The sequence below is a fragment of the Dermacentor andersoni genome, chromosome 6 (assembly GCF_023375885.2).
Source record: "Dermacentor andersoni chromosome 6, qqDerAnde1_hic_scaffold, whole genome shotgun sequence".
In the NCBI taxonomy this organism is placed as follows: Eukaryota; Metazoa; Arthropoda; class Arachnida; order Ixodida; family Ixodidae; genus Dermacentor; species Dermacentor andersoni.
Window position 1 is genome coordinate 52176432 of NC_092819.1, and position 72089 is coordinate 52248520.

General features: G+C 47.4%; 1 protein-coding gene across 1 annotated transcript; it reads right to left on the reverse strand.

Annotated features, from left to right (window-relative positions):
* Positions 1–284: 284 nt before the first annotated feature.
* LOC126522912 (urocanate hydratase-like) lies at positions 285–38426 on the reverse strand. Its single transcript, XM_050171755.3, has 22 exons — positions 38069–38426; positions 34252–34382; positions 31088–31241; positions 30049–30239; positions 28833–28899; positions 28638–28694; positions 28112–28198; positions 27440–27528; positions 26512–26574; positions 25712–25820; positions 21789–21859; positions 11523–11620; positions 11042–11105; positions 10899–10931; positions 9613–9701; positions 8143–8213; positions 7572–7670; positions 5898–5997; positions 4926–5007; positions 3627–3675; positions 1524–1574; positions 285–800 (listed from the first exon to the last, which is right to left on the reverse strand). The coding sequence occupies exons 1-22, from the start codon at positions 38192–38194 to the stop codon at positions 654–656; spliced, it is 2028 nt and encodes a 675-aa protein (XP_050027712.2). The 5' UTR covers positions 38195–38426; the 3' UTR covers positions 285–653.
* Positions 38427–72089: the final 33663 nt, after the last annotated feature.

Consider the following 72089-nt stretch of genomic DNA (forward strand, 5'->3'; position numbering starts at 1 on the left):
TCGTGAGCCTGCTGGACAGCCCAGAATTGTTCATCCAGGTCCGGGCTGCGAAGTGCAGCCTCCCACCTGGACGCATCCTTGATCGCCGGGGGGGGGGGGGGGGGGGGGGGCGGCGTCGCACATTTTTTATGTCACCTATGGACAACACAATTCACTATAAAGCACAATTTTTATAACAGCTCGAAGAAGAAAACTTTAAATTAGCACCACTTCAAACCCACACTCTCGTTTTGTTCAGCCGGATTTTGCAGTTCGAGCACTCCTTCATGCAATAGGCGACGACAGAACGGAAAGAAACATTTATTTTGCTGGTCACTGCTGACGTGTCAGTCAGTTAACCCCCGCAGTGTATGCCTTCGTCGGCAGAGTGATTCTTGACTGAAAAAAAAAACGAAGAAAAAGAAACACGGGGTATAGGAAGACAGCCAAATTCAGGCATGCTGTCGCATTCCGCCATCTTTGGCGTGTATATATATATTTTTTGAGCTAATCAGAGAGGACACATCCGCCCAGTGTGAGCTATTCGGGCACTTGGCAGCGATGGCGAATTCGACGAGTTTAGCGGAACTCGGCAGTGTCCGGAATATAACGCCACGGTTTTCGAAGCAGCGCGTTTCGAAATTGCCGTGGCTGAAGAACGCTTTGGTCGCTCCTTAAACCTTCTTTCCCGCCAGCACTTTCTTGATCAGCTGGCCGTCCGCTTCGTTGGGCAGCGTCACAAGCAAAGCCGGGTCGTCCTTCATGGCCCGCTGGATGGTCTCGTAGGCGTACTTGTTGCCAGACCAACTCCTGCGGCAAACCTGCCGGGCAGAACAGAGGCCGAGTCATGTCGCGTCGTCATGGGGTTATGTGTGAATTAAGGCAAAAAGAGAGAGAGAGAGAGAAGGCAGCGCAACCTGTGAGGATGAAGCGATGACAACTCCGTTCAAGAGCAGGGGTTATAAGCATTTGTTGCTTCTTCCTAGCACACAATATACTTGTGTCCCAGCTAACGGTAGCCAAGCTGTTCAACGAAAAAAAAGAAAGAAAAAGAAAGGAAAGATTACAAGAACATGGTGCAAGATACAATTATAAGGACGCACGGTGTTTGGTCATCAGAGGTCTGACGACCGAGCACCGTCGGTCTTAAAATCGTATCTCGCACCGTGTTTCTTATTTATTTATCTTTTTTTTTTTAAGTTGTTGGAGAGCCTGGCCAACGTTATCTGGGACACAACGCGCCAACGAATCGTCATCTTACGATGGCTTCACATTCGTGTGACGGGGATGACAAGGAAGGAAAGAGAAAAGCAGAAGGCAGGGAGGTTAACCAGAATAATGTCCGTTTGGCTACCCTACACCAGGGGAACGGGAAAGGGGAAAACAAAGATGACGGAGAAAGAGAGAGAGAGAGCGAGAGAGGGGGGGAGAAAGAAGGAAATTAGCGGCAAGTTCTCTGACGCGTTTTAAACGCTGCTCTGGAAACGCAGAGCCGTGACGTCACGCCATTGGTACAACAACCCGTGAATTCAAAGCGGACTCACCCCGTTGTTGACGTCCCAGGAGAGAAGCGTCGTCAGCCGCCCGTCCGCCTCCTGAAATGTACAATCGATATATAGATAGTCTATAGTTGATTGATCAAATGAAGTGTCTGTCCTTCGCGAAACTAGGGACATCGATGGCTACCTTTAAACATCGATGCGTAGAGATAGAGCGATCAATGCGATATAGACATCGATGTGATAAGAGTTTTAAAGCGTTCAGAGACCTGTAGACGATCCCTGATGGACGAAATGCGCGCGGGAAAGGCAGACAGAAAGCGGAACCGACAAACCTTTGAACCTCCAGATGACGTGTCATGGCATTTTACATACCGTGGGTTCACGACTGCGCCGCATGCATTCGAATCAATAAACATGTATACTGGCGTCATTCGTGTAACAATGAAAAATCGGCGTTGACAAAGAAAAATATCTGGAAGAATAAGAAAAGCCGCTGCTTTATCTCGACGGTGCTGGAAAAGAGCTCAGCCTCTAAATTTTTGAAGTTCCGTTTCTGTTTTTGCTGTTTTATTTAAATTTGATAATTTCATTATTTCACTCATTTGTAGCAATTGCTACGATTGGGTGGATGTCTCATTTTCCCTTTATTAATTTGTTCACGTGACGTATCTATATATATGCAGTTTGTTTTAGGCCGGCAAGTATACCCTGTCGATTATTGGTCCAATTATTAAGTAGGCACCTTTTTGATAATGAACTAATAAAGCTGACTGATTGATTCATTGACTGAACGGGAGATAAAACAGTGAAAAGGCAGCCAGGATGAAGCGCGTCGTCAAGTTACGTACTTAGTCAGCGTGAAAAAAAAAGAAAAGATATCAGAGGATAAATATAGGCGAATGAAAAGTACACATCTGCGCTCGGCGCTCGAATTCCATCACATCAAGCGGCTTTGCGGAACCGAGAAGCCATTGACGTGGCTCCCATCGCACTAGTTGTGAAAAAAGAGAGGCCCCAGTGATATATATAGACGAAAAAAGAACATGTGGCTGGGTAACCGGATGCTATAGCGTCAAGCGGCTACAAGCGCATATCAACTGAGGAAGCACAAGACTTGTTTGTGCAAGTCCCTACAGCATTGAGTGGCATTTCTTTTAATGCGTCAGCATTAGGGGTGTGAAAGTTAAAGGGAAAAAAGTGTATGTGAAGTGTGAAAAGCGGGTCACGTGGTATAGAGGGGATGGGAGAGCTTGAATAATATATATATATATATATATATATATACTGCGAATGACGGTGGTCGGCTCCGAGCCCCCGTCAGTTGCACTTCTCTCCTCAAAGAGACAGGACACGTTTGCCGAATGAGCTCCTCAACAGCACTTGCAATTTGGTGAATGCGATCTAAATCATGAATCCGGGACTTCAAAGAGGTGCGACATAATGCTAACGAATTTCTCTCGCATTTACCGCTAAATTGCCACTGATTTTTTTTTTCCCACCTTTCACTTTCCATCGTGCGCACTGACACTGACAAAGAAAGGTGGCCGAATGAAGTGGTACGCTTGCGTTGAATGTGCAAAGAACTCGGTTTTTTTATCTCCTTATGTTTTTGTTTAATGTGCTATCTGTGAAATGTCTTTTAAATGCAATCCGTACACCAGGCTATGAAGACTGTTATAGTATTTCTTTGCCACTTACTTATGACATATTTTTTTGCTATTGACAGCCGCGAATTTGACTGCAAACTACTAAATAGCTACAATGTTTTTCTCCAGGAATCATCATCCTTCATTGATTTAATTCATTCATCATCCTTCATTGATGTTGTGGAGAAGCCGGCGACATATCCATTTCACTATTTTACCTTACATAAGCCTTGAAAGCAGCGTTACATAAAGGTTGGGATTACGTCAGGACGTAATTTGCACAATACACAATTGAGTCCATGAACACGAAAGTGCACCAGCTAAGCGTTAAATACAATAAACACAAATACGCAGACATAAATGATACAAACTAGGAGTACGCGGGCAGATAAGAACGTTAAACATAAGCCTCAGTTGTTTCATTGTTGCCAACATTTCCAATTCGTAATGAATAAATCATTTAACGAAGGATTAGACAAAAGAACAACTGCTCTCTAACCTTGGTTCCGTCGAGGACACAGCCGAATCCTCCGTTGATTACTTCTCCCCTGCGAAAAAGCGGAAACAAGCTTGAAATGCACGGTGACATGCCGGAACGTCATGTGGAGTCACTATAGGTCGCAATGAGTTTTATGGAACGTTGCATGCCTCCAAAATTCAACGTATACGAGTAGTATGCGTTTGCGGACGTAAAAGCAAGCCTTCATATTGAAATTGTGCTCCCCTTCCGTCATGGATTTTACTTTGTCAATCTGCTGGACAGAGCTACAATAAAGAAAGCAGTGTGTCTCATTGCCTAGCGATACCTCAGAAGGACACCCTCGCAAATGTTTCGAACTCGTATATTTATTATGGGGGCGCATGCTGCCATATAGTTTACCTCCTTATTAATAAAAAAAAACAGATATGTTTTCCGCGATGTCTTATTGCCTAAAATATGTAAGCAAACACATCGTTAAAATACCAGATATGTGCGTAGCTGTCGTGTTCACTAAGCAAATGGAATGCAAGTGGTTCCTCTTGCAGCAGTAACGCCGTGCTTGTCCCTAAACTCCAACTTAGTACGTTCTGTTGAGTGAAAAAGTGTCACTGTACCTTTGGCCAAGCAATAAAAATCAACGACGCGAGCCATCATGGGTCTCTTAGAATTTTTCTTTAACACCGCCGAGTTCAGCCTTGTTAATCTCAATGCCTTTCTCTTATTACTACTCCCTGCCATCTCCAGTTACAATCATAATCTCGTGGAGTTGTGACTCTTACGCCAAATTTATTTTGATGCATTCCTGTATTTCTCATGCCTTACTCATTTCGTGTTCTGCGGGTAACGTTTTGTTTCTTTTCTTTTCTTTTCGAATAATGCTGTGGTTTTTCGGAATTGTCACTCAGCCTCACTGTCCTGACTTCTGTGCTTCTGTGATGTCCTGTCTTTCGGTCTTTTGTAGTTTTTGTTTAATAGTGGTATTGCGAACAGTAAACATTATTCCTGCTATATTATGGTCCACCTGCCATCTTAGCTGGTACTGGCCAAGTCAAATCCGCCTCACAGGACTGCGCAGCATAGCTACAGCACGAACAAAGCTGCCATGTGGCGGAGACAGTATGGAAGTGCTATAGGTGCGCTGAAACACCCTTGTCTTCTTGCATGTTGCTTCGAGTGAGGCCCTTTCAGTGAATATATCATCGAAGGTAACTTTTTATTCACTCCGTGGGACAGGGACATGAAGTTCAATGAAGTTAAATTGGGATAAATGAAGTTGAAATTTTGAAGGTTATGTCGACTTTCTAAGCGTGTACTTACCAGCCGACGCCTCCGCCGTTGTGAAGCGCCACCCACGTCGCTCCCCTCAGCGCGTCCCCGACGAAGTTTTGCACGGCCATATCTGAAAAAGGAGAAGCAAATGTTGCCACGTGGCGAGCTTGTTGGACAAAAACGACGTTACAAAAACGACGTTACAAAAACTCAGAAGAGTGCAAAGGTTCGTCGCGTGCGCTTCGGGATTTCTATCAACTTTACGTTTAGTAGCGGTCGATTTAGTAGCAGCCTGTACGTCGATATTGCGATGGTACGGATGATTGGTTACACTTGCAGCTTTGTTGTTGTAAGTTTATAGTTCGATTACTGAAGGACTGCTCGTGCTTAGCAAATGCCTCCGTCGAGCGTTTCTCGAGCCACTGCGGTTGTAAACGGTAAAGTGCTATTAGCGATCCGAGAAAAGGTTTTCTCTTTTATTACTCGCTTAGCTGAAGTCATTTTTCTTAGTTTTACGAACTTGACTATACTGTGAACAACAACCGTAGCGAAAAAAAAAAGTATGCCCTGTAACTCTCATATCCAATGATCACATACGATACATGCGACCTATATATGCCTCCTATAATGGAACATAACAGTTTTTATGTAGAACCCTGTATCTGAATACGGGTTTTATGAGGCATATGAATTCTTCTCATAGAGAAAGCTGTAAGTGCAGCAATTGTTTATTTTTGCAGCTTTCTTGTTGTCAATATAGTTAGTTTACTGGTTGTCTGTGGTTAGCAGATAACTCAATTTCAGTGCCCCTTGTGCCATTGCGGTGGAAAACATTGACCTGTTAATAACAATCAGGCGAAAAAAAGTTTCCTGGTGTTTCATTGAGCCAGTTAGCATAAAAACATGTATAAAGACATTTCCCTTAACATTACGAGTAAGACTAAGAGCGTAGCAACGTGTGACTCTTTTAGGTTTGTTTGCGTTTTAATAGGGTGTTTTCTTCGAGAATGTTGTACCAACCTGCAGTGAAGGCTGATCCGTCGTACACGTTAGATGTCTCCCGGTACGGGCTGTCAGCACCACTTACGTCGTGATGGTCGCGGCTGATCACGACTGGGCCCTAGCCGTGAGTGAATGAAAGCAACAACAAAAAATGGTTATTGTGCTTCAAAACAAAAAGTGTACAAACGCGAGAAATAACCAGCCAGCGTCAAATTTAACGGCACGAGTTATAAGAACGCGTAACGGGCAACTTTGTGTCCGCGATTGGTGTTGGTTCTCCTACACAGCAAGGACCCAGGCGTGTTTTACTGTGGGAGAAAACCTTGGACTTAGTACACGCGAAGGAGCTGTTAAGACGAATAGCTCAAACAGTTAGCTAGGCATAGGAAGTTAGGAATGAAAAAAAAGGGAAGGAAAGAAAAGAAAGAAAACAGGCGTCGGATAAAAATTCGATGGATCCCACGCATATTGAGGAAATCGGTTATAAGCGAAGCTTTTTGTGATGGTCACTGAAATGTCTGCACTTCGCTTGTCCTTCTTCGCTTCTATATAACTCAACGCTACTCGCTCATTGCAGGCTCAGGTCCAATTCTGTTCCCTTTACTTCTTTCTTTGCACTCTAGGCTGTTTTTGATGCCGACACCTTAATTTTTTTCTGTTTTCGACTTCGTGACTTCCTGTCTCTTGTTCTTTTTGTCTGTTCGGGCACCTGCTGAGTAACCCACACACTTTTGGGGGGATTAGTCAAGAATTTTCACGTTGACAAACGCACCAATATTCCAACCGACCAACCAATATTAAAGGTTATTGCTCACCGCGAGGCGCGCCTTTTCTGTATCTATCCTTTGTCCGTTGTCACCGAACTTTGCGTAATCAAGACTGCATGCGCGACAGGTAACTGTGTCGCACTTTGTGGAAGACACGCGGGCACCAGCAATTACGCTGGAACCTTCGACGAGTCGTGTATAAAAGCCGACGCGCTCGACACGCAAACCGGAGTTTCGCCGATCGCCGAGCGTGCTCGCCGCTATCGTTGTGCTGAGTGTTACTTGTGTTGTTTTGCGCAAGTTACCAAATTAAACAATTGGTCTCGTGGCTCGCGTTGCTCCACTACCATTGCTCACCGTCACAACAACGTGACAATGTACCTAGCTCTACGTGCTTATTTGCGCAAACCCAGTCACCCATGTTATCGGCATCGACACGTGTGGCACATGCCCAGTTGCGCATGCTCAGTAGCCCAAGCTTTTTATCCGGGCACGTAGTTGGTGGCTCAAATTGTAGAATCGGCAAGACAGCAGAAGCCAGCTGCCCGCAATCCTAAAGTTCAGGGAGGCGGCAATGAAAGCTGCGCTTAAAAACTGCAGCTCGCTGAAAGCTTGCTTTGCCGCGTTACTTATTTGTAGCGCAGTGAAGCCTGTGTTGTAGCGCAGTGAAGCCTACTTAAATGCAAAAGCGTGCAAGGGAGCAGTTTTCGCGTGAGCTGTTCAAGAATTGCGTGTGCTGAACCATTGAAAAAGGCGCAACAAAAACAAGTGGATGTAATCTGCAGAGTCGCTGCTAAGAATCAGTGTAAAAATTAGCAGGACCGCAATAATATGGCTGCTGGTTGCTGACGTTTCGCCGCGCGCAAAGTTACTTCGGGTATACCGTAAAGAGTCGGCGTCGTGTGTCTGCACGCAGGGTGCATACCTTGAGCCGCCCTTCCCTAACGGCGAGGTTGAAGGCGAGGGCGATCTGCGTCCTGCCCGTCTTGTCCGAGTAGAGGATCCGAGCCTGGGAGCCGACCACCTGCGGAGCGCGCAGCCGGTGAGTAGAACGCGACCACGCTCCCAAGTTCTAAAGAATTTTATTTATTTATTTATTTATTTATTTATTTATTTATTTATTTATTTATTTATTTATTTATTTATTTATTTATTTCAAAGTACCTTACAGGCCCCAAGGGGAGCATTGAGTAAGGGGGGCGTCATTGAACAAATGACAAGAGAGAACAGATATATGAGCGCTAAAAAATGTGAGAGCTAAAAATGTTTGTAATGATCACGTGCTTGCAAACCCTGCAAGGACCTGTGGTAAGTTTCGGGTTTTTTTCCATAAATGTAAACAAGAAGCCGATTGAAGTTTATTCGCTGCCGAAAAATTACCACCACTAAAGGCGGCAATGAGCCGCGGTCGGCAAAAGAAAGCTTGAGAGCACGGGTTCACTTAAATATGTGAGGTGTGGAGTGGGTCGGCGTATTCTGCGCTGCGAATCACTCACCAGGTTGTGGTCGGCCGCCTTCTCGATCCAGGCGATGTTGTCCCTGTACTGCTGCTTCACGTGCTCCGGCACTGCGGATGGAGAGCATGAGTAAAAATCTTGCTTGGGCTAGTTGGTTCATGCTTGAATGAGTAAAGGCAAGGCGCAGAAGACCAGGACTGAAGAAGGACACGATCCTGCCATTTTGTGCGTCAACCTGATCGCCGTCTCAATTGGCACCGGTCGTGTCGTTTGTGTCCTTCTTCAGTCCTGGTCTTTTGCGCCTTGCCTTTACTCACGAAAGCATGAAGCAGCGAGCCGGTGAAAATGCCACTCACTATCCGAGAGCCTCAACCGGTGGGCACTATAATGAACAAGCTCAAACAGAGCAGACGTCACAGTGAAACTAAGCTTGTCACCTTTTCCAAAAGGAAGGATTCGCGGCAAAAGGCTAGCAAGCCCATAAGAGCCTCGGCTCGAATTTCGTTCGGTAAAGTGAAACAGTTCGCTTCTGCACAGATTAACTTCATTGTACACGCTGCCGGATCATTGTCCGAGACGTCGGCTCCGGTAACTTCCGCCACATGCTCTGGCGGCTTTTCGTACAGCGCATCTAGCACATACAGAGAATCACCCTACCTCAAAGCAGCACAAGACGGATTTCCACGTAGAATTCGTTTAGTCCCACGCTCTACTCTACAATTTAACAGTGGTGCTTTGAACATATAGTTCTACTGAGGAACGTATGTAAATGCACAATGTGTTGTTGCCGTTGTTTCATGACGCTGTACCACCGTGCCTGACATGTTTATGCACACGGACGTGCGGGTAACCACTGCAGTGAAACGTCTGTTACTCGAATGACCTCTCTGCTACAGCTTCTGTGCCCCGTAATTGCAGAATTTCGAAGCGCAACATGCGAAAACAGTGGCAGGTCTGAATACGGGCTATGTTGTGCTTCTTTGCTCGTTAGAGCGCAATAAAATGGCAATGTATTAAAGTGGAAAGTTGGGCGAGTTGGTATACATTCATAATGGGAACAGCGCGAACAAAACGACGACGGAGTGAAAGAACCCACTGTGTCCTTTCACTCCGTCGTCTTTACTGTGTCCTTTCACTCTGTCGTTGTCTTGTTCGCGCTGTTCCCATTATGAATAAAATGGTAAGGTTACTAATAAAAGTAACCTTCACAAAACTGTATAGCTAAGGATAAAAATGGATAGTAATCGACTGTGGTGCGTTTGTTACGATACCGATCTCTCTGTACTTCTCTTTGTAGTTCTTTCGGTCTTGCTCACCAAGCTATACGAACTACAGGTTGGGTACTATCTCTCGTCTGTGCCCGCCGTACGCGTTGCGTCCTTCCTGTTTTTTCCATCATCTGTACGTCGCTTTTTCAAATGTTCGGATTAACCATCTAAGTCGTACTTCGTAAGGCGACATTCGTGAGGAGAATTTAATCTTCTTTAACACCTTAAGCTCATCACGTACCGTTGGTCTTGAGCAAGCCCTTCAGCACAGAAGCAGCCAGGCTGTCTGTCAGCGCTAAATCGTCCTTGGATCCAGACGTGCAAACCCACCTGCAAGAGAGATTTTTTATACGATTTCGACGTTTGATGTATGCGTCCTACACGCGGCCTTAATGGGAATACTGGAAGCAATGATCGTTGAGCGTCATCCTGTTTTTATACTAGAATAATAATGGATTACTGGCAGCACTCTATGTAGAGTGTACTAGTACACTCTAGAAGTTACTGCCTGTGCGCATTCATAAGTTCACGTACGCAGTAAAAAATAAACACAAAATGTTACTGGATGTTAGCCGCGGGACAAAGGGTAAGAAACCTTAGCGCGTAAAAAACCACAAAGCGCGCCCTTTAGTGTGTTCATTCGGTGCTCCTGGAATCTGTTGGCTTGATGATGCTTTTGGTTTGTCCCTGATGGACACTCTTACCTTAAAGGTGAAATTTTTTTTTACTTTATGCTAGCTGAATGTAGTAAATTTGCTCCATGTCTTTGCTCCACTTTGTTTTGTACTTTGTTAGTTTCTATTCCGCTTTTGCGAAATTCAGTGCTTAAACTATGTTCTATTTACTGATGTATTCTTTTGATGTTGCTGAATATGTTTCCATTGTGACCACCTGTATTTTAACCCCCCTACGATAATGCCGTACAGGCGATGTAGGTATACCGAATAAATAAATAATTCTCCAACGAAGTACATTTCCTTCATTTTTTTCCTACCATTTCATTTTCTCCTCCATGCAGAGTAGCCAACCAGACAGTAATGCTGGTTAACTTTCTGTCTGCAATCTCTCTTTATTTTTTTTAATTTTTTCTGTTTCTTTTTACTCTGCCTTTAGTCGTTCTTCATCGCAAATATGAGAATTCTCGAATATAGAATATTATAAAACGAGCTGTTCTCGCAGTAAACGAGTTGGTGAGTTTCCTTTTTTTTTTTCCTTTTTCAGGATGCGTGGGAAAGTGTAACAGGTTGGGATGGAAGCACGTTGATCATCTCATTGGCTAGGATGTTGGAACTCGCGACAAGAATTCGGAAGTCTGCTGATTTTTTGTTTCTTCTACAAGAAGTCGTCTTCAACAGCGAAGAAAAAAAAACGGCCTCTTTCTTCTAATTGAGCGTATCGCGGCAGACGAGGACAGAGAAGACACCACGAGTGCTAGCCCTTAAATATTAACAAATCCGTAGCAGTTCGCCAAATTGTCAACCTAACCACTGCTCTTGTTGTCTTTATACAATGCCGCACGAAACATACCTGAATGGTCCGAAGCCGAGGGAGAAGATGTCTCTGCAATACCAAAAAAATAACAGCATCGTTTTCACGTCAGCTACTGAATCTGCGGCGTCTATGATAGGCTGGCGCAGGCACAACTCTGCAAATCTGTAATGATTTCTCACCCCATGATGTCCTGCACGTAGGACGGGTAACGGAACCTGATACCGTTGTGGCCGACATCAGCACCTGTAGACACGTAATCATATATATATATATATGTATAATGAAACGATGCCTGCTTAGATAATTTCACTTGACACTTTATTAGATAACTCATACGTCAATTCACTCCTACAATATTTGATTGATTCCTTCATTCATGTGATTATTAATTCGTTTGCTCTTTCATTCACTTCACCCCGCACTTAGGATTCGGAGCAAAAAAAAAAAGTTGATAAGCACAGCGTTCGACGAGAAGAGAAAAATGGGACCATCACTAAATCTATTCGTTCAGTCTTTCGTAGTTCCATTCGGCCGTGCGTTCATTCATTTTGTCATTCATTCGTCCCAACATTCGTTAATCCTTTTCGATAATTCGCTGGTTCGCTCGTTCCGTTATTTATTTCTTCGCTGTTCTTCACCCCACCGCCTGATCGATCTCACCTGCCCTGGAGGCTTCGAGAAGGAACGCGTTGCCGTAATCCCAGAAACACATGCCTCGCCTGGTCATCTTGTTGATCGCCGTAACATGCCGCCGTAGGCTGTGCGGGAAAAAAAGTGCGAGGAAACGATTGGTTCAGTTGCCATTGCTCTACTCAGAAGTTCGAGATATTACTACAAAAAAGAAAAATTGACAGCGGAATAGCGCTTATCAAGCACCAAAGAAGTTCGTAGACATGCTATGAAGTTATCTACAGAGCACGAAAGAAAAGCATATCTTCTTCTTTCCTGGGTCGTTTTTGTCGGTGCAGAAATAGCAGTAATTAATGAAGGGAAAATGAGACGTCCACCCAATCGTGGCAATTGCTACAAAGGAAACTCGTACGGGTTCCTCGAAAGAAAAGCCTCGCAGTTGAAGAAAAATTCGTCCCGGAGCAGGACGAATTTTTCTTCAACTGCGAGGCTTTTCATTCGAGGAACCCGCACGGGTTTCCTTTGTAGCAATCGCTACGATTGAGTGGATGTATCATTTTCCCTTAATTAATTACTTCTCTCCACCTTGCGGGTTTCCGCAGAACTATTACGTCAGAAATAGCAGTACTACGTAAGCGAAGTGGTAATTAGTAGTGTTGTTGTTCTATCCTGCTGTATACCGCTATTGTCCTCGAGTCAAGTTGTGCTGACCGAACCCGCTCCACATGGGCCAGCGAAAAGTTTCCTCCGTGAACTTTGACGCCGATTAGCCCAGTCCCATAGCGTGTTAATGCTTCGTCGTGGTCTATGTGTTTAACCGCCGTCGTCATTGTCCATCCTTTTCGTTCTCGCCGCTCCATGTCCCCATTGGTGAGTAGAATAGAAGGAGACTTATTCGAGAGCTATGGAGTCTCTCTACCGGCTTCCTTCCTCTCGTATATTTCCCGGTAAAAGAACATCGAACCGGACACGAGCCGTCGTGTATAAAACTCTCGTTTAACAACATCACGTCAAAATTACCTGCTTCAACTCCTATTGCGTCGTCGTTGTAGCAAGGCTGAATAAGGGCAACGCCGCGCTTATATGTATGAACAGCGCATGACCCACTGCGGCACTACTTCTTTGTATGTATATATATATATATATATATATATATATATATATATATATATATATATATATATATATATATATATATATATATATCCCTTTCATTCTTCCAATAAAGTCGTTAGTTGCCTGACCCCGACTCGCCCACCGTCGTTTCGCTCCTTGACAACCTATAACACTGGTATTACTCCGCCCGTTACGCCAGTCACCCCGCGAAGTATCGAACACACCGACCTGTCATCTCCTGTCAACAATACGCACAAGCTATACGGAATTTGACACCGTGCAATTCATAAGAACCATACGTTGGAAGATAACCTAAGCACCTACAATGAACGTCACTGTTCTTCGGACTTGATTTCTTGAAAAGTGCCCGGAACTGTCACTGATCGATCACATTTTACATGTTCGTATAAAAGCTGAGCTTTCAATGTCTGACGTGAGTGCCGAAAACGCACTGCAGAAAAGCCAACTTACACATATTCGTAGAACCCTGCAGTTCACGTTCGCAGTTGTAGCGATAAGAGAGCTAGCAATCTTCAATAGCAGAAAAGAAAATGTCTGTATAAAGCCATATGTTGCGGATATTTTACGTAAATACTATTTGATCACTGTTTGCATTTGCCCAGTACCTTTAGGGAAGTGAAGAGAAACTTTTGTGAAATGCCAGGGCAGCCATACCAAGAGTGCGCTTTGCATTACACTTCTGGCTCCATTGGCAATTCCGGAGGAGTGTGGAACACAGAGTCCACTGCCACAGTTATCTCACGTGAAAACATGTGTGAAAGTGTACTCTACGACCGTGGCGTTTCATCGCCACGTACTTCAGGTGTGTCCTGATGTAGACGTTCTCGAAAACCGTGTTGTGGATACAATGTCAGCCTTACCGCTTCCTCTAGTCCCGCCAGCGCGCCGCGCACGATCCAATAATGTGTCGTGGGACGCGGTAACGACGTCATATCTGCCTGGCCACGTAAGCTACTTCATGTGGCGTCTAGGGTGGCAAGTGCTCCCAACGCGTGACAGACTAGAGCGGTGGGGCATATAGTCCCATCTTCGCAGTGTCCATGTGCCCAGGACCAGGACTGAAGAAGGACACGATCCTGCCATTTTGTGCGTCAACCTGATCACCGTCTCAATTGGCACCGGTCGTGTCGTTTGTGTCCTTCTTGAGTCCTGGTCTTTTGCGCCTTGCCTTTACTCACGAAAGCATGAAGCAGCGAGCCGGTCGAACGTAGGACGGGTCTGCTGACGGGTCTGCAATGGCGCCCTTCAAGAATCCAACACGCATGTGCTGCTGCAATGCGTCGTTGTTAGGGTATTTTGCAGGGCCGTGCATGCTGGTTTCCGTGGCTTTGGAGTTAACCACTTTAGTACATCTGGTCGCTGCTCACGTGACCGCTTTGCGCGACCTTTAATTGCTGCGGTGGCCCTTCGCCTGTGGCGTAACCGGTGCGAGGCAATTGCCGCGGAGACATCGTCGCCGCGCTCTGTTTTCACTTCTGGAGGGGCACTAATTTGAGCTACTGCCGTTTCTGTCAGAGGAGTTGTTCTTTCTTGGGGAAGAGGAGTTCCTTCGACAGTGGTCATGCCGTTTCCTGTCCGTGGCGCGGATAGATTCGCATGTCTTAATTTTCGTCCAGCCTGGTTCTTGCAGCCAGGCCATCAAAAGTATTCAGTGAATACACACGTATGTAGGTGCCCGTGATCTCTGTGTGCTCTCGTGTGCATGATCATATGTGTATATACACATCTCATAGCATCGCTGCAAAACTATGTAAAGTCACATCATTGTACATCATCATTGTACATAACCCCTGTGTATACTGTATATATTGAACATCATTTTGTGTAATGTGACAATTAGTTTGTGTAACTGTGCTTTTCCGTGGGTCTACGTGGTTACACGTTAGGGAGTGAGGACTCGGACACTTCTTTCAAAACGTGCCATGTACACAATGCTTTGTACTTCGTACATGTTATTGTCCTGGTAGAATTGTGTCGTGATTGTGACTCAGTATTCGTATTGTCTCTTGCTGAAATAAACTTTTTCTCAACAAAATTTGCCGCACAGGGGACGTAATCGCTTTCCGCAATACCACTTTCAGTGCGCGCTTATTGACTCTTTAGGCAAGACCGGATGAACTGGTTGGCTGGTTTGGCACTGCTTCACGCAAACGCGCCAGTATCGCCGTAAGTGATCCTCCGAGAATACGCGTCCATCACGGGAAAACAAAACTTGTTGCTGAGCTAGTTGGTTCATGACTTAAAACGAAGTTAGACAGCTGGAAGTTGGCAACCGTATAGGTCGTTTGTGTCTCACTTCGTCCTCGACTGCTCAGCACCGTAACCTTTGTTTTCAAGCCATTACGGGAAGCCCGATGCTTCTGCTTACATTAAAGCGAAGCTTCTTTTTATTCTTCCCTGATTCGTCCGTGAGCGCCGAAAACGCACCGCAGGAAAGCCAACCGACGCATCTGCGTAGAAGACTACAGTTTACATTCGCAGTTGTGCCGATAAGAACAGTGGGAACACTGTCATGCTCTCGACCAGAGGGAAAACGCCACACTACGCAGACGAACTGTATCTACCTGCATTGTACTACGCGCGTCACGCAATGCATTCCCAGCCGTCACCACGGGTATGCCGCGGGTGCAGCGCACGGCAGATGAGGCTTCCATACGCGAACGTAAGCGCGAGTGCGAACGTGCCCGTATACAAGTCCGATGCGGTGTATCGAGAACGGCATGCAGAAGCCATGCGTATCCGTCGACAATCCGATCCGAGTGTGCGCGTCAATGAGACCGAAGCGAGACGTCGTCGCCGCGCTGATCCCGATAGGATTGGATTGCATTGGGGCAAACGTTATGCTCGCGATCTGGACTCGACCACAGCCACCCGAAGTGAGCGGACGTGCCGTCGGCGCTCTCCGGACCCCGAAATCTGCCCGAACAGAACGTACGTGCCGTCGGCGCGCACTCCGAGCCGATCCGACGTGAGCTTTGGCCGTCGCCCCCTGCCCGGGCCTCCCGAGGCGCGAGCTTTGCCCGTCGCCCCCCGCCTGGGCCTCCCGAGGTGCCGTGCGCTGTGTGTGCCAGTCACCACGGAATACGCACGAATCCCCTCCGTTTCCGCCGCTGCCGACCGCTAAACCTACATCCGAACTTTTTTGGACCGTATCGATGTCGGAAAGTCTGCTCCTGGCCAGCCGCCGCACTGGGTATTGCCTCGCTAGAGGCTAGGCCAATCACTGGTAGCGCACCCACCCCCAACAGCCATGGAGGTGCAATCGCAAGGCGAAGACCTCGACCCGACAACGTTCAGACCCAGTGAGTGGACCACGATACTCCGCGCGTACAAGGGAGGCAAACCAAGCCCGGAAACGCTGGTTGTGCCTCCTCATGCAGCCCCTGTTCGAGATAAGCCTGCCGCGCCCGCCGTCGGTGCTCCGGCCGACACTGCCCCTGCGACCTTCAAGCCGACATACCGTGCTCAACAACAACAGCTGCGCGTGACGCACGCAATCGCATTGCGAAGTAAGCAACTTGCTTCACTCCCTCCCGGCACTATAAGGGTAGTCTTCCGACCAAGAGGAGGCCTCGCTTTGAACGGAGCCATGGCGCAGCCACTCATGAAAGCTCTGCGAGTCACCGCCGCTGACCGGGACCTAGGAGAGTTTCACCTCCGGATTCACCCGACGAATAACACCTTCACGGTCGCTACACCTCACGAGTCAACGGCCCTTCACCTCGTCCAAATCAAGGAAGTGATCCTTCAAGAAACCAGTTACCCCGTCGCCGCGTACATCGCACCGCCGCCCGCTGCTGCGCGCGGAGTCATCTCGCAAGCCTACTGGGCGGAAACACCGGAAGAGATGCTACAAGATCTCCAGACTCGCAACCCGGAAGCTGATATCATCGCAGCCCGCAGAATGGGTAGGACCCTTTCCATATTGATTACATTTGCGCATGGCCCAGTCCCTCACACCATACGCTACATGAGTGTAGTGCATAGATGCACGGCGTACAAGGGATGTCCAGACGCGTGCACAAACTGTCGTCGACCGGGCCACAGACACGACGTGTGCCCCCACCCCAAGAGTGATCTCTGCCCGCGGTGCGGGGACAAGCATGAGCTGCAAGATGTTCCCTCCTGCATCCCGATCTGCATTCTCTGTGGGGGGCAGCACCTCACGGGCACCGGCTCGTGCAAGGCAAGAAATACCGCCACCAAACGACTTAGCCCACCGCCCCAGAAGTCAAAGTTCCCTACCAAGAAGGACTTTCCCCCGCTTAGCACGACCCTCCCGTCTACCTCTACATGGGCTTCCAAGGTTGCCAAGACGAACATCATGACTTCCCAGGACTTGGACGTGAAGGCTCTGCGGGATGAGGTAAGGCAGCTCAAGGCAGCCCTCTCTACCTCCACCCCTGCTCTACCCCCCACTCCACCATCCCCATCTTCCTCATCCAACCCGTCCGACCAACCTCCTCAGAAAAAGAGGAGGCCTGATGAGAGCCCAGTCCAACCTATAGACCTGGAAGCCAAATTTCAGGACCTCGCCCAAAACCTAGAATCCAAGTTCACAGAGCGCATTACTGCGCAGGTCACTGCACAGTGCCAGACTATGATTGAAGCTACCATTACCGGTATAATAGATAGGGTCATATCTAGCATCATGGCCAAGGTTGAGGAGCGTTTAGCTAACCTTATATCTGGACTGTCAGCGGCCTCTCCTCCCGCAGTCCCGCCTTCTGCACTCCTCCTTCGCCCCGCCACCCTTCAACATGGCTCCTCCGAGGCACCATAATTCCTTACAAATTATTCAATGGAATTGCAGGGGCTTTCGGCGAAAGCGCGACCCTCTGCAGCAGATTATCGCCAATTCTTTGTCCCCACCAGACATTATCGCTATCCAGGATGCCAATGTTTGCAGGCAACTGCCAGGATACGCTGTTATCCCCTCTGACTCCACTGATCTTCCTCGGGTGGTTACATACGTCTGTAACACCTTGCATTACGCGGAGCACGACATTACCTCTCCTATTGCTCACACCTTCATCGAAATTTTACCCCACACCCCTGCACAATCTCCCCTGTTCATGCTTAACTGCTATCTTCTCCCACGACAGCCGATTCACCTACTTGCTCCACTCCTCAAATCCGTAACCCAAATGGCCGGATCAAACCCCCTACTGGTTGCCGGTGACTTTAACTGCGCTCACGTGGACTGGGGCTATCGACGCACCAACCACAGAGGCACAGTTTTATACAATAATACGCTATTACTTCACCTGACCATCTTTAATGATTTTAGCCTACCTACGCGGGTTGGGAACAGTGTTACTGCCGATACTAGCCCAGACCTCACGCTTGGTAGAAACTTGGCTCACCTACAGTGGGAAAGAACGCAAGCCACACTAGGCAGCGACCACCACCTGATTCGCATAGCGGTGAACTATCGCCGACCTCAGCGCAAATTTACCGCTACGCACACTAATTGGGATCAGCTCCGTAAATTTAGGCAAGCGCAGCCAGCACAGGGCCCCTTCGACCTAGACACCTGGACTACACAGTTACAGAAAGACATTCGCCAACATACCCAAACGCTCGATACTACCCCAGACACCCCCGTTATCGACAGTAAGCTCGCCCACCTTCTTGAAGCTCAAGAGAACATAACGCGAAGGTGGAGAACTCAAAAGCACAACAGGAAACTAAAACTCAAACTCACCCAGCTTCAATCCCAAATAGAACAACATAGTGCCACTCTTTGCAAAGCTAACTGGGCTCAGGTTTGTGACGGCCTCCGAGGCAATCTCTCCACAACCCGTGCTTGGCACCTGTTACGCCATATGCTCGATCCCACGCAATCTAAAACTCAGACGCGTCTTAGCATTCGCCGCCTCACTCATAATCATCGGCAGGACACCGACGCCTTCCTCGCGCAGGTGAAATGCACCTATACCACCCCAGGTCCTCCTTGCAAACATCCCGAGTACACGGGCTCACCCCAACCACAGCTTGACGCTCCTATTACAGAATCTGAATTTCGCGCAGCCCTATTGAAACTGCGCAATACCACACCCGGGGAAGATCAAATTACGAATGCTGCCATCCGAAATCTTGATGATGTCTCCATATCTCACCTCGTTACCTACTTTAACGAGTGCTGGGAGGCAGGTACCCTCCCTGCCCCCTGGAAGCATGGAAAAATTATATTTATCCCAAAACCTCACAAGCCCATCACCCTCGAGAACATCCGCCCCATTTCTCTTACATCTTGCCTCGGCAAGACCTTTGAGCACATAATCCTTGCCCGACTGACAACGTACATGGAAGAAAATCACCTTTTCCCCCACAGTATGGTCGGCTTTCGTGCGCATCTATCTGCGCAGGATGCCCTACTTCAAATTACGCACGATGTGCTTGATGATACCATCCCCCATCTTACTAAAGCCATCCTGGCGGTTGACCTCATTAAGGCATTTGACAGAATTCGACACGCTGCCATCTTACGGGAACTACAGGAACTACAGGTAGGCCCTAAGACCTACAACTACGTTCGCGCCTTCCTCTCTGGCCGCACTGCCTCCTTGCACATTGATCAGCTCAGCACACCCTCTTATACACTCGGTGAATTTGGAACCCCGCAAGGCGCGGTCCTCTCCCCCCTTTTATTTAACCTTGCTCTCATCCCCTTAGCCCAGAAGCTCAATCTCATCCCACACTTAAAACATACTCTGTACGCTGATGATATTACCGCATGGACCACTCATGGCTCAGACGGGGAAATTGAGGAAACTCTACAATTAGCAGTCGACACGATCTCCGCTCACGTATCATCTATCGGACTCGAATGTTCCCCCTCTAAGTCCGCGCTCCTCCTAATTAGACCAAAATCTGCCGCTAACTCACCCATCCAAATCACTTTACAAGGATCCCCTATCCCCATCACTCCCACCCTGCGCATCCTTGGCCTCTACCTGCAGGATTCCGGACGCAATGACCATACCCTTAAAACACTGAAGGCCTCCACGCAATCAGTGTTGCAGCTTCTACGCCGCGCATCTTCCCTGCACAAGGGTTTAGACGAAGCAGACAACATGAAAGTTGTACATGCTTTTACGCTTAGCCGCATTCTGTACGCCACTCCATATCTCAAGCTGAACTGCACGGAAACCGAGCGCGTGAACGCCATGATCCGCCTTGCAACTAAGGCAGCCCTCAACCTGCCTCGCAGCACTAGCACAGCGAAACTCCTTGCATTAGGCATGCATAACACGCTTCCTGAACTAGTTGAGGCGCACCTTCAGACGCAGTATTTAAGACTTGCCGCGAGCGCCACTGGCCGCCATATCCTCGCCTCCCTTCGCATCAACATACCCGCTAATCAGTCAACCCTTATAGCCATTCCTCGACACATTCATACACCCCTTGTAGTGAAACCCCTTCCTCGAAACGTCCATCCCCAATATCACATCTCTCGCCGCGTAGCTCGCGCAAATGCCCTCCACAAGTATTACGGACAAGTCGAGAAAGCCATCTGGGTGGACGCCGCATGTACAACGCATGAAGCTGTAGCAGTTGCTTACAACCCAACCTTACCCCGACCCCTAACTCACCATCTTCCCTCGGGCTCTACACCTGAGGAAGCAGAGGAGACCGCCATCGCCTTAGCCCTTGCCATTTCGGATGCTGAATACATCTTTAGCGATTCAAAGACTGCTTTGTCCAACTTTGCCGGAGGCAGAATTCACAGCCCTGCCTGGAACTTGTTGAACATCCCCACCCAGAATTTACCACGCAGGGTTGAGCTCCGGTGGGTGCCGGCTCACTCTGGGAACCCCGGAAACGAGGCTGCCGATAAATTGGCCCGAGGTTTAATTTGCCGGGCTCAGGACAGCCTCGATCCGGGTTTCTCGAGGGAGCGGGTACACAGCTTTGCGGAGCTCACGCAAATACCCCGTTTGGACCGTCGTACTTACCCTCCTCCCCACCCCTCCCTGACGCACTCCTAACAGATCCTCTGGAGGCGCCTCCAGACCCGCTCTCTCCCATCCCCTCAGCTGCTATCCCACTACTGTGGCATCTCCCCTACATGCTCCCTATGCGGAGACCCTCACGCCACACTCTCCCACATCCTTTTTGGCTGCCCTGCCGATCCTCCCCCGCAGGGACAGCCCGCCATCTCTAGCTGGGAGGACTGGGAGGTCCTGCTCTCGTCGACGGACCCGACATCGCAGGTTACTGCGGTGGCTCGGGCTGCCGACGTCATGAACAAAAGGAGCATGAACGTTTCGACATAGTGCGGGACCGTGCGGTGGTCCAGGGACCCAGAGGAGTCCAAACTCACTTGCTATGAATAAAGTTTTTCTGTCTGTCTGTCTGTCGCGATCTGTCCCTTGATGCCGTATACTAACCGCGACTGTGAGTCAGGCACCGGATGCACACGAACGGCAGTTGAGGCACAATCAGTCGCTCCTGCAAGACGTTCAGCTTGGGTAGACCTTCGATAATCGGAGGGCACACGTATTCGTTCGCGGTGCTGAAGGTAGGTAGCTTGATTCAGTTTGCATTGGGGGAAAGCTTCGCGTTCAACGATCTTTCTTTAAGTGGCATTGATATACTTTTTTTTAGGTAACCTTTGTGATTGAGCTCATCCTTGTTATTTAATCATTTGTACTGGGACTTTTCGACGACGTGATTGCGTTCCTGAAGCTGTTCTTTCGTCATAGTGCAATAAAATTATGAGCGTATACTTTCCCAACGCGACAATGTGGCTGTGAGGGCAAAGCGCCATAGAGTAGGACTCCGGATGAATTTTGACCACCTAGGAATTTTTTTAGCATGCATATAAATCTTAAGTCACACGACTGTCCTTGCATTCCGCCGCCATTGGAATGCGGCCAACGCGACTGGGAATCGAACCCGGGATTTCGGGCTCAACCGAGCAACGCCATAGCCGCTAAGTAATGTAACCTCTGTGCTAAAAACAAAGGATCAATGAACTTCAATATTACGTTATCTTTTCTTTTTTAACTTCTGCGTATTTATTTATTTATTTATTTATTTATTTATTTATTTATTTAGTTATTTATTTATTTATTTATTTATTTATTTATTTATTTATTTATTTATTTATTTATTTATTTATTTATTGTAGTGACCAAGGCGTGCACGTACCTTTCTTGTACAAGCATCTTAAAGTTCCGGGGGTCTTCTCTCATCTTGGCGTTCGCCTCCTCGTAAGTCAGCTGCGAGGAAAGAAAGAAAGTAAGAAAGAAAGAAAGAAAGAAAGAAAGAAAGAAAGAAAAACCAAGTAAATGAGAAAGGCGGGGAGAGAAATCCGCATGTGGAAACTGCGGGGCGTCAGATCATAAGTCAAGCGAGGACAGCTGAAATGCGCGCGCACGCCGCGCCATAATGGAGTTCTTGGGAATTTGGCGCGTATGTTGCCTCGACGGAGCGTCACCGTTATTGTGGATTTTGTCCTTTGTTTTTTGTCACAATTTATGTTTTGCTGGAAGTGTCGTTGTAAGGAACACCACAACGCCAAAACATAAACCCCGTGACTAAGATTTCTGGCAAATGTTCTGCGTTCCTCCGCGTGAAGAAACTAGCCAAACCAATGCTAAGGAAACAAGACGTACACCTAGTGTTTTAGCTAAAGTTGAAGTTTTTCGTAAACACAGCCCAGTGTAGATAAACAGTTTCTTTTTTCTTTTGCCAACACTTATCTGGCGTCGGCGGACATCGTGAAGGATGCAATTATTGAACATATGCTGTTTGTGGGGCGGTTATATCTTTAAATGAGTTAATAACTGGGATAGCATCTCTTTTTCCAGAAAGCCCTTCTTACGTCGTGCAATGCATTACAACACGTGTAGCCCGGAATACCAACCTATTTCGTCGCAGATTTTGGGGATGAGAACGCGTGTATCAAAACTGGCCCGATCGCTGAGTAACCTATTAGGTGCTTATGCCTTGAGCAATAACTGGGCTCAATTCTGCAGTTCTAACTTATGCGGTCTAGGATCTTCAAATAAAATTTAAGTACGGAATAAAGCTGATCGGTTAAAGAACGCGTCTCCGAGTATTAGCACAACACCCGATGTTTGTCGGTGCGATTAGTATGTCGCCCAAAACATAACATATTTATTTGTGATATCCTTGTCCTTAGTGGTTGATTAGGTTTTCGCTGAAACAACTAGCCCACCGTATTCTATAACGTCTTTTTCGCGACGCGCGCGCGTTGTGTGATATACGCTATAGAAGTAAGCTCAGAAATGATGCCAAACGTACGAATAGTGACAACAGCTCATATAGCAGGCCATCCTAAGTTAGCAACGCGCATTACCATCATTTCTGAGCACCATGACAATTATCTGCTCGAGAGCAAGCTCGAAACTTTTCGGGTGGCCAGTCTGGTTAACCTCCCTGCCTTTCCATCTTCCCTTCTCTCTCTCTCTCTCTCTTTTCGGGTGGCCAGAATGTCGCTGCTGGGTTATCACGTGCTCACTGACTTCTTTAATTATTATTTTAAGTTGCATGGCACCGGCGATACCACTTGCACGGGCAGACCAATATTCAAAAATCGAATAAGCAGCATTCGAGGGAAGGAAGGGATTAAGGCACGTCGCTGTCCGTATGAGCATGTGCTAGAGTCGTTTACAAACTAAGAATCCAAAACAAGCTCCGCCCACGGGGCCTCAGTACGCCTAGTTTCTGTTTGCCTTCACGTTCGAAAACATAGTTCCCGAGAGGCGCCGATATATCCAACAAATGAATCTATCTTACACAGCCACGTAACTATATGTATTTCAAAGAAAAGAAGTTGCAGCAAATTTATCTGTAAATGCACATTATTTACGGTTAGAGAAACTCCTGGGCTGTATATAGAGTTCCGAAATGGCAGAAAATTGGAGCGACAGATAGCATTATAAGGAACCACAAGTTCTATATAATTTGTTTAAATAGTGCAACCATTCATGCTTGTCTTCAGCGTGATGCCGTAGAGATATGCCTCGGTTACATCTCAGCTTATGGAACGATAACCATATAAAAACCACAAACTTAAAGATTGACCATCAGGGTTTTCTCCTTTGTCTGAAGTTACTGAAGAGAGAGAGAGAGAGACGGAAATAGAGAAAAAAACATGCGCTCGAAATTCCCTGGCACGTCTCCGTCAACGGCGCTTTTCGTGGTCCCCGTTGAAGAGTTTGAATTCTAAGCCAAAAGATGTTGTGAATCGTACGTGCGCCTTCTCTCGCCAGAGGGCGTAGGCCTCGCGCTCGGCTCGAATTCTGCAGCTTCGGCTCTCGCCAAACGGATTTTACTTACGCGACGTTTGTTAAGGGCGCACGTAACCCAAACATAACAGTTCTTTTTTTCTCTCTCGCGGTCGTTCCACAGTTCGAAGACACAGCGTGCGAGCTTCCTTCTGCTCACGCGGGCGCGTGGCATAAATCATTCCACCGAGCACTTCATCATGGTGCCAACGACGATTTACGTCTCGTTCGCTCGTCTAGCAAACGCTCTCTTCGAAAGCTCGCGCTTTTCTTTTTTTCCCCGCTTTTTTTTTCTTGCTTCTTCGGCTTCTTGCTTCGCGGTCCTCTTCGTTTCCTTCGCGGCTTTGCTATTTTCGTTCCGTTCGCCGTTCAATCTATCTCTCTCGCTCTCTCTTCATCTTCCCTCGCCCGCCGCCCATTGTTGCGCACGCACCGCGACGTGATCGGCCATCTGTGCGCCGCGCGTACACGCGTCTTCCTGCATTCCTGGCGGGCAAAATATTGTTCTTTTCCTTCCCCCATTGTCAGCGCCGGCGCGTCTGTCCCGAAGAAGGCACGTATGGCGTCGGCAGGAGCCACGCTTGTGCGCTGAAGCCAGCAGTCTGGTGGCGCCGTCTGCCGTCGAAGCCCTGTCCTGTATCGCGCCCGTCTGCGCACAAGCCTAAGATGCCCGTCTTTTGGCGCGTGCATGCAGACGGCGATGTTAAACACTCAGTAATGTGGAAAGTAGGGCGAGTTGGTGATTAATCATGGCACCTTGGTGGTGAAGCAGCGCACTGGCAAGGACAAGGCGAAGTGTCGTGTAGTCTTGTGTGTCTTCGCCTTGTTCTTGTCAGTGCGCTGCTTCACCGCCAAGGTATGATGACGTTAAACATGTATGTGAAGCGAAGCTTTGAGCTCCGCGTACTTTCAGCCTCGAAGTTAGCATGAAGACATAATGGTAGTCATGGTGGCTTTCCACTTTCTATTCCCCCTTTCCCTTCTACCAGTGTAGTATAGCAAACCGGCACGCCTCTGGTTGACCTCCCTGCCTTTCCTCTCTTTGCTATATTTCTATATCTGGTGGTATATAGCGTGGGTACCTGCAAGAGTGTACAGCTCTTTCGCTCTTTTATCCTTGACAATGCTCCAACACGTGCCTTGCAGTTAAACATTGTTGAAGTCGCTGCACTGGGCTGGTTGGTTGGTCGTTAGGGTTTAACGTTCAAAAGCATTATCCGTAAGCTTGCTTGTTTTTTTTTTTAATGTTTTTTTAGTTCATCCTCGGTCACACCGGATTGCCGTTTGCGCGGCCGGGATACCGAAGCCATGACTTTCGTTCTCAATGGCAGAACGCCTGAGCCACTGACGTCAAAGTTTGATCCGTGCTCGTGGCGACGTTAGAAATATATGGGAAGCCAAGCCCTGAGTTTCTGAGTCCCGCATGCATTCAGCGTCACAATAAGCGCGCAGACGCAATGGTATAGACACGGACATAGATTGAGTTTCGGTGCCCCCAGAGGGCACGCTTGCAGAAGGCGATGACAGCGCTACCTATATATACAAAACTCGCTAAGGTCAACTTACGTCCTTCTGGCAAACCTACTGCCTTTATAGTGTTTGTTTCTTTAGCTTCCGTTGTTGGTACTCGTCTTCCGTCTCACCGTACTCTACCACGTCAGCGGATATGTGAACGAAATCAGGTTGTCGTTTGACTCACTGCTTTCCCAGTTAGTTTTATGTCTCTATCTCGGGACATCTCGTCGAAGTCGTCATTATCCTCTCCCGTTCTCTTTGCACCGTCTTGCAACGTGCATGTACAGGTCTTTAATCACTGACCTGTACGGGGTAGTAACCACCGTTGAAGGGGTTGTGACAGGACGTCTGGTCTGAGCCCAGGTCTGCCAGGAGTTCGCCCGTGGTCTCCGCCTCCGTCGCCAAGCGCTCCCTGGCGGGAAGGAGATTGAATAATTCATTAATGCGCCCCTTACCAGACAGACCTTCGCGTCTCAAAATGTAAGTTTGTCACACTAACCAACCCAAGGAGACGTTAGACGCGCATGCAAATGAAATACCGCGGACCGAGTCGTCGCCTGTTCAGAAGCAACATTGTGAGATCTCAGCAAGAGCCCCCTGGAGTACTGTTCTTCTATTTCTTTATAAGTTACGAAAATCGCAACATTGCTATCGGCAACCAGCTGCCATTACTGACTTCATAGTGCACAGTTTCATTACAAGCGGCGGCATCTTTTTAAGAACACTTCCTGCATTATTTAAAAATACAAAGAAGAAAGCTTAGTGTAATGACGGACACGCGACCAAGTAACAGACATTATGTCCGAGTGAGGGATTTAAAGTACGGATTTCTGTTACACGCTCAAGCAGATAAGGCAGACTAAGAAGTACGCGCAAGTGAGCCAGATGACTACACGTGGAAGACGAGATGAAACATTCGTTTCTCCTCGTCTCAAGAAGATGAATACTCAACATTCAATAAGATGAATATGATAAAATAAACCGGCCCAGACTTTATATTTATGCTGCCGAGAAGCTGCAAGACACTGTTTCATATGGGAGCAGCTGCTAAAGATATTAACTAAAAAAAGAAGAAAGCCTCGACACTTAATTGAATGACTTACCAAAGGGTAACGATGTTACCCAAGTATCCGATGCTCACGGACTCCTTCGCGGCTTTGGCTTTCCTGAAAAAAAACAGTGCACGTTTGATCGAGCTCGCACGTATAGTCGCAAATTCTCTCCTCTCCGTACGCCAAGCATTGTTGATTTGTAAACTCGGGTTCAACGTTTTAAAACGACACACATGATGCTGTGGCGGGCTCCGGGTAAACTCTTGCCACCTCCCGTTAACGCTCGTCCAAAATCATACCTGTCAAGCTTCCCGAAATTTTCGTAATGTTTACGAATTTGGGATCGTTTCACGATATTTTACGAGTTATGTGTCAAGCTTTATTAAAAAATGCTGTTGACGAGAAAGGTTCGCTCGTTGTTGTCCTAGCCCTTCGCATTCGAGGTTTTATATATATATATATATATATATATATATATATATATATATATATATATATATATATATATATATATATATATATATATATATATATATATATATATATATATATATATAATATATATATATATACACACACATAAATAACAATGCGGTGCTTGTCAGTGTCGGCTGTTTCAACTTTGCTGCAGCTCGGGTTCTGCGTCTAAATCTAAAGCATCGTTAATAAAGTGCGTGCGCATCCCGCAAAGGGCGTGCGCTCGACGCAAACATTAAATGAATACGTGGTGGTGTGCGTCAGGAAGTGATCATTTGAGAGAGCAAGAGAATACAAGTATACGCTTCAGAAATAATCTGAGATAATACAGTGTTATAGTGTTATAGCCCATGTGTTGATAGGTGAACTAATATTCAAGCAAGACGAAGTTGGTTTCTTGAAGTGTGCGAGCGTGTGTGTATATGTTTTTTTATCCTTATTTGCTTTTATCTCTCAGTTATCAAGACCTTGCTAAGCTCTGGTTTTGTTCCAGTTTACATACCTTATTCTTTTGATCAGTTCTTCGATATCCTCGATCACCTCGTCCACCCATCCCTGGTGATGACGTTTGTACGTCGCTTCTCGGGACATCTGAGGAGGACAGCAATAAAGGAAACGTTAATTCATTCATTCATTTAAGTGAACAACGGTGTCGAAACGCTGGCTTCACCCAGAGACGCTCCTCGTTCAACCTCTTTTGATAACTTTGGGAAATGATGTATGTCAATCGTGGCCGTTAAGAATCGCTCGTAAACGCCAGTCGCAGCTGTTGCTTCGAGGACGCGAGCGAAAAAGCTCCGTATTTTAGTCATGCTGCTCCTTTCTAGCTTACATGTCTGCTCTCAACAATGGAAGCGTGTGGCGTGTTTGTTCCGTCCAGTTGATTATAGAGACACGCGAATATGTTCGTTAATTTTTATTCCCACTTAATGACACCTATCCACAAGGAACAAGCGGATATCTATGAGGGAGGACAAATAGGCGCGTATCTAAAGAATACAAATTATTTTTAAAAGCGAATCGTATAGGGTAAAGATAAAAACCAAAATACTACTTGTACGCAGACGCAATTAACATGTTCTTTTTGCTTTTTGTTTTTCAAAACTCCTGCAGGCAAATGACAGTATATAGCAAGACGAAAGATAGATTTCCAGGTATGGTGAACAACGTGTACCTCTGCGATGACTCCGATGCCGCTTGCGATCACTGCTGCCTTCGCCTGGGCACCGCTCATGCCACCGAGACCAGACGACACGAACACCTGAAAATTTAGACAAGCAGGTTCGTGTGGTGCTTGAACACTTGGTTTTTGTCATAGCTGGCTCTGCGTTCATTGAACTGGTTGTATTCGGTGCATTATCTTCCGCCTCCTTCATTTCAGCTTCCCAGGAAAGTGGGTTGTTGTTGTTGTTGTTGTTGTTGTTGTTGTTGTTGTTGTTGTTGTTGTTGTTGTTGTTGTTGTTGTTGTTGTTGTTGTTGTTGTTGTTGTTGTTGTTGTTGTTGTTGTTGTTGTTGTTGTTGTTGTTGTTGTTGTTGTTGTTGTTGTTGTTGTTGTTGCGCATTCTAGCTCGCGCTTTTGTCATCGTCCTTGTCTTCGGCCGGACACACAGCTGCTGACAGCAACGCCACTGCAATACTAAACGAATTTGCTAAAACGTTCCCATGTGTAGCCAAAGCATCACTGCTTAATCTTCGCTTACTTTTCCTCGGAGATCTTCGAGCTTGAGGTACTTGCGTCCTGCGTTCATCACGGTAATCTGGAATAGTTACAACAGAATTCAAAGAGCGTTCTTTGGGAGGAGCGTTTGAATCGTCTTGAAAAGACGACCTTCAAATGTGCAAATGTGCAGTTCTGCACGAACAAGTAGTGTGTTGTGGTTGTTTGAACACCGTACCGTTGTTCCGTGCACGATACCCTGCGGCCCGATGTAGCAGTAGCTACCAGCGGTCATCTGCCCGTACCTGAAAACGCAACGGTAGTCAGCGTCAAGGCGTTCGTTCTGTAAATGAGCACTGTGCAACAGCAGGTCTTTAGTAAACTGAAGCTGTTATACGCGTTATCCTGCAAGCGTACTGTCGATAGCAGATGCAGCGATAGCTGCGCATGCCTACGTACACGCCGTCACAGCTCGTATGGCAGTTGGAGCCCGATAAATCTTATTCCACCACTGGGCCGTGTCGAAGGTATAGTTTCAGGAGTTGGGGGGTGGGGGAAGTTCGATTTTCCTTGGCCCCCCCACCCTCCTTTGGATGCTCAGACAGTCCTTGTTGTACAAGTGTGTCATTTCCTCTGCGTTTTTCCTTTCTTCGTTTCTTTCCTTATTTGTCTCTCGTTTTGTTTGTTTCTTTTTTTTTTTTCGCAGCATTGTCTATAGTTTCGGGGAATGCGACAGTTGATGTTACAAGACGATTCTTGAATTGAATTATGGGGTTTTACGTGCCAAAACCACGATCTGATTATAAGGCACGCCGTAGTGGGGGACTCCGGAAATTTGGACCACCTGGGGTTCTCTAACGTGCACCTAAATCTAACTTAACGGGTGTTTACGCCTTCCGCCCCCATCGAAATGCGGCCGCCGTGGCCGGGATTCGATCCCGCGAACTCGTGCTTAACAGCCCAGCACCATAGCCACTAAGCAACCGCGGCGGGTTAACGGACCAGTATGTGGCTTTCAACAGGACCACCAGCGACATCTCGAAACTTCGACAACATATATTGAGTGATCAATATTGGCTGCACAGCATCGTGTGTCATAAGGGTCGCACTTGTACGCCTGCGTGGAGCCTGCTGCCTACTTGACATCCGTGGGTGGGGATCAAATTAGGACACAAAGGGGGAATTCTTTTCTTCGAGTGCATGCTATTCTACACGGTTTTCCTTTTTTTGAGAGTTGCACACCTTCTGAGTATGGAGCACGTTTACTCGCAATAGGTGTACTTCATCGGGAGAGCACGATAACATTCAGAAAAGAGTCAAACGATGAAGGACAAGCCGTTAATCTTGAACGAAGTAGTTCCAACACTCGCTTTGTCCATAGAGTGATATATCTTTGAAGCCTCAGTTAAGGAAGGCTGCCGAAGCCGTTTTGTTGTTCAAAAACCATCGCTCACATGGTGACTCCCATGGCGAACATGCGATCGTAGTCCTCGTGCGAAGAGTGGTTCGGGATGACCATGCCGTTGGTGATGACCACTCGGGGGCTGGGCCGGGTTGACGGGAACAGGCCGAGAGGGTGGCCCGAGTACATGACCAGAGTCTGCGACTCGTCCATCTTGGACAGGTAGTTCATCACCAGCCAGAACTGCAAGCACGGCGATGTGCAAGGATCAGTAAACGAAAGACGAATACGTGGGTGAGCGATTGAACGTATAGCTGAACAGGCTATGCAAACTCGAAGTGTAGAAGAGGAACTGAATTTCGGAGTAGTTGGCATAGTTTGATCGCGGTGCATTAAACGCCAAGCAAGAAAACAAGAGGGGCAAATGCAAAATGTGGGGCAGACGGGTATAGGTGTATACATATTACATTAAGGTAGCACGGTACTGATACAAAGAAGAAAGCCGGAAGCCACTTTGGCTGATTAACAGGATTCTGTGACTTGTGGCAGCTTGTCATTGCTTAACAGCGCAGGTATGTTGTTTCTGTGCAGTAGCGAGGTTAGGTGATAGCTTATGGAAACATACCATATCTTCAAAGAATAAGATGTTTCTGACAGCTCTTCTTCGGTTTTGCTGTCCGCCAAAAAGGCAAGCCTTTTGGAAGTCACGTCAAAAGCTTCGCTGCCAACACCTCTGTCAGCGTCTGTCCGCGCTTCTGCGCGTGCGTGGTTTAGTCGACGATTGTTTGGAATCATTTATTTGTGTAGTTGTTGGCAAGGTAATTTCAGTTGCGAGTAGGGCTGTTGTCTATCCTCCTAGCTGTGTTCTTGTTTGACACTTAAGACACCACGATGAAAAACAAAAATTGAACATACAACCTAGAAATCTGCTAAAGGGCTCACTTTTATTCTATTGACGGACATGGACAAAAAATATTATCGATAGCGCTACTTCAGCTATATATAAGATTGGTTGCTCTTGGAATAGCTCTGGGATAACTTAGCTCCTCTGCGGCTCCAGCGAGGTCGGAGAGCCCCGCGCACAAACCTACCTGTGCCCAGTTGGAGAAGACTTGTCCGTTACCGCCGTAGGTGATCAGTTCCTCTGGAAACTGAGCCACCTCGGGGTCTAGGTTGTTCATGATCATGAGCATAACTGCGGCGGCCTGCTTCGACTTTGCCGGGTAATCGTCGATTGGGTACGCCCTGCGACCGACGGAGAAAAAAGAAAAAAAAAAGCATGTGCGTCAGACGTTCAGTTTTCGGTCCACCGTAGGCATATATCTTATATTTCATATGTGTATTAAGTAGTCGTCACAGTACTTTATTGTGCAAAGGAACGCGCAGTAATACGTTGAACACCACAGATGAGCTCATACGTATTTGTTGCACGCGTAGTGCTCATGCACAACGAAATGCGGACGCCTGTGTGTGCGCATGTGCGTACGTGTGTGTGTTAGGGGGGGGTGGGTGGATGTGGGTGCGTTTGTACTCTTGTAACACTTCCTGTGCCTTGCTTCGTCATTGTGTTCTTTTAACTCAGTTCGACTAAGAGATTTCTAGCCTTGTGTACATAATGTACGCGCACTATGAACGCCCGCGTGCGTTATGAAAGGGAACGCCTGATGTTTGTTCGAACCGCGATTTCTGCAAACACGCAAGTGTGAACGTCACTCCATGCTATCCCTTATGCTGTTCTGCTGTTGAACAATGCTGCTCATAGAACTTTTCTTCTTTACAAGAACGCACGAGGAAAATTACCGGCCTTGAACACAAATCCGGTGTTCCCTTTCAACGTCGGACGACCCTGTACACCCTGAAGCAGAACATTTAGCAACATCAAAGTCTGCTGCGTTTGATATTCAATGGCGAAGGGATCACACGGGGAAAGTGCACGATGTAGATTCAAGTACTAGAGCGTGCGTGTTTCTGCTGCGAAATTTAAAGTTCGTCCTGGCTTTTTTTTTTTTTTTTCCTTGCAGATCTCCTGATTTCAAAACTTTTGCATTCGTGGGTTTATCATTCTGTGTAGCTGTGTGTGTACACCATATTTCTTTCCTCAGTTTCTATGGACTGCATACTGGTATCGTTAGTTGCGTTTATATTTTTGTATCCTCTTGTTTTCTGTCTTCTTTTCCTTACTTTGCATATGCGATTCCTAAGCTAATATTTTCGAATATTCAGCTATATTCCTTAGCCGAAAGCCCCATACTGTCACAGCTAACAGACGACCGCAACGTCGGTCTTTACATGCATTTCCCCCGGCAAAGCCTTGGGGTGGATCGCCGGGTGGTGTTCCTTGTCATTTCACCTGGCGCCAATCTGTCTGCTCAGGGTCTGCAGCGGCCCTTGGTCGATTCCCGCATCCGTCTCACCGCGGACCAACGGTACGTGGGCAACAGACTTTCTTTGAGGGATCGCTGCAACCAACCCGCGTACATCGCTCCTACCTCGAGTTGAGTGGTGAGTTTTGTCGAGCTAGTTTTATAACCTCAAGCGAGAAGTGGAGAAGTCGAGGAGAGACGCGCAGTCTAGCCATTAAGTTACACTGTGTGCTAGCAAGGATTGTGGTTTTGCAAAAGATGACGTCTTGTTCGCTGAGTTCTGTTCTTTTCACCTCACTAAGGTATCCACGTTGACTTCTCCGCTTCAGCTTGTAATTTCGCGTTCCCTGTGACATGGCGGATGCGCCAGGCTGGGCGCTTCAATGCATATGACTAGTTAGGCAAAAGTGACTCGAACGGGAATTTTAAAAAGTGATCTCCGAGACCTCTTGACACTGTTGTTTTGATTTACGATTTCCTGCGTGCTTGAAAAGGGCTGTGGTACGGCATGCTGCAAGCAAACCAGCATGAATTCATGCTGCCTGCATGAGCTTCGCCACCGTACATTATAGCCTAGTGGCGAAGCTGGCCATGAAGCATGGCGGCGAAGTGGAGTGATGGGTCGTGTCACCGTGCTGCATCCGTTCACGAGTGCGTTGCTTGCGCGTCGGAGCTTTCACCCTCTTGAATTTATCGCACGAGTAAGGACAGCTCACTCGATTTCGAGACAAGTGTAACAAGAAATGATCGTTGTTGTTCTGTTTCATTATGGACGCTGACACCGACATTCCGGACAGAAGCCTTTAGGTGACTTGAGTGATGGAGAGCGGGCGGAGGGGGGCGTAGACAAAACTTCATTGCGATCATGTGTACAATTGTTTGTTAATTGTTAGTGTTCGACTAATGCAACGAAAAGTTGTTGATATTGAGTCGCAGCACCGTGTGTCAGCCACGCGGTGTTGTGACGAAGGAAAAGGTAGATGCAGGGATAGTTCAGTTATTCAGGAGAGGTTAGGTAGCTTCAGACCCTGCCCTCTTCGCTGGCCTAATCTCTTCTCTCACCACTATCTTATCTGATCTTCGCAACTCGCGCTGCATCCGCCTGTTTCATGAGCATTGATTGGCAGCTCCGCAGCGGAGGCGGCGAAAAGCACGGTTATGGCAAAGGTAGTACACGGAAAGACGTCTTTCTCCTGCTTTGATGGTGTTCAACAAGAAGGAGCAGAGGTTTAGGGACGACTGGCGCAGGCAAACTCCCGAAAATGACAAGACGATGAACATCTTGATGCTTAAAGTACGTACACAGACATGTGCATGTACGTATCCGAATCTCCAGAGAAATAATGTGCCAGAACGAGTGAGTGAGTGAGTGAGTGAGTGAGTGAGTGAGTGAGTGAGTGAGTGAGTGAGTGAGTGAGTGAGTGAGTGAGTGAGTGAGTGAGTGAGTGAGTGAGTGAGTGAGTGAGTGAGTGAGTGAGTGAGTGAGTGAGTGAGTGAGTGAGTGAGTGAGTGAGTGAGTGAGTGAGTGAGTGAGTGAGTGAGTGAGTGAGTGAGTGAGTGAGTGAGTGAGTGAGTGAGTGAGTGAGTGAGTGAGTGAGTGATGTTCTGGAGCAGCCTGCCAGGCGTATGATCATGCAGACGTCCCCATCACCCATTGAATATCTTTCTTTCTCACTAGTAAGATTGTGGGAAGGATTACTATATATTAGGGAGTTTTAGATTTAGCGCACCCAAAACTGGGGTTCAAACCGCCGGGAATGCAAAAGAAGTACAAAATTCTGTTGAAAACAGGCGTGCATCGTATTTATCTTGGTGTTTTTTTTCTCTCTTCTATTTGGCACGACAACAATGTAGCGCACACTTCACTCTGTAGGATATATTGGATGACTCACTTCATGGCAATGCTGGGAACGAAGCGGTACATGTAGACGTGGCCGTAATCCGACAGCTCTCGCACGAACTCCGGCGCAAGCTGGGCGTGAAGCCTTGCAGGAAAATACCGCAGCGCATTCTTGATGGCGGTCTGAAAAAATATAACAAAAGGCTAAATAAAACACGTTTGTAAGCTAGGCCGCTGCTCTTTAAGGTTAACGGATCATGCAGTGGTACATGTAGCATTCCTAGACTTAACCTCATATCGACATTATTTTTTATCGTTTATGTTTATGCCTGGATGAGAACATTGGAATGGCAGTGAAAATCCAACTGCAGTGAAATTCTAGTTCGCCTAAATTGGGTATAAATGAGAAGCGTGCACTACTGAAGCAATAATAGCAAAGTTGCAGGGTTCATAATTGTCTTATTTTCTTATCAATAGAATTCAAATAGCACCTAAGCGGACGACGCTTGTACTTGGTGATTAAGTAACAGTCCTAGGCAATGGCCTCCGATTTTCAGCTCGCGACGGGCACCTGTAATCTCGGAGGTCCACGCTAGGGAGCCGCTATCGATCTCATCGTTTCATGATTATTATTATTATTATTATTATTATTATTATTATTATTATTATTATTATTATTATTATTATTATTATTATTATTATTATTATTATTATCCGATTGATGTCGCAGAGCTGACGACCGTTATGCGAGCATCTGAATGGACCTGGATGGTAATTATCGAACTGTTAAGCCTCGTTTGAAAATTCCCCGTGCAGAGCGTTCTCTTCTTTAGTGAAAAATGGCGACACTGCCACAAGTTATTTTTTGGGCAAGCACACGTGACGTCAGTGTCCGGTGATATCACGTTTAAGCGCCCCACTGCTATAGCTCACAATTCGATGCGTCACGAAATCGCGATAGTCAGCTTGCAGGTGCTTGAGCCTTGCGTATTGTCCTACATAAAAGAAAAAAACAATCGACATCGTAATCGACCGAGATATGCATTCAGTAATTGCAACTATGCGGTCCAACCTCTGCCTCATAAAGAAAAAAGACTCAAGTACACACAAATACTGCGAAATCGATGCCATCACTGTGACGTCACGAATGTCGCAATACGGACGCGAATTCTAAAAAAAAGAAAGAACAGAGAAGCGTGTTCCTCATTTTCAATTAGCAATGCTTCTCCGCCAAGTGGATCTTCAAGCAGTAATGCTACCAGCTTAGAACAATTTAATGTGTCTTTCACGCGTCCGCTGAACAAGTTCATTTCTTAGTTTCATCTTAAATTATTGTCTCTAGGCATTCCTGAGGAAGAGGCAAAGAAGGCTGTGCTTAAAAAAAAAAAAAAAAAGGTGCCAATGCTTAATTTATTGATGGCCTGGGCGCGAGCCCATGCGCATGCGATGTATAACGTTAAAAAAAAGACCGAAAAATGCATTGCATGTGCACACGTTCGCGCTCTTCGGGCTGTAAAGATGATGTACCAACTCTCGCAGCAACAAGTCCTACTAACACTTAATTTGTTCTCGGTGTGAGGATACGGTTCCTTTTCCCCTATACGAAGCACGCTGTTCCGCACCATTGAAGGTTCAAATAAGCTGCCAGAAATGTGTCCTCTATACCTCTGCTCCAACTCCCTGCTTCTTCTGTTTCAATTCAGGTTCCGCCCCCCCTTTTTTTTTCGGGTTTTATGCCTCCATTATGCACTATAGTTCACCGCACGTGCAGTGCAGCGCGTGTTCCTTTCAAGATGCGTGCAAATATGCGATATTTCGAACACGATTCGAATACTTTTGTTAAGAATCCAAGCATATCCGATTCGAGGATTCCATATTTGATTTGAATGTTCAGTTGTGACCGAATGTCGTAGGATAAGCTACTATTATCGGGTGACATGAGAAAATGAATTAGAATTAAATTGTGGGATCTTACGTTTCGAAACCACGATATGATTATGAGGCACGCCGTGTATAGTGGGGGACTGCGGATTAATGTCGACCGCCCGGGGATCTTTAACGTGTACCCAATGCACTGTACATCGGCGTTTTTGCATTTCGCTCCCATCGAAATGTGGTCGCCGGGACCGGGATTTGAACGCGCGACCTCACGCTTAGAAGCGCCAGATAATAGCCACTAAGCAATGGGAGTTATGAAAAACAGCCTTCACAAAATTTCTGTCTACTGCTGGTGAAGACAGCTGACCACTCGCTTTTTGCTTATAAACATTTATCCAGGCTATATATACTTGCAAATCACCCGCCGTGGTTGCTCAGTGGCTATGGTGTTGGGCTGCTAAGCACAAGGTCGCGGGATCGAGTCCCGGCCACGGCGACCGCATTTCAATGGGGGCGAAATGCGAAAACACCCGTGTACTTAGAATTTAGGCGCACGTTAAAGAACCCCTGGTGGTCGAAATTTCCGGAGTCCTCCACCACGGCGTGCCTCATAATCAGAAAGTGGTTTTGGCACGTAAAACCCCATAATTTAATTTAATACTTGCAAATCGCATTGCGTGTGGAGAATAAAAGTTAATGCAACTCTTTTTTTCTTTACTCCCTATCCTTTCTCTTTCTCATTTGAAATCAGAAAAAAAAATTACACCATTAAAATCGACATTAAAAGGCTGTATTTGCTTCCCGAGTTCTTGCACTGGCATGAATCGAAAATTTCGCTATTTGGAAGCCCCTATATATAGTCACGTCTACGAAGCACGCTCTTCTGCACCGTGGAAGGTTCAAAGAAGGTGCGCAAATGTGTCCTCTGTACCTCTGTTACAACTTAATGCTTTTTCGATTCACAATGACTTCTCACAATGACAAATGAATGTCACCGCGTCAAGTAACTCTGTCGAGTTTTCACTTCTTGCTCGTTCGCAGGTTCCCCGGCTGAACGGAATTGCAAATAACATGGCGTACATTGATGGAAACGAATATCATTGTTTTTCACGGTTTAGAGCATTCTCTTTACTGCAGCTGATCACCTGCTTCTTTTCATACATTTAGAAAAAAGAAAATCTCCGTTATTCAGCTGAATATTAAAAGTCTGTATCATCTCAAGACCGGTTATCTATTTGATCCGAGGAAATTTCACACTTCTTACACCCATAGTCGCGCGTCTCATAAATGGCAGATGAAAGTCACTAGGTCACGACTGACCTTCGTCTCCTCTGCGGTCAGCGGAACAGTCATTTGCTCATTCACGTCATTTATTCATTCACCCATTTCTGCTGGACAGAATCGTGAATAGGATTGCATGTTTTGAAGGAAACGAACTGTAATATACATAACTTCTTTCACGTACTTCAACCGGTTAATTTTTTTTATTGCATTTGCTCACGAGCGTCGTTTTCTTTTTCTATTTCTAAAAGCACGAAACTCTTCATTCAATTAGATATTCCAAGCGTGTATTTGTATAACGTATACTATTTGATTTGATAGTCAACGTTTATTCATGTCGCAAAGTACATCAAGGAGTGATAAATAGCAACTGTTTAGGCAATGGACGGCTTCTCGCCACCGTAACACTAGCAGCAGTTGCAAACAGTAACCTGAAATTAATACAAGGCAGTGAACATAGTTTCGAAGATGCATAGTTATGGGAGGTACAGTAACAGAACGTTTCCTGCTTAATTTTTCGGAGGGCTTTGCTCTTAGATAGTCTCTAGTCGCACGTCTCACGTACCCTCACAAAAATATTTATGTAGGTATGCGTGTGTTCCGATTGACTTTCTGTTGCCTTCAATAGAATGCCTGGTCAGATGAAATTGAATATCACGCATCATTTTTGTAAGGACACGACAAGCGAATGTCACGAGGTCACGACCCACCTCTGTCTCCTCCGCGGTGAGCGGGACGTTTCTGTCCGGAGCGTGAGCCAATGCCGGGTTTCTAGCCCTGAGCGGAGGCAGTGGGTCCAGGGGCAATCCAGAGCAGATCTCCTTGAGCGTGCTCATCTTTTCTTCTTCTTTTTCGATCTCAGCTGGTAACGAATTCAATTTCTAACGCTTACAACGACGTCCAGGCGCCCGCCTCTTTCTTTGTCTGCGGCCACGGCGGTGTTCGTTGGGGCAAGGGGAGACCAAGTTTGCGGGGGCGACGGAGGCCTTGCCTGCCTAATCTCTCGTTTTACCAGCCGACTCGGTGTCTCCCGTGCCGTTATCTCCTCAAACTGCCTTCCCCAGCCCACCGCCGTCGCCGGCATGCCATATACCGATGGTGAAACAATTTCCGTCTAGACAAATGGTGGCCCACGTACGATGCCAGCAGTTTTGTTCGTGCGAAGCTCGCTGAACCGCGTGGACGTCTAAGTGGGCCCTTACAGAAAAGAAAGGCCGTTACGTGTGGAAGAACGTCGACGAGGCAGTCCCTCTGCAGGCTGTTTAGGAGGAGGGCAGGCCCGTAAGAGAGCAAGGTTGAGACCAGCTCGCGCTGAGTGCTGAAATGAGCGGTACCTCGTTCTGCTCAATGCTGCGCGGATGGTCTCTCTGGCGTCGGATTTACTTATTTATTTGTTTATTTATTCCTCAAGCGCCCCTACTACGCGTATTATCATAAGGGGTGGGTTTGTCTTGCGGAGAAAGACGTCTTCGACAGCGGCATTGAAATGCGTTGCTCTAAGGTCGCTCACAAATTTCTCGCGGGCAGATTATTCCAGTTGTTTCCTCGCCGGGCCAAGAATGACCTAAGCTGTGCAGACCTGCACTCTGGCGGTGGATATGGCGATTTTCTGGCGATGGATGCACGACGAGTGGTGACGGACGAGCGAAATCGAAGTTACTGGCATATTACTAATAGAGTTTGTGGTATACCAAAAATAAAAGCCTTGCATTTCTGACGTTTTATATGTCTGAATCGTGGAAGTTGGCTCGAGACATTAGCGCGGAACGCTGCTGCATAGAAGGAATAATCGTCGTAAACAAACGTGGCCGCACGATTTCGAATATAGATGCGAGTGAAGTAGAATCGCTGCTAGCCCGATGTAGCGGTTTATCAAGACGCTCTGTCGACGTTCAATAGAGTTGTAGACAACTTTCCTCTTCTCCGAAGCTGGAACTCGGTTATGGTTATACCTTTCCTTGCATGCGCTGCTTTGTTATCGCCTTTTTTTTTTCTTTTTCCTTTTTTTTGGGGGGGGGGGGGTCACGCCAGAATGCGCGATGTCAGATAACGCGCGAATAAGTGAACGTGGTGTAGTTACTTTTCAGAAACACTGGCCCGTCGCGTATCAGTTTGCAGGCGCACTAATAGAGGTTGCGGCTCGTTCTACAGAATTTACCTCGTCGCCGTGTTGTGTGACTGTCGCCACCATGCCACTGCGCGGCTAGGAACGGAGACTTCACTTGGCATTATATATCTTTATGAGGACGAACACAAACGTTACAGTGATTTTGAGGCGCTCGAAAAGAAGTGGGGACCACATCGGAGCCACGGGGACCCCGCTGTTGTGTCTTGTGCTATGTCTTCTGGCCTCAGACGACTTTTACGGCTTTTCGCGATGATTACGCGTGTGGGAAAATACTTACTGCCTTCGTGCGTTCAAATAAAATATGAGTGCTTAATGATTCAACAATATTTTCTTAATTACCGATCCATCCCACCCTTACTGCAACACGATGTTCCCCTTTTTTTTTCAGAATTGTTCCCGGCTTGTTTTTATTTATTGCTGTTTCTTTATTGCTCTGTACATTTGTTCTAACATTGTCACAAGGATTAAAGCCCTCCCTTGTGTAATGCCTCCGGGTCTTTAAGGTGAAAATAAATAAAGACAATAAATAAATAAATAAATGAATAAATCTTAATAAGTAAAGGAAGAACGTCTCAAGCCATAAGCTAGAAGATTATACAAATCCATGCACTACCCCCTCGTTTTCATTGTAGCTGGGTGATCGCAGCGCCAGATTTCCCTCTGGGGATATCAATACGAAACTGAGCGAACCCTGCGAGTCCGACTGAGCAAGCCAGCATAACGAGAGTACCGGTTTTTTTTTTGCTTCCTTTCTTTAGCCAATTGAAGTAAACTGCGTTATGGCTTTTCATGGGGACCAGAAACGTGACGAGAGGCTGCGACTGTGTCCAACGAATAAAGTAGCTCATTCAACCGCTTGCAACGCGCAGAATGAGGTTTTTTTTTGCCCGTCTATAGCGACGCTCCACTGAGGCTACCGAAACCGTTGAATTCGCGCATCTTTTATACGCTTTGTGTGCTTAGTTGGGAGCGCTCGCAATATGCGCGAACCATTCAGCATACAGCGCAGCATTCTGTGTATACTCGTGGATACATGCGCTATTCTGGAGACGACCGCCACTTCCCCTTCTCCTTTCTCTGCGTGCTCGCAAATCAGGGGCGGCCGCATTCCGCTCGCGCGTAAGTACTGCTTCAAGTCTCTAGCGAGGCGCTCCTCTTCAAAACACTTTAGGACGCGTTGAGAAAAGTGTCACGATCTCTATATACGTACTTCCGTTGTGTCGCGAAATTCGAGGCCCCCGACGCACCAAAGGTCCTCCTGAATCACGCTTTTGAACGTCGCCGCACACGTTGAGTGTAGGTTAAATTTGTGTGCGGCCGGTTGGAGCTTTTCTTTGACGTGAATGTCCTTCAACGGCTAAAGGATGCGGTAGGCTTCTTAGCCAAAGCGGCTACGTTAAAGAGTGTTTAGCCTATTTGTGCAACCATTACCGTTTCCGAGATACCGGAACTCCGAAGACGGCATATATGGCAGCAAACAGCAGCGTCCGGAGCGATTTTTCTGGCATTTTCTTGTTTTTGTCCTTCAATGATGAAACATGACAATGATGTCACACCATGGGGATGTGAAAAAAGCTTAACGAAGCCGACAGCAAGCGGAAAAAAAGAGAGAGAGAGAGAGATGTTGAAGAAAAGGCGTACTTTGTCCACACTTCAAACCGTGTTATAGCACGCTTCGACGAATGTGTTCAACCACTGATGCATGATATTGCGCAAGACAACACGAGTCCCACTGTGTGTAGTAACAAAGCTAGTTATCGTTGTCACGGCTTCGCACTTGACCGAGTGTTTATGTTTTTTCTTTTTTTGTGTGTGTGTGTGTGGCATAGATAACTACAAAGGCGTGAATAAGAGCTGTGGACTCTGAAGTATCCTCCCGCTGACAAAGCGCAGAGCACACAATAGTGTGAATATACAAAAAGGGCATTCTTAGTGCTCCATTCTTTTTACAAGTCAGCTAGCCGAAGTGCAAACGAGGAACGATTCCTCGATGGAGAGACGCTAAGGAATCGAAGAAGTTCTAATCACTCCGCAAAGGGTGCCTATTGAATATTGTTGGCTCGCGCCCGACACCGACTCGCCGGACCGCGTCTGGGTGATCGCGTTTGTCACACGCAGGTGCCGCCCTCCGAATCCGAAAGCAAGCATTTCGTGGGACAGACCCGCGAACAGCACCGACGAGCGTGACAACGGAAGAAAGTCTCTCTCTCGCTCCCAAGTTAACCCCGCCGTCAGATGGCGCTAGCACGCCTAGCAACTGGAACATGGATCATGGACATGGATAAGAAACATGGATCAGGAACATGGATCAGGAACATGGACCAAAATAAATGGGTGGCCAAAGTGTACAAGTATCTGTACCTGAAAAGCGTGAACACTGGATGGAGGAAGAGGTCAAGAAAGTTGGCAGCCAGGTATACAGGGTTATTGAAAGCGTAAATAGGCAACCAGGAGTCATCAGAAAGAAAGTGAGAGAAACAGATACAGCGAATTGGATGCAACGAATGGAAACAGAAAAGACACGAATATTTAAAAAGAATGACAAGAAAGAAATCAGAAGGAAAAATTTGTACGATAACACGAGGGGAAGTGCCTTGCTGTTTGAGGATCGAGCTGGTTGCCTAAGGAGAAAAACGTACGGGAGCATATGTCCGCAACTAGATGAGGCACGTGTATGCTGCAGCCAAAAATCCGGAGCCCACTCAGCACATCGTAATGGAATGCGAAGGGATTCACCCAGTGAGACCCGTAGATAACGTACACCTTCCACAAGCGCTTGGATTTAATGTGGACGGAAGCATTAACCGGTCAGCACTCGAGACAAGCAGGATACATTTAGAGTATTTGTGGGGAAAAAGCAGGAAAGAGGTTGATCCGACCGGATCCGTTACGGCCATAGGTAGCGGTACAATGTAGATAGAGAAGTTTTGTGGAAGAGAAAAATAAAGATGAACGAGATTTCTAGAAGAATGCTAGACTGAAAAGCATGTATATCATACCTGACTAACTCAACCAGGCTAGGTGATTACCGTTTCAAAGGAGATGCCAATAAATCATCATCGTCACTAAAGCCCTTCTAGCAACATCGGAACTCTCGCACCATCTCTGATTGCCTCTCGGGACAGCTTGAGGGCACCTAGATGACAGGCCTGTCACAAAAGGAAATATCTTGAGACCGTGGCCTCGTGTGTCTGCTATGCACAAAGCCACAGAAGCGCGATGCACCAGCCTGTATGACCGCTTGGGATTGATTTAGCGGTGAACGCTTGATTGTGTGTGTGCCAATGCAAAGTGTGAACTTGTCTCCTCCTTCTAGTACAGGGTAGCCATAACAGGCTCAGCCTGGTTAACTTCCCTGCATTTCCCGTATGACCTCTCTCTCTCTCTCTCTCTCTCTCTCTCTCTCTCTCTCTCTCTCTCTCTCTCGCACCATCTCTCGTCGTAGCTGCGTAACTATAGTGCAACCGGCTCCCACTGTGACTTTTGTGTCACGCGGGAAAGTCGTACGTGCAGGGGACACGAGATACTCGAGCGTCCCCTTACAACTCAAAATAAATCTAACACGTAACGTGAACAAAACGAGACAACCTCTAACTTTAACTACCCCCTTTCCAGTGACGCGCGTGCCCACGTGATTGTTGCTGAAACTCGGTCTATATAACTAAACCACGGTAGCCGTGCGAAAACAAGGCTGCACGACCGGGCATAGAAGCATGAAAAACTGAGCCGTTTCAGGGCGCTTAAAAGGAGCCATACATTTTGACCGGTGGCTGCGTGACGTCATCAAGCACGTGACTACGTGGTTCGAATTCCTCGCTTCCGTCCTGCTTGCATGAATTTCAAGTGTCACCCGAGCGTGCTGCGGTGTCAGTTTCTTGTGTGTTGTGTCTGCGCTTGCATTTGAACATTCTCCTCTATCTGAATCGCTTACCCTCGTTTGTCCTGCTAGCAGCGGGGAAAAAAACAGTAGTCACAATAAAGACGTTGTAAAAGAGAAAAAAAATCCCGGCAGAACCGACCTTTGGTTGACATCCTTGTAAGCGATAGCTTGGTTTGTTGTACCGGTCGTGATCGCACATGCATCACGTAATTTTTTATGCACCGTACAGGGTGTTTTCTTCTTTTTTTAGACCATACATGATTATATGAAATTTCTTTAAACTAAAAAAAATTATGCGCTTTCCAGCATGGTTTTAGACCTGGCCTTAGCACTATAACTCAAGTGACATAATTCGTTCATGACATCAGCAGCTCTTCAGACATAGGTGACCAGATTGATGCTATATTTGTAGACTTTGCAAAGGCGATCGACACTGTCTCACATCCTAAACTTATGCACAAGCTGTTCGCTATACTAAGACGCATCTTTGGTTTGCTGGATATCGGACTTTCTTTACCAGCATTCTCAATAGGTATGTTTCAACTCTTCTAACTCACCCTTGATGCCTGTTTCATCAGGGGTTCCCCAATGCTCAGTACTGGGTCCTCTTTTATTCCTGCTTTATATTAATGATCTCCCCGTACACACCTCAGTTAAAATACGCCTTTTTGCAGATGATTGCGTTTTATATGATACCACTAAATCTCCTACTGATCATGTTGTCCTTAACAATTATTTTGCCAACTTCTGTAACTGGTCCAAAGCATGGCAAATGAATATCAACTTTTCCGAAACTGTCTCCATGCCCTTTACCCGGCGCTGATCCCCTTTCTTCTTTGCCTATGCCTTTAACAATATTACTTTAAATAGGGTCCTAGAATACAAATATTTAGGTATCCTACTAACACACGATTTTTCATGGTCGAAACACAGTGATGTCGCCTCTAACAAGGCCCTTAAAAGACTAGGTTACTTACATCGTACTCCTCAAGTACTCTTGCTCCTCAAGAAACTAAACTTCTTACATATAAAACCCTCATTCGCCCCATCCTCGAGTATGGCTGCGTTGTATGGAATCCATACAAACACTGCGACGTCATAAAACTAGAATCCGTGCAAAAAAGAAAGGCAGTGCGTTTTGTTTGTAGAAGATATGACAAGGAATTTTCGCCGTCTAACTCTCTTCCCCTACATGGTCTCACTCCTCTTGCAGAGCATCGCAAATTTGAATTCCTGAAATTCCTTCACATGTTAATCAATTCTCCTCGCCTCTCCTCTCTAGATAACTATTTGACTTTTTCCAAACCCTCATGTACGAGACTCTAAATGCTCTAAATATCTCAACCTTTTTTGCCCCCAATAATTCCTTTAAAGACAGTTCTTTTCCATCAACAATTGAAGTCTGCAATTCATTACCGTGTAACATCTGTTCACTACCACTGAAACAATTCAAACAAGCTAATTTATACATGTTTGTATGTTGATTGTTCATTCCCCTCCTGCAATAGCCTCATCGAGGCTGCAGTGTATATATATATATATATATATATATAATGCTATAAGCGCAGTGAACGTAGCTTTCTTGCAGAGGAATTCCTATAGGCGAATCGGACATGCTTTGCCGCTAATGAAGTGAGCTCCAGAAGACTAACAAAAATTTATTATTTAATTGCTTCCTCTTCCTCAATTGCTTCAACCTCTTGACTGCTGCACAGTCAGTCCATGTTTTTCAGCTTCAAGTAATTACTACTTAAATGGTGGCGAGAGAACTATGGCATATGATTATGATGAACTATATTACATTACTTTTATGTATGATGAACAATTACTTCAATTACAACTCCAAACTTCTATAGTCTGTAGCAGAGAAAGAAGCAAGTAAGTGACATCTTTTGCTCAGTTTTCTGTTCTTTTCTTAAATAAAGAACAGGTGAGGAGATCGATGCTTCTGAGCCATGAAGAAATGAACAAGGGCAGTTTGCACTAAACACCGCGGCGATATTTCTTACACAACTGCATGTGGCGCAGAGTCTTGCGTACACTAAGCGCTGATTATTATTATTATTATTATTATTATTATTATTATTATTATTATTATTATTATTATTATTATTATTATTATTATTATTATTATTATATGAAAACACACGTACACACACGGAGAGGGAAATTGGGAACGAGCAGGCTGGCAACCGCCACCGAGAAGGGCACAAAGCCTGCGTACTCTTAAGGAAGGAGGGGATAGAAAGGGAAGTAAAGAAGAACGAAGCAGCAAGATGACATGCCTCGAATATAAGACTAAGCACTGATAAGAAAGTCCAAATCACGCGTGCTATACCCGGTGAATGATTTACAGAAATCGATGAAATTGCATTGTGCTTGGAGGCTCCGAACGTACGTTGAACCGTTGCACGCAACAAAAGCACATCCCCCTCCATGACGAGCACAGCTGTTGTTACCGTGCACTGGGGAAGTGACGGCATTCAATAGCGACCGTTTCGTGTATTCTATCTTATCCTTAGAAAGAAGCAGCGCTGATGAACTAGCTTGTTTCCCCCCCTCCCCCCTTTTTTTTTTTCGCTTCTTGAAGACGCCGTCAGTATTGCTCTTCGTGTATCCGGACGCGTGCATATTACGCTTGAGCAAGTCAGTTTGCAGTACTACCGAAGGTACGAGGCGTACATATCCTTGCGCAACGGAATGTAGTTCCGGCTGCAACCGTCCGATTACTGGCGCTGTTAGAGAGTTTTACCGTTGCTCGATACGCGATAGGTTGCAGCCATTAACACGTGACGTGTTAGGACCTTTGCGCATGCGCGTCGTGCAGCGCGAATTACCGTGGCGCTCGTGGTGGGTCTGGGATGCGTTGTATATATGCTGTGACCTAGCTGTTAGCTGGATAAGCGCTTGTTCGGCGCTAGTTGGTGAGGAGAGCGGTCGATCGCTGGAGTCGCGTGTACTTGGTGCTTCTTCTCACGGCAGTGTATATTCATCCGCGAAGCCGTCCTTGTTGCCGTGTAGAAAACACGCAAAAAAAAAAAACAATAGCCTCCTGTCTCGACGCGAAAGAAGTCGAACTCCATAAAGCGGTGTCAGTATTTGTGAGCGTATCCCCAATACGACGCGACAAGAACCTTCCCGTTCGTTACGACCTTTATTGTCCTTGTTCTTCGTTTTTTTTTTTTATCGCATCTCCGCGTGACAGTGGGAACAAGAGAGCTCGAAGACTCTCAGACAATCGGTCTCGTGGGAAAACAAATGGTTCTATCGTGGTGCGTTTTACAAAGCGCTGTGTAGGGCTGCGAATATGCCCAAGGTTGGAAATCATAAAACAACGAGCACAGGATACAGACGGAAAGCATACAGTGAATAAGACTCGCGTCTTGAGCGTCTTAGCTGGTTGAATGGAGGCGTATAAGCGTCCTGACGGTCAAAACAAGCATGCGCGGTCTACCCGTCTAGACGTTATAGAAAGGAATACAAAATGTCGCTCGCACGAGCGACCCGTCCCGGCTTTTAGAAATGTATGTTTATGGATCCTCCTCCTGTTCCTCCCCCCCCCCCCCCGCCCCCCAAGGATGCGTGCCTACACACACCTTCCCGGCAAAACCCATTGTGCGTGATCGTGTATATGTGAGTGAGCTCGACGTGATTTACGAGCGAAATGCAGCGTCGAATAATTCATACTATGAAGCGTCCCCGCGGGCTGCTTCTCGAGCGATAAATTGAAGGAAACGAAAAAAAAAGAAAGCACGCAATACGCGAATACACAGTTTCAGACGTAGCGAGACAACTCACGCCGTTCAGCTGAGATACGGCCGCGAATACCAGTGGAGCTTAATCAGCCCCCGAGTGGGTATCACCCTCCGTGCACTCTCCAAACTCTATATACTTCCTTCCTTTCTTCGTTCCTTATTTCCTTTTCTTTTTCTTTCTTGGTATTTTTCCGCACAGTTTGTCTCTCTTTGTGGCTCTCCTTTCTTATTTCTTTTTTTTTTTCCTCGATTATTCCACGCCGGAGTGCTGTGTCGCTAAAATTCATGCGCGTATACGTACCGCGGGAAGAATTGTCGCTTCCGCTCGCCGTAAAGATGCCTCGCACGGACACGGACGTCTCGTGTCGGGCGTGCTTCGGCAGCTATGCCGGCGGGGAGTGAAAGTGACGCCGGCGTCGCCTCGACTCTTCATGAAGCCTCGACGTTAGGCTATATACGTATAGACCGTCAGGTGACGTCACACGAGGCGGTAGCCCAGGAAAGGGTGTGTGCATGCTTTAGAAGGTGAGAGAGAGAGAGAGAGAGAGTCTGTGAGGTTTGGAGGCGAAAACTATATTAAAAGAATGGACTTATGTACATTCTTAGAAAAATTTACACCCTTCGGGGTTTATCTTGTCCCACAACAATAATCGTCATCTGTCTTGCCCGCGTTTCCTTCTTTTAACGCTGCGAGCCCGGTACTTCCCAGTCACGAACGGCATGCGCGTTATCAGTGTGACGCAGTATTCTCGACAGGAAAGTATCGAGCGCCGAGGTTTCAGGAAAGGAAACGCAAGCCAGCCAGATGACGATTATTGTTGTGGGACAAATATACACCCCAAAGGGTGCAACCGTTTTAAGAGTGTATTATTCGCGTCCTCAACATGCGTGCTGGCAACAACAGAGATGGCGCGAACGTAAGCCACGTGGAGTTTCCCGCTAAAATTGCTGAAATTGCAATTGCGCAAGCATCTATACGAGAGCTGCGAGCATGGCGATTCGACCAGCGTTGGAACGGTGGGCATGCGCAGTGCATTCATTTTTGGCTAAACTTTTTTTTTTACTTCTGGCTTCGAACGGCCTCGTGACCTTGCAAATCGATCACCTTCAACGAAGTACTGCGTTGGAAGTGCAAGAACGTCACAAAAACGTCTGAAGCCGCCAGAACGAAGGTTAGGCAAAACCGAGTACTGTACCCATAACAGCCATGGTAAATACGAACGATCCCAGCGCCAGAATTCGCTCTTGTAATCTGTAAATGCGTAAGCATTTCTATGTCGGCTAATTGAGGGAAACCGTTGTTGAAGCTTGACGCGTGACGCTTTAATTAACTCCTCAGAGAAAACGTTATATTAACAAAATAACAGAATAAGAAAACGATACAATACAATAAATATAAAATAAAAGATGGTAATAATATATTTAAAAATAAAGAAGAAAGAACATAGCGACAATGAGTAACAAAATATTGTACAGTCACACGTAGATCCTCTTGTGTATCTGTCCGTAATGTGTGTGAACATTACTACTACACGCCTGTTCTTCGTCGTCTTATGCCGGTCTAAACAACGTCAGGGTCTCCGTCTCTCCACACGGGCTTCGCGGTGTTTCTGGCCATTATACCAAACACAGCATCATAGACGACGACGAAAAGCAGGCGATTAGTAGCAAATGCTTTCGCGTGTTTTAGATAACTCCCAGGCGAGTTTCTGCGTGATCTTTTTTTTTTTTATAGGGATCTCCATGTTCTAGCCAAACTTCTCGTGTAGGCATACCCGAGGATTGTGTTCCATGTAAAGCGAATAGCTTTCTCTGCCTCGTTCGCCAGTGTCCGTGGTTTTCGGTGGTCGGACTCCGCAAGGAAAGCGTTCGCTCGTTCGTTCGTTTTTTTTCGTTCCTGCTAGTTGCTTACATTGACAATTACCGTGGGTTGTTCCGGCACAGTTTTTTTTAGTTACATTCTTTTTCAGAGACAATACTTCATCCAACTTTAGTGTGGTTATCTATAATTGAATAAAGTATAAGGATTAATAGATAGATAGATAGATAGATAGATAGATAGATAGATAGATAGATAGATAGATAGATAGATAGATAGATAGATAGATAGATAGATAGATAGATAGATAGATAGATAGATAGATAGATAGATAGATAGATAGATAGATAGATAGATAGATAGATAGATAGATAGATAGATAGATAGATAGATAGATAGATAGATATTGTTGTCTGTGCTTGATTGAAGCATTGGCGGAGGTCGAGGCCACAGGCGGGACGCTGCGCTGTCGTTCGCAGCGTACATGGTGCCGTCTGGGAGGCATTCATTCTATAAGCATCGTTTCCGATGCGAACGAGAGAAGCAAAGGCGGCTGGGAGGTGTGCCTTCGCGGAAAGGAGTTTCCAAACAAACAAAAGCCCACCACAGTGCCGCCGCCGCTGCCGCCGCTGCCGCCATCGTCGCAGAAGACGCAGGAGACGGGATATGGGGTGACACGGGTGCGTGCGACGCGTCACCTGCAAAAACAAGACCGCCTCCTTGTGCGCCCGAGCCGCCGCGCGCGCTCCACGAATCGCGCCGGCGCCGGCAGCCAGTGTCGTGCTTCTGTCTCTAGTGACGGGTTCCCTCAAAGCCACCGCTCTTCTTCTTCTTCTTCCTCTTCTACTTGTCATACCCATTCTTCTTTTCTTTTTAGCGTCCCCCGAAGATGACGTGACGCGCCGTCTGCAACGCTTTGCGAACTTGTCGTCTGCAGCGCGACAGCGACTCCCGTCCCTGTGTGCCGCTCGCGCCGTATGCACTAACGCTGTGCAGTTCATGGCCTTGTTTGTCGGCTGCGACGACCGCCTCCTCCCCCGAACCTCGACCTTTCTTTTCCACTGAATGCTTTCATTTTATTAGTTTTCATCTTTCGCGTCATCCCTTGCTTCCTTCGTATTCTTCCTCTTCGTCATCTTCTTCGTCTCACGGTCTCGGTCGCCGTGGTGCCGGCTGCAGAATGCGTACACCGCCGGGTTCATGGTGAATGTCGCGGGTAGCTGCGCGCCAAAAAAATTGACAGGAGAGAAAGGCGAGACAAGTGTCGTCCTTAACAGGAAAACGAGTGTTATTCAACGTACGCACATTTTCTTGTTCTTTCCCTTCGGCGTCCTGTTAGAGTTATGGGTGAAGCTACAACAGTTCGCTTTGTTTTGTTGGGGGCCCTTGACATCCAGTTAGCACTGAACAGAAGGCAGGACTTTGATGAACACCATGACCATTCATTTTTTTTATTAGCTGTTGTCAGTGTTCTTGCTAAGCGAGTTCAGGTCGCGTGACCCGACGACGTTTCCGTATCCTGGCAAAAGCTGGACCCGAAACCAGCCTTCTCTTCAAAATGACATGGGCTATATACTAGCTGGCGCCATGCGACGATCACTCGGAGTAGAACCATGCTGCTTTCTTCGTTTATTTGGATTCGTAATGACTGCTCAACGTTCAGCAGCGATCACTTAACTGAAAGCAGATTCATGACCCCGAAGGTCTGTGCAAATTACATAATGCCTGACATGAGCTTGCGGTTGAACGGGCATATCATTTTGCAGGAACGTTTTCACGTCCGACATTTGGTTCGTTCCAAAGTGTCATCTTTCCAATGGGTGCCGAAGGACCTGCTTTGGTGGAGGTTACTACCATATGTGCATGTACATGTACATGTGTAGTAATGTACATACATTTAGTACATTTGTAGTAATACATATACAAAAATTACCGGAGCAATCTTTTGTCCTGCCATCGTTCAACAACCATGGGAATGAGGGTTAATACATAGATTTTTGTCTAATCTTTGAGGTCGTGGCTTCAAACCCATTTGGATCGATATTTATTACTTTTTGTCTTTCAGAACGTCGAAGTACTCACGGTTTTCTAAACGCAGCTAAGCAATTATTCGGCGCACATGCGTAGTCATTGCGAATTGTGACATTTTTAACGCAACGTCATGAATGCCACAGCATGTACCGTTATAGTGAAATAGACGGCTAAGCGGTCAGTATTAAGTGTCGTTACAATTCTGACAAAGCTTGTCAAAGAAGACAGCTTCGCGAAGACGGCATCGAAGTCGAAGGCGATGCAGGCAACTTTCCTGTCCAAATAAGGTGGCCGCTGAGCAGAACGCTTGGAAACTCGACGGGAAGGTGGTCTGCGCAGAAGAAAAGGTAGACATGCATTCTTAGGCGCTCAATGTAACTCACATCGTTTTTTTTTTCTTTTATTGCGATAAAAACTATATGGACACTCCAAGCGAACATCTGCCGTCGCCGTGATGTTCCGTACAAAGTCCCATCACGATAACATCGTCGCCGCGCGCCGTACGCTGTATGTGCGAGTGAAAGCTTGGAGGGTCAACCGACGATCGCAGCTCAATACCCCGTGCGCGAAGGAGGAAGGTTGAGCGGTAAGCCAGAAAGGACTCAAAAAGAAAGGCCGCCTTGAAGTACCGGCACCAGTTCACTGTGACGTCATGGATCTTGACGGCGTTCTGTTCGGGCCTAGAAATTCTTTTTTGTCTGTAACTATGGACTAAATTGCATTCTAAGAGAGCCAAAGATGGAACTTATCAAGTTTCGAGAAATATTACTGAGCCGGAACGACTAAAATGCGAGAAGATATACTTCGAAATCTGCGACGTGAGCTGACGTACCATATCTGAGGTTCCTGTGGAAGAGTTAAAAAAAAAGGAACTTTGATCTTGATTTCACTTCTGTTTACCCAACCCAGCACCACGAAATTAACTAAAACAAAGTTTTCATATAATAATTTATCAGAGTAAACTTACTTAGCTTCTCTTTTTAAGTCTTGCTTCGAGATCTCGGTGTCTTCGACAAAGTGCTCGCAGAACTGCCAGTGTGATCTCGTTTTGATGTTCGCCGTAAAGCATCGCCCTCGTGACAGCGACTCTTTGCCACAAACGGCCAACGCATCTTTCGCGCCGCGCCCAGAAGCCGTGGTGCAAATGATCGCGGAAGAATGCTGCGCATGCCCTCCTCCCAATTCTTTCATCATTCCTCTTTTCACAGCCTCGCCCTTATGCCCTCGCCGTTGTCGGTTGGTTGGGCTATGAGAGAAGAAGCGATTTCGCGCGCCACCGTGAGTGCGACGACGCGCATCCCGCGTATAAACAGGGGAGCCATATACCATAAAGGACGCGCTGCCGATCTCGACAAGTTCCCGCGGATGCCACGCCCTCCGTGCATAGTTGGCCCCTTGGCGCGGAGCTAGGGGGTGCGGCTGGGACTAAAAGCCTTCGGTGTGGGGAAGGCTGCAGCCACTGATGGCATGGCCGTCATCCATCCAGTGTCCGGTGCCCTATGCTTCCCAAGAGTACAGTCGCCGCCGCCGCCGCCGCCTTATTAGCCGGGGCTGTATCTCGCGCCGTGAACTTACATGCCTGTCTGGCTGAGATGCGATAAAGTGGAGAGAGAGAGAGTGGCTGAACAGGGGCCGCCGGGAGAAGATGAGATTGAGTCTGGCAATTGCCCGCTGCAGGTATACAGAAGAAAGTATAACCTCGCACTTTCTCGTCTAGTCTCGCAGGATGGGAGGAGACGGTGATAGCTATAGGGTGGGGAGCCATGCGCATGAAACGTTTAATATAAAGCGAAGAGGGGAGGGGAAGGGGAGGAGGATGATGAGCAGAGTTGCAGACGACGGAATAGGCTTAGATATTGGAACAGAGAGTTCAAGAACAAAGGAAAAAAGCTGCTAAAGAAGATGAACGGTGCCGAGATGGAAAGTTGGAGGCCCGCATTAACGCCTCGCCTTACGGACGGGGAGGGCGCTCCGGAAAGGGATTAGTCATATGGTGGGGTGCAGATGGGCGGTGGTGCGAAACAGGAAGGAGGATGAGGGATGAACCATCGTGCGGAGAGAAATGGGCGGGTTGCGAACGGGCCAGCTTCGATAATTAAAAAATAAATGAAGATGAGGGAGAAACAGCATGCATCCACGCTCGTTGGGGGCGCTTCTGTCTCGGCCGTAGTGCTGGCCATCGGCAGGCTTAACTTAATAGAGGCGAGACGAAAGGACCGGAGCCAAGGCTTCATGAGAGTAAGCGCAGCGAACTATAAGCAGAAGATTAGCAGAATTGGCTGGAAAAAGAAATTGAGGGAGCCGTCAAAAATAGCAGAAGTAACAGCGAAGGAGGGGCCATTCCAGCTAAGCAGAAGACAGCATACAGAAGCAGAGCAGAAGTACAATCGCGAAGCAAGAGAAGTTATAAACAGAACTTCGTTCTTAATCTCGTTTGGCTGAAGTTCCACTAAGTAAATGGAACAGTCTTGAAGATATGTCCCGTTTAAATGGAACCTCTATGAAACTGTGTAACAGAGAAAGGCCACCGGAAGCTAAACAGAAGACATGAGCAGCAAACCACGGGGCTAATTCACATAGCTTTTCGTTCGTAAGTGCTCTTTGCCATTTGCGGATCCCCCTCGCTAATAATATGTCCAACATAAGGATTGGCTGAAACTTTTTTTTTTCTTACGAACAATGCTATCGTATGAGCTATCGCGAATACGGGCCCAGTATAGTCGCTAAGAGGCAAAAGTTGCAAGCAGAAGTAAAAGCTAAGGAGAGTCCCCCATCGCAGCTGAGCATATCAGGTGCATGTCAGAGTGCCTACAGTCGCGGAAGAGCAGCAGCTACAAGCAGAAGTAACAGACGCAAGGAGAGGTCACTGCAGCCGAACAGAAGACAACAGATGCGAAGCAGAAGTGCAGAAGGTGCAGAATCTAACAAGTATAACCATAGAACAGCGGAGATGGAAGGGGTGTTGCTGCAGCGCCCCTCTCGGACGCGGCGTGGCGCTGCGTCCCCGTCCACGTTAAAGCCCCTTAGTCCACGTCGATCGTGAACGCGCCAGGGAGCTCCTTCGGCGGGCATTCCTCGCCGTAGACCGGATCCCGGACAGCAGTCGGCGCCGCGCCCACCACGCGCGATCTCGTCCTCTCTAAATGAAAACGACTTTTAGATTTAACACCGACGGCGCAGGGGAGGTTGGCGCCGCCACCGCCGACTTCGCCAAGGCTCGCGTGAAAGTGCGTGAGCGCGCAACTGGGCGCGGGGAGCCGATCCATCAGCGAAGCCGGGACGGACGGCGAAGCGAGAGTCGCGGCTACTTCTAGCCGCCATAGTTGCAGCTATCGCGGCGCTGTATATACGCAACGCGCCTGCATGTGTCCGCGCTACTACATACTGCTCTTTTCGTACGTGGTTTGCCCGCGGCGAACACGTCCACACGTTCGGGGGGAACGAGAACGTGCCCGCCGCCATCGTATTTACGCGTGAAAGGATTTTGGGCTGGCGTGAAATGGGCGATGGGAGCGAAAAGGCAACAAGACTGTAAAATCCAAATTCACTTTGAAAACAATCATAGGTGTTGTAGAGCCTCCTCGCTATGCGAGAGCATCTATACTTGTCGCGTACTTCGCTCCGTTTTCGAGAGTTCGGGCTTGTCGTAGTCCCCGACGAGATACGTGTCCTGTATCAGAGCCAACGTGCTTCACTGGGGAGCGGGTTCAATACGACGATTCTTAAGTAAATTAAAAAAGAACACTAGAGCGACGCTGAGCACGTTAAAAAAATATGTGCCATTTCCGCGACTGCACTGTAAAATAATTTACACCCTAAAGAGTGAGAAATGGTGTAAATGTGTCTATAACTCACACCCTTAGGGTGTCCGTTATATATATAACACCACCCAAGGGTGTGAGTTATAGACACATGTACACCCTTTTTCACTTTTTAGGGTGTAAATTATTTTACAGTGTGCTGCGCGTTGCAATTTAGGCCTTCAGGCACCGATTTCGCGAAGATTTTTGTTCGGAAGTGCTCTTTGCCATTCACCGGCCCCCTTCTAAAAATATTAATATGTCCGGCATTACCATTGGCTGAAACTTTCTCTTACGAACAATTCTACCGTAAGAGTTTTTTTGTCGGTACCAGTCCAGATTATCTGCAAAAAAAAAAAAAAAGTGCCGGAAAAAAAAAATGTGTCATCAAGTTTACAACTTTGCAACAAAATCAATTAATCGAATGTTGTAAAGGCCATGTTATCCGATTACCGGCAATTCATGCGGGAAAATTAAATGAGGACCTGAAAAAAAGAAATTATCTGCTGGAGGCAGTTGACTCTTTTCGCTTCACTACAACTAATGTTATTGAAATCAGATAAGCGTGATCACTCAGAGAGAGAAGGAAAGGCTATTTAACCAATACAGGAGAGCACTGCCGTTCAGTACGCCTATAAACACGCCGCTTCAGGAGAATATGAATGAAAACGACGAATGAAATTTTGCGCGTACCACGCCACACTGCCACACACACGACATACAGAATACACACAACAGGCAAAACGATAAGTAAAGCTCCTCGTTAAGACCAGCTTCTCGCTGAAAGAATTGCCGCAGGCTAATGCCTATATATACTCAAAATTTCAACATCGCAGCTTGGGTTCGTTCTCTAATACACGTTGTTAAAAAATAATTAAATTACGGGGTCTTATTTACCAAATCCACAATATGGTCGTGGAGACGGAGTATATATAGCGATTCCGACATAATTTTGACCACCTAAGGTTTCTAAACGAGCGCTTAAAGGGACACTAAAGGCAAATGAATATTAAGTCGACGTGAAGTGTTAAAGTATACCGTTCCAGAAACCTCGCATCTGGTTGCTTTATGCCAAGAAAAAGAGTTTAAGAGAAAATCGCGTCTGTAGGATCTGCATACACTTAGCGCAGTTCAAATCGCCGCCCCCGAGCGGGAAGTTGTGACGTTGCATACCCCATCACCGCCCCCTACTATACCGCCGGTGCGGGAAACCGACAGCACTACACGGTGTTCTTGCACAAAACACAAACGCGCGGCCTTTGAAAAACCGAGCCAAGACAGAGCGTTATAGTCGCCGCTGTAGCTGCTCTTTGTGAAACATGAAACATTACTGAAACATGAAACGCGCGGGTTGCGCAGAGTCGAGGCGAAAACGAAACTTTCCGACCCACCGCGTCGTTGTCAAGGGTAACGTCAATTACAGTATACGAAGTGCTTCGGGCCTCCGAAACCATTCGTTATGCAGGTCACTTCGCTGCTACGATCGCGCACAGCACACGTCGCAATAGAACCGATACTGAATTATTCTTTCGTTATACAGGGTATTTCGTTGTAGAAGCGTTCGTTGTATAGGGGCTCGACTGTACATAGTTCTCTTCTTTTTTAATTTCAAACATAACCGGGCAAGCAGCATTTTTTCCGTCTTATAATACAATGCGATGGTCTCCTTAATATACGAGTCGCTGAGTAATAGTGACCGAATCATGGTGAGTGTTACGTCACCGAGCTGGTACCTTAATGTAGGGGGGGGGGGGGTATCAAATCGTTTCCTGCGCGTACCTCAATTTCTCGATTACTAAACCCCTGCTCGCGATAAATATTTACGTCGCGGACGTTCTCGAGCATTATTCTATCCCTTTAGCTTGACTTAATATTATCCTTTGGTGTCCCTTTAGAGCTTGGAACGCGAGCGCTTTTTGCGTGATGATGATTATGATTATGAAGATGATGATGGTTCGGGAGATCACTGTACGGTCACCCGCAGCACTAATCAAAATTTTTCGTACGTGGCTGATACCCGTGACGACAGGACTGTCATGTCTGTGACTTGTGATAAGTTATTATCTTCATCATTTTTTTCTCTTGTTTCTCACTTCTTTAAGTACACTGTTTGGGACTTTGGGACAGCCGGTCCTAAAGAACAATCGGACCTTGGTACAGCCGGACCTTCCCCCTTTATTATTATTATTTCTTTTAGCTTAGTAACAAATTGTTAAATCATACATAAACAGGCATCACGGAGGGGGCGGCTGATCCGTACGGACCTCACTGCTCCCTCCGTTGTTGCGAAGCGTTTAGGAACCTCGGTGCGTCATGCGTGTGACAGCGGCGACAAACCGGTTGCAGCCAGCTGAAAGAGGAAGGGATAAAAGCGGGCCAAGGGGGCCACTGTTTCACTCCATATTGCACGTTGCTGCATTCATCTTAGGCACGGAGGGGAGTGGAGATTGCATAATGCGTGACGGATAAGCTTTCTGCTAAGGCTGCCCTTTGGGTCGCTATCCCTCAAGTGCGACTCCATTCTCTTGATTGGCTCAGACGTGCGCTATATGCCAGATTATGGATGACTGGCTGCCATCGCACCTAACGCGGTTGACGCTGGCGCCACGTTCTCGGTGCAAAAGACTTCCACTTTCCCAATTTCTTTTTTTTTCTTGTGGTTTGTCGTCTGCGTCGCAGTCGTGGCTTGCATGTCGAGCAGACGACGCAATTCACGCAGGCCAGCGGGTCGGAGGTTGAAGAGGGGGGGGGGGGGGGGGGCGGATAGGTGAGGTGTTACATTATAGTGGGACGCCAGGTAAACTCTATGCTGCCACCGTCCGTCAGGGTTAATTTAAAGGCAAGTTTTTTGCGCAGCGCTTGACAGACTGGACAATGGGTCGCTGTCAGAACAGAAAGTGCTAAGTTGCAGAAGTCTACGGGTATGCACTGCGTATTACCGCTTGCTTGCGTATGCACTTTGCGTTGACTGCGCCCCTCTCGTCTTTTTCTTTCTTTTTTTCCATTTTCCTCTTGTCTCCATACGGCGTAGCAAAACGGAAAGAAAAATTTCAAATACCGAAAGAAATAAGGTTCTATACATCGCCGATTATTCAGTTACCGATTCATTTACACCAGCGACTGAGTAGCACATAGTTATTCACTGCAATGTTATAGTTTCGTACGCTCCGTTTGAACCCAACGTCACAAGACGGCACCGCAAGCGTCGTTGCTAACGTCTCCGGTATTTCGCAAATAGCCAAACTAAACCTATCTAGTGATCGGCGTCAAGGGAGCGCGGAAACTCGAAGTTCAAGTACGCTAACGCAACACGCGGATGTAGTCTCATATAACACGTGATACCCCATAGACGACGGTCTGTACTTATACGTTATATGTATGTTGAGCACACAGCCACAATCACATACATACATACATACATACATACATACATACATACATACATACATACATACATGCATACATGCATACATACATACATACATACATACATACATACATACATACATACATACATACATACATACATACATACATACATACATACATACATACATACATACATAACCTTGTTTCCACTCCACCGTACCCAACCTACTCCCCCCATCTCGGCACAAGGGTGCATAACAGATCGATGTGTTATGCTTTCAAGCATTGATCAGGGCGCGAGCTGCATTCGAAAATGTTGCTCGGTCCGTGGGAACGTCGTCAGGGCCACGCGTTGGTCGCCACATCGAAAGGAGAAGATGCAGGCCCGCACGACGGCGTCGCACGTACGCGAGGTGCGGCAGCCGCGGATGAAACCAATTGAAGGGGCCTTCCATCATTGACAATCACAGCCCAGTGTCGCTGTCACCTCACCTGCCTCGCGGAACGCCTGGCGGAGAGAGCTACGCGTGATGTATGGTTCGCCGGTGTGTCCTGCCGTGAGTCTAGGAATGAAGGAAAGAGCTGTGGAGGCAAACATGGAGGGAGAGAGAGAGAGAGACCGTGGAGATGGTGAGACAAAGGAGAAAGAAAGAGCAATGGAGAGATGAAGAGAGAGAGAGAGAGACCGTGAAGATGGTGAGACAAAGGAGAAAGAAAGAGCAATGGAGAGATGAAGAGAGAGAGAGACCGTGGAGATGGTGAGACAAAGGAGAAAGAAAGAGCAATGGAGAGATGAAGAGAGAGAGAGAGACCGTGGAGATGGTGAGACAAAGGAGAAAGAAAGAGCAATGGAGAGATGAAGAGAGAGAGAGAGAGACCGTGAAGATGGTGAGACAAAGGAGAAAGAAAGAGCAATGGAGAGATGAAGAGAGAGAGAGACCGTGGAGATGGTGAGACAAAGGAGAAAGAAAGAGCAATGGAGAGATGAAGAGAGAGAGAGAGAGTGGAGAGAGAAAGGACAATGGAGATATGAAGAGAGAGGGAGAGAGGTCTAGAGATGGAACAGGGAGAGTAGAGATGGCGAGAGAAGGGTGAGAGAGAAATGGAGAGTCGGAGAAAGAGAAGGAGAGAGAGGAGAAGAGGTGGTGGAGGAAAAACGAGAGTGGGCGCATAAGTGGTGAGGAAAAAAAAAAAGTACAGTGACGCGGCGAACGTCGCACGTCCATCACGCGACGTCGTCGCTTCATTTCGCGCAGCTGGAGACGGCAGCTGCGGGAGTCTTTTCTTCCTGTTAGGCCCATTCTGCGGCGCGTTTGCTTGTCCGCTCTGCAGCATGGCGTCGCGAGGGACCCGAAGAAGCAGCGACGGTCTGCGCTGTCTCGCGGTGTCTCACAGCGCGAATGCCGTTGCGTGGCGAGGAACGTCTGTCGCAAAAAAACTTGCCGGGCCGAAGTATATAGTCGGACTAGACGTAGAGCTGTCGAACGATGCACGACATAATATATATATATTACACACACCTTTGACTACGCACCCGCCATGGTTGCTCAGTGGCTATGGTGTTGGGCTGCTGAGCACGAGGTCGCGGGATCGAATCCCGGCCACGGCGGCCGCATTTCGATGGGGACGAAATGCGAAAACACCCGTGTACTTAGATTTAGGTGCACGTTAAAGAACCACAGGTGGTCGAAATTTCCGGAGTCCCCCACTACGGCGTGCCTCATAATCAGAAAGTGGTTTTGGCACGTAAAACCCCAAAATTTAATTTTTACCGTTGACTACGCATGTCCTGCACGCATGAACAATCATATGGGTATACGCTTGACTTGACTTCAAGACGCCGTCTTATAAGCTCAAAGAGACCCGGTTCGAATAACGAGAGTGTCGCCAGATATTACTTGTTCAGAGTTTGGAAACTGCGTTAGGTGGCCGCGTTTTCCACACAAGGTCACTGCCCACACCACCCCCTGATAAAAAAGAAAAGAACAGATTTAGACGCGTGCAGGTGAACGTATACTTTCACAGAATCCAGTTTGTCGATCTCCAAGATACTGTTGTCTAAGCGCAGAGGATCCGAGGTGGAATACTAAAAGCGCCACCAGAATGTCTTATTTAACATTTGAAGCTCCGTTACCTGTTCTCGTTTTCACTTGCCCACCAGTAAAGGAACGACTGAAGACTTGGTTACACAAACAGTAACAACACACTTTCGCAAGACATTTCATAGGTCCTCTTAACTAGCACAAATGATCTAGTTTGCTTAACTTCGAAACACTCTCATTTAAGCCCGCGAAACGCGGGTTCGAGTCAACTGTCGTCACCAAATATTTCTCCTTTACAAAGTGAAACTCCGTTACATGCCCAAGTTTTCTACACAAGGCCATCTACACAAGGTCATCCTTACACCTCCCAGTAAAAAAGAGTCTGAAGACTTGGTTGTACTAAAGATAACACTACCACTATCACAAGGCCACTTGGCTGTTCATTATGCAATGCGGGCATATTGCTGGGTGAACGTATTTAGGTTGTCACCCCAGATGGCGTGAGAAAGCCTTTTTCGTAAGCTGACCTTGTCGTTACTTCAATTTTAAGAGTTTAATTTTTCTGGGATGCCGGCGGCGCTTACTTAGCCCTGACCCGAAACAGGTGTTGTCGTTATGGGCCGTGTGCGTGAGCCGGCTTTCTTGCCGCTAATTTTGCGCGTCCTGCCAGCATGTGTTGGTTGGCCTTTGTTGCATTTTGGTTCGCTTGCTGCGCTGGAGAGCGCGAGGACAAGTCACGTCTACGCGTTGGGATGGAGGGGGGATAAAGAGAGAGGCTGTCACTTCCATATCACCACCTGCAAGCCATCAGTCTTGAATACAGAGAATTCGCGTCCGTCAAGTTGTCATTTAAGTCCGAGTCCCGTCGACAAGCAGACGCCAAACGCGAAGCTAACGGTCCGCTCGCGTTTCCTAATTTTTTTTCTTTTTTTTTAGAAAGCTTGGGATGGGGGGGGGGGGAATTCGTCTGCGAGCAGAACTCGATTTTGTTCTGTGTGCGTTTTGTTTTTGTCTTCCTCGGCTGCCATGAGGCTTCGACGTCAACTGTAGACGAGAGTACCGAGCTGTTTGCAACACTTCGAAAATCAGAGGAAAACAAAGAAAGAAAGAAAGAAACGAAAGAAAGGAAAAGCGCCGTGATTGCACCTACTGCAACTCTCGTATCAATCACAGCCCGGCTCTGTCCTTGATGGTGCGCATTTCTTAATCATCTTTTTTCCCATCAAGAGGGGTGAAAAAAAAAATTTGTTTACAAGGAACGCACCCTAAAAGGTTACAGAAACTGGTTAATCGCTATTCACCTTAACCATCATTCTTTACCATAGAGTGAATAACAATTATTGTGGAACGTCCTTTCTGGGTCGTTTTTGCATATTTTTTAAACAAACAATTTTAACCTGTCGACAATGGCCGACAGTTTCGACAAAGAATCCGACGTTCGTGTGTCGCTTCGAGACACGAATTCACGATTGTTTGGGCAAGGCATTGCTTCACGTCAACGAAAGGCTTGACGACTCATGGCTTCACGAATTGGCGAGAGAAAGATCTTTTTTTCTTTTCTCTCGTGACGCATACGTCATCGATAACGCAGCCCGTCGGATCCGTTGTCCCACGTGTGTATATCTTCCTTTACCTGCAAACTCTGTAGGGTCCCGGATCACTATACAGCAAAGGGGAAATATGTGGGCATCAGCAGCGCCATCTAAACTGAGTCATCCCTACAGCAGACGCCCCCTCCCCCCCCCCCCCCCCCCACCCTTCTATGCGCTGAACCAATTTTATATTCGTCAGCGATGAACTAATCGGCTCGCTAAGCGCAAGGAAGGCCTCGACAATGTCGGCGACCTATCGAAACGTGACAGCGGCTGACATGAAAGGGTCGAAAGAAAGAAAAGGTGCCGCGTTAAACAGGTTTATACGGCCGGGTCGGCGCCGATCAGCGGACGCTGGGAAACCGCGCAGTGTCGTTGTTATTCCTCACCCCCATTGAATCGGGACGCTTCGACGATCCCGCTGCCCTCTTTCAAGTCTACGTGCCTTCGCACGGTTACAAAGAGGCGCCCGGGCGTCTTTACTTGGTCTGGGGAACGGGAACAAAACAGGTCACAAACGTCGCCGGTACACAATGGACACCTTTCTTTCCTCTTTATCGCCTCCCTCCTTTGAAGGATAACACGGCGTGGCATCCCGTTCACTTGCTCGGGATAACCTATCCCTCAGCCTCCTCTCCCCCACGTGGATTGCGGGGCGACGGCGAAGGGCTGTGCGGAGACCATTGTTCTCACGGTGGGCGGAGACGGAGCCGAGAATTCGCGCGCGCACACGACATAAAATCCGCGCCTCTTTTATGCTCTTTGTCCCCCCACACTGTGGTCCCGCTCTCGCTGGATGTCGCATAGCTTGGGGGCTGGGGGCGGGCGGGGGGGGGCGGCATGGAAGAAAGGGGTCGCACTCGCGGCGTCGAAGATTTGGGGAACCGCAGATGAGTGGACGCGCGAAAGGGATTTTGCAGGCCTCCAGGAACGGAAGTACTTCGTTCGGGTGTTCTGCCCACTGCTGGAGCCTTGTTTGGTAAGATATACAGGACCGGGCAGAAGTCGGCGCTTGTCTTCGCGTACGTTCTCCACTGTCCGTGTCTAGTTTGCGCGCTGTGAATTTGCATCTCGTTTGTCTTCTGATGAATAGAAGGATGGTATAGCTGTGGCGTCGATAAAGACCACACAATCGACGCCCCAAGCTCAGCTTGGGCAAAATCGATGAAGTCGGCAAACTGTAGTTGACACCAGCCCTAAGTTACTAAAGAAAGAAAGAGAGAGAGAGAAATACGATGAGGATCACAAGCACTAGTGACGTCTAAGCGAAGCTTTCTTTCGGGTTTGCGAGGAATGCCGTTCTTGTTCAGCGACTATGCAAATAGAACACACGACGAAGGACACGACACCCCCGACAGAAACCAAACTGCGCGCACCAGCAAACAACCACCTGTCAGCTACCACATTGCCTATGAGGACTGTTCTAACCCTGACCCTTGGTGACTCATCGCCCAAGACAGCGGTCAACGCCCGAAAAACAGAGGGAAGAGGCGAAGAAATCGTCGCATTAAAAAAAAAAGAAGAAGAAGAAAAATGTTGTATTTTACAACTTCAAACTACGAAATGAGACACGTGATGTTATTGTTGATCGATAAAGCAAATATAACAGCTTGCTGTGAACTACGAAAGGAGAAGAAAGAAAGGAAGCGCCACGACGAGCGCAAGAATTTCCTTGACGCAACTTCACGTGCAAAGCGTGGTACCGCTGCTCCGAGCTCGTCGAGCCCTCCCACCTCCTCGGCAGCCCCTGCTTTGCCCCGCTTGACACTCGCTTTCTACAACTGATCGGCCACACCGCGGCAACACAGCCGCGCTGTTCGGGCTCTATGCAGAGCCCAACACCTCCTGGCAGGCCGCGTGGCTGCCTTTGTGCACCTCGCCCCCACAAACTGATCCAGGCGCGACGCGCCGACGCACTGACCATGCCGAGCTGTGTCGCCTATATCCCTTCACTACAACTCCGTGCACTGGAGCGAAAGCCAGGGCTCGTGTTCAGCAGATCGCTAAACTTCAGCCAGCAGCGCGTTTCAAAGAAAGGAGGTTGAGGGCTCGTCCATTGTGCGATTTACTAATAATTCCGTCAAACTTCCGTGCACTCGGCGTAGCGCGGTCAGAGTCGGACAATGGAGGAGCCGCTCCTTCTGGTTCTCTTTTCTGGTCGACTGCCCCAACCCATGGCTTCCGCTGCACTGCATGGAATTAGTGAAGCGTAGTATACGGACGGTGGCCCCCCTTTCTTCCCTCTTTGCCACAGTTTCTCGGGTTCCGGGAAATTTGGCGCCTGCGCCGCTCCCCATATATGTCGGTGATTCGCGGATCGGAAAATTGTCGCACCCGCCGCCGCTTTTATTCCCTCGTCCGCTCTTCTTGTGTCCAGTTCGGCGCGGCCATGTATCATTCGTTGCTCGGGAACCAGTCATTCTATTGTATCTCACCGCTGCTTTCCCCACCTTCGCTTCTCTGCTTTTGTTAGCCTATCAGTTTAAGACCTGTTGACAATGCCTCCTTCACACATTTGCTCTCTCTTTCTCTTTTTTTTATGCTTCGGGCCCCGTATTTACAACGCTTGCCTAACGTAAGAGTATTTCGTCGTTGGTTGCAGCTTGAGCGCCCGCCAGTCAACGCCAGCTGTAACAACGAGAGCATCGCTGTGGCGGTGGTTAATCGCGTACGCCACTTGGGTAAGATAAACTGTGAATGTGGGGCCTGAGTTTCTGTTCACAAAGTAGACAAAATAATGCAATCATTGCATTCTATGGGTACCCAACTATGGCGGGCGCAAGAACTATGAGGATAACAAATCGGCTAGGGAATGCCGTGAACAACCCAAAGAGCGACGTAACGAAATATAATAGGGGCAAAATTAAGAGCAAGAAAGGCAGCAGTGCGGTTTATAGGGTAGCCGATATTGTAGGCCAGAGAGAGAAAGAATGTATAGAAAGGCAAGGAGGTTAACCAGAGGTAAACATAGTTCAGGTTGGCGACCCTCCACGGGGGAAGTGGATAAAAAGGGCGAAAAAAGGTTCAAAACACACAAAGCCCGGGATACACGACATAGCGGTAGTATGAAGCGTGCTTAAAGCATGTCATGTAGTCCCATAGACCTTAGGAAGTTGGGACGGTTGATTTTTAAGAGGAATAAATGAAGTAGGGGGCAGCTTAATGCGTAGAGCAGATAGCCGGTGGTCTCTTAAGGACGGCAGAGAACTAGGTTGTGCGATGAGATTAGGAAATTCGGAGGCAAAGAGTAGAGCCAACTGACGCAAATAACTGACGCAACGACAAGGGGCATTTACTCGGATATCGAGTAAATGCGATATCCGAGTAATGAGGATGTAATGAGGATATCGAGTATCGAGTTCGAGAACCCTCATTGGCACCCAACGAGCACTGGTCTCAGCTGCTGGCCTTCGAGAATGACATCGGGGACACTTTCATGGGCCGTTGGGCTGTTTTCTTCTCTGCATGACAACTGCAGTTAATTTTCCTGAAGCGATGGCTCTCGCTTAACGCTTACGTGTTACAGTATTGCGGTTTCGTTCCTTTTGTTCATTTTGTTCAGCTGTTCATCCCCACGCACTTGTGCTCAGCAGTTCTGCTTTGAAAACGAATGCCGCTCAATGAGATTCAGAACGTTCAGGAGAGAGGTGCTTCGCCACCTCCTGAAGTGTTTCCAACGAAACTGTATATGACTAGGATCGAGTGATTATCTTCGCCTCCGCAGTCTAAGACTCAACTGATCACAGCAGGAGGCGCGCGCGGCGTCCGCCTCGCCGCGTGCGCCTCGGGGAAAAAAAGAACCAGAAAGCCGTTTTCAAAGATTACGGTTGCATAAGCTGCAATTGCCGGGGAGTGGCAACTGTAGCACACGAGGCAGGGAATGACGTAACTACACTTCCATATGTAAAAGAAGAACCCGCCTGATTTCATTTGTGTTCTGACAGCGCTATGGATCGAAAAACCATGCATATAGTTAGGACACCCGAGGAGCAGCTTGAGCACGACGAGCGGCGACGGGGGCAGCAACGTCAGTATGCACAACGGCGTCGTGCTCGGGCTAGGCAGGACCCAGTTCAACGCTACGTTTCATTGGTGTATCGGATCGGGTGAAAGCACAGCTTCGCTTTCCAACCACCTTCGCAGCATGGATTGGAGCGCACTTTTAAAAAAATATAAGATACTGCCATATTCAACGAGTGGTTAAGTTTAGCAAGTAACGCTTATCTTTACCAATCGCGTAATGCAGTTGATAGACTAATTGGATGCATAGTGAACACTATATATGCTGTGACACGAACTGGTTATCCTCATGCATGCGCATCGCCGCACGGTAAAGGAGACGCTCGGTTGAAGCAATTGTAGGCAAGGCTGGACGTATACCGTAGCTTCCATGCACCTTCCTCCTCCTCAAAATTTTCTTTTACGTTAAGTGATAGCGGCAGTCGGAATGCGCTTCTTTGACTAACAATTTACTGCACGTAGGCATTTATTTAGAGGATGATTAACAGACATTCCTGTTTTATGGGAAGTCGCATACGTCGAAGTCTTCGAATATGACGAGAAAGCCAACAGTCGCGAAAATAGATTTCACAGTTAGTCTATTCGTCATCCTAATCTGGCACACACGGTAACCCCTCTGCGGCTACGTGAATTCATAGTCGGCCTTTCTAAAGCAATTCGCTTCAAGCAAATGGCGCCACCAATATTAAACACTCACAACGTTTCCGTCACACAAAGAAAATGAATAGTAAGAAAGAGCCCAGAGTACTATGCCACATATATAGCTACGCCTTCTTCGTTTATAGGCCTGAAAAACTATTAATTTTACGCTGTTGCGTTGTGATAACTCAAACGAGGGCAGTCGATCTGCCCTTGACCTCCAATTCATCGCTCACGAAAACACCTTTGGGCGATGCAGAGAACAGACACAGATCGCAACCGCGTAGCTGGTGTGGCGGTCCGGAGATTTGTCAGCGGTCAAGATTCCTGTTCCTAGTCCTCTTTCAATTCTCCTTGTGTTTTTCTTCTTTTTTATTTCTTTTTTCATGGTACCATATTCCTTGTGCTCGAACATCCTTCGCTGCGGTCAAAACTCGCCAGGGGGCGCCCCTGTTGTAAATTTTGTTTCCTTCCTCTTTCTTCTCTATTCGTCGCTGCGGTCGTATGTGTTGCATGCCGTGGGTTCAGCGTCGCACTTGCTAGCAAGTTTCTTTCTTTCTTTCTTTCTTTCTTTCTTTCTTTCTTTCTTTCTTGCCACTGTGTTTTGTGCATAGTTTGCTTCGTCCAGACGAGCGACGCAGCGCAGCGGGATGTGCGAAAACAAACGACCTCCCAAACGCGTTCGTCCGCGAGTAGTTCCAGAAAGGCGTCGTCTGCTCCATCTACTACAGCGAGCATGCAGGGTCAATGCAAACGACGGCGGTTGAGCTCAGGCAAAGCGAACTTGTGCAACGACTGCACGCGTTTCGAGTGCAGTGACAGTGAGTGAGTGAGTGAGTGAGTGAGTGAGTGAGTGAGTGAGTGAGTGAGTGAGTGAGTGAGTGAGTGAGTGAGTGAGTGAGTGAGTGAGTGAGTGAGTGAGTGAGTGAGTGAGTGAGTGGAGCGAGTGAGCGAGCAATTGCCTGCAGTTGTACCTAGACATATGAAATTAATTTATGCATAGCTCTGACGTCGCAGAATCACAGTATGAGAAAGGATAACAGAGAAGCGGAGCATGTACTTGCGACGGTTATATAACAACACCGCAGAAATCATCTATATATGTTGCGCATTCGGGTTGTATTAAATTCCAAGGCTGTGCAAGATTGTGCAAGATTGTGTTCCAGTGGCGAGCCGCAAGCACCATTTCGACGCAGTACAAGATCGTGGAGAGGCAACACTTAGCCTCGTTTCGTATGGTCGGGTTTACGCAATACAGCCCGGTGCTGTGAGATATCTTTTCGGCGCGCTGTGGCCAGGTATCGACGCCGGTCACTTTGCGCCATGAGTAAGTCCCGATTAAGTGGGCTACACGTTACCACAGACACCCACGACGCACATATACAGCCACGATATAACAGCGCAGTTATCGCGCTGTTACTCGTGAACGTACCGAACGGGGCGCGGTAGCTCTAGTGCGTCCGTCAACCTGTACAATGTCGCAGAGGCATGCGATTTCTATCTTCAGTCGCAGTGATGAGCGAAGCTTTGGGTTTGCTTCACCATGGGGCGATAATGAAGCTGACAATGAGAACGGGGCCTCATCATTACGACAGAATCACGTCGACGGCATAGAAGAAAAAACACACAGACGCAGCGAATGTATTTTCCAACTCATAACTGCCGTCGCAGTAAAACGGCTCCAGAACATCCCTCGTGGTAACCGCTTAAGTGGCTATACAGATTGGGGCGTCCGCCGCCCAACGCTTACGAACGCACGATAAAACCGCACAGGCGCCAAGCGCCCCTCCCCCCCTCCTTTCCCCTCGCACCCCCCTCCCACTTTAAGCAGAGGCGTGTATACGCGCGAACATTATTCTTTTTGGCAGCTTCTTGGAGGAGGCTAGCATGTTTTCCGCTTGCTCCCCTAACGACTCCTCTCTCTCTCTCTCTCTCTCTGTTTCCTTCCGCCAACAGCAGAGAAGACCGCGACTGTGTGCGAAATAGATTCGCGCAAACGAACTAGCGAGGAAAGCCACGGCGAGGCACTGACCGAAGCAGAGGCGAGGTGGCCGCGCGAAATTGGAAATCCGCTCGAAGCCAACCACTGCGCGTCGCAATCCCGGCGGCTCGCAGCTGTGGGATTGGATGCCTCGAAGCCAGGCATTCCTCTTGGAATTGGGGAAACGAGATGGATGTCTTCGTGGGCAAATAGAAATGCAAAGGGCCATTACTTTCTGCGGCTTCCTGCTAAATTTATATGCGCGTCACTTTCGGGTGAATTCTCCCACCGCGCTCCGAGTTATATATACATATGCGTACATACACCTCACAGGCTCCAGAAGGAGTATTGCGGGAAGGAGCATTGCGTGAGTCGGGGGTGTCAAGTTTTTCTTTTTTCTTCAATATTGCGTATTTGTCGTGCTTTCGGTCGCTCGCAGAGAACAATAGGTTTCATGAAGAACAATAGGAAAATCGTGACGGCGGGTTGTTGACCCGCCCCAGCGTCGGCTCATACGTGCCTTTGCGAAGATTAGGAATTGGAAGGGGATCTTAAACGGACATGAAACTTGTGAGCGAAAATAAATCTACACTTTGGCCCCTCGTCATTAGTATAGCCACTGTAAATAGCTGCGGTGGCATGAGTGAGAATACGAGTGGCGGTGGTTGTGGGCGAAGTCTTTTTTATCGTCGCTCTTTGGGGAGGATGACTTATGAATAAGGCCGGTTACTTGATAACGATAACGATGATCACGACACGACAAGTACGACGCTGTCATCGTCGCTATAACAGGAGGGACAGACGGATGGAGCACAGCAAATCGAGTTTCTAGCTTTCAACTGCCCTCGCAGGAAAATATTCGGCATTAGATTTCACATTCAAGTTCAAGTTTTATTCTTCTTCTAGTACAGACTAGAAGTGCGCGCTTGTCTCCGCTTAATCTCATTCGGCATTCAATTGGAAAATTTGAACACGCCTAGCGTAATAAATCGTATGCATATTTTAATTCTAGATTTAAGCTGTTATACCACACCAATGCGATATTTCACCTGAGACTGTCTATGATGACACAGTTGTCCAGACGGCAAGCGCACGACAAGACAGAGCAGAAGGGCAGCGGATTGGGCGAGTTGGTGTTCCATGGTAACAATAAAATTCAAACAGCGCTAGACGACAGGACCAGAAAGAGGAGCGCCGTGTTTGTCTCCTCCTCTTTCTGGTCCTGTCGTCTAGCGCTGCCTGAATTTTATTCTTACCAAAGACAGAGCAAACTATATGCAGATGGTTCTGAGCACAGGCTTTACCACGATAACTACTAGAGTAGACTGTGGTCTTGCGATCACTCAGTTACCATGTGAATGACGGGTATACTGCTTGTACAAGTCTAATAACATTCGTTCTTGTGCCTTAAGATTTTCTCGTGACATTATTTTATATTACCTTTCATGTTTCTAAATTTCCGAGTAATCAGTTTTCTAAACACAGCAAGGCAAGTAGTTCCTGCGCAAATTCATGATCTCTGCAACCTGTTGTATTTATAACACAATTTTATTTTGTTGAAAGACGATTAACGTGCTAATGTCACAGAGCCGTTCGAAGCCAGAAGGACGAAGTTCAGGCGAATGCGGCAGACACTAGGGCCATTGTTGCATCTATAGTAATTCTTGTAAGGAGCTCTATGGGCGCTGAGTGTTCTGCTGCAGCGTGCTCCGGCAAGCGTTCCGGATGTGTACTCCTGGAGTGACTTCTGCAACAACGTTCTTCCTGACGAGGCCTTTCTGACAGGGCCATATTCCCGCATCACATACACCGCGAGTTTCCGCTGCAGGGCAGACGTCAGAGCAGACGATATTTCGCAGTACCCCGGCGTCGTCTGCAGAGGCCCCGGCGGTGACATGGGTTGGGCCAACGGGCCAACACAGGCGCGAGACAAAATGAAACCAAGCGCGATGAAAAACAAAGAAAAGAAATACGATGAAGAAAGGAAGGGCCAACCGACGAATATAGTGTGTGTACAAGTATATAGCGAGTGCATGTATGCAGGCGTTCGGGAGAAGGGCCGCGAGGCGTTCACGGCCGCACTCCTGTCAGGGCACCGTAGGTGGTGTCTAGACGGATGAGGGGAGTTCGTGGAACCGCGCGCGGCGTCGGGGACCGCGCGTCTTGACCCGTGAACTCCCGCCGAGAGACCCTGTCAGGAGATGCGCAAGCCTGAAATAACAAGTGTTCTTCGTCGCTACACAGCATCCGCGGCGAGGCAGGGAACGTCCTGTTCGCTCTTAGGGGAAGCGCACTTTAAATATAAGATACAGAGGGAGAGGGAGAGAGCATATGGGTCGGTGTCCACAAAAGTGCTTTTACGGTAGAACTGTCCGCAAGAGAAGCAAATCCCTGCCAATTGCGATGCAGGACGTGTTATTGTCGATTGTAGTCGACTGATGGCAAAAGCCTTTACGAACGAGAAGCATTGTGAATTTTGAGCCCTGTGGTTCAGCTTCCTCGCACAGTCAAAAAACATCGAGGGAAAGCCATCTTGTACCTGTGTATGTTCTTTAACAGAAATTTAAAAGTGGCGGGGATTTGTGCTGGACAGGGGCCACAACCGTGCGGTGAAACGTGCCGTACATGTAATGGTCTGATTTCTTTTCCTTTTATTTTGCTTTTTTTGCCACCCGGGGGCTCTTTAACATGCACTCAAAGCGTGGTACACCAGCGTTTTTGCATTCCGCCCCCATGGAACTGCTGCAGCCATTAACAGCGTACTTTGGGGAGACATGCGCGTAACTGGTGCTCTTCTAAGGATTATCCACTTGAGTTGATACGGCATCATTATTACCCGAATTCACTACTGCAATGAAGAATTCGTTTATATATATATATATATATATATATATATATATATAATCAGAAGTTGGAAAACATCGGTACTTTGTTAGCCACAGTTAAAGGAACATTGCGACGTCTTACGCAAGTAATCTCCAACTTTGTTATGTGTCCAACATGACGATTAGCTCGCAGCTGTTCTCTTGCGAGCAGTTACAGCGCATACACGTTGCTGTAAATGAGAGCCCCGAAGCCACTGCGACAACGCTTCGCTTCACACCTCAGCCCACGCCACCAGTTTTGCGTAAGACTGTAGCTGCAACTCTGCGCGCGAACTCCTTGAACTACGCAACGCAACAAAGACAACACAACGGTGATGCCAACATCACGACGACGACAAATACAGTGTTACGGTACGATGGAAGCGGCATAAAAAACGTAAGCGCTGCATAGCATTTGAATGCTATACGTATGCACGCGGTGTCCGCATCCCTAAATAAACCACGCGTGGATCAAGGCACTGTTGCGACACGCCGAAACGTAACGGAACGGACGAACGGACAAGCAAAGCGAAATCTGTTCGGAGCTGTTTACTGCTGTTGCGTACAGTAAAGTAATTTTGAGCTATTCAAGATATCCTTTTTTATTCGATCTTTTGTAATAAAAAGAATAATGACACTGCGGCTCTCACAGAGACCATGGAAAGTAAAATACTTCACATCCGGCAATCCAGCGAAGCCGAAAGCGCAGACTCCCATAATGAGAGCAGCGTTTATTCTGCACTTGCACCGTCCATGGGTGTGATCCAGTCATCTAAGGAGGTGACACGAGTGTCCAAGAGCTGCGGGTGTT

What these genes read in the sequence shown, in the direction of transcription:
- LOC126522912 (XM_050171755.3), bottom strand. Translation starts at nt 38,194, where the DNA reads ATGAGCACGCTCAAGGAGATCTGCTCTGGATTGCCCCTGGACCCACTG. An exon ending in TCTTCTCCAACTGGGCACAG is followed by an intron (nt 30,240 to 31,087) that starts GTAGGTTTGTGC and finishes CCGTGCTTGCAG; the next exon opens with TTCTGGCTGGTGATGAACTA. An exon ending in AGGCGGCCGACCACAACCTG is followed by an intron (nt 7,671 to 8,142) that starts GTGAGTGATTCG and finishes CGCGCTCCGCAG; the next exon opens with GTGGTCGGCTCCCAGGCTCG.